This window comes from Eublepharis macularius, chromosome 10, assembly GCF_028583425.1.
Source record: "Eublepharis macularius isolate TG4126 chromosome 10, MPM_Emac_v1.0, whole genome shotgun sequence".
In the NCBI taxonomy this organism is placed as follows: Eukaryota; Metazoa; Chordata; class Lepidosauria; order Squamata; family Eublepharidae; genus Eublepharis; species Eublepharis macularius.
The window spans coordinates 38,989,222-39,061,310 of record NC_072799.1 but is presented as its reverse complement, the minus strand read 5'-3'; the positions used below and the strand labels follow the sequence as shown (position 1 = coordinate 39,061,310).

The window sequence follows — 72,089 nt, the reverse complement described above, 5'->3', positions numbered from 1 at the left end:
TTCAGTAGCGCTGACAAGCGGTCAGAGGATGTGAGATAGGAACACAGGCAATGTTTCTTACTAAAACAACTTTATTACTACTTTAGGGTAAAATATAGTACAGTTCTAGCATGTACTGAGACAAAGAACATAGAAAGAGTACTAAGCAAATGGAGACTTACAGTTCTAGGCGTCTGCCCCAGATGGGTGTCAGCATAGACTGGATGCTGGTCCTTCCTCCGAAAATCATATGCATGCAGGATCACATCTTCACACACACACTCTCACATGAAGGGAAGCTCCTTTTCAGGGTTCGCCAACTGGGATGTGCATAATGGAATTCCTGAGCCACAAATATACATGGAAATCACTGTTTCAGTAATTATTTCAATTTTCCAGAACGGTAACACAAATCCAAGATGCTTGAGAATAATAAAAAATCTTCCCCCAAAATATCCAGCTCTCCTCGCAAGTTCTGATGCTTACCAGCCATACAGCATAAGCACGTGGGTTAAAAAAAATATTTTACTAATTTCCTGGAAAATGGCATTTCTACCTTCCAATCAGACCCTTGCAAAAGAGGAGCATAGAGCATTCTCAGCCAATCCCAAGCTTCAAGGAGCTCCATTCTCCTTCCCCTGTCCTTTCTTGAGTGGTGAGAGATTTTTTTCCACTGAAAGTCAAAAGTCTGGGGTTGTTCAGGGGCCAATAAAATTCAAACCCTTTCTCCAATTTACTTGGAACTTGGGGTTCTTTGATGGACAGACAAAAGAAGCAATGTTGGTCACATCTGGTTGAAAAACAATAACTCTAGCCCCCACAATAATCCCCCATAGGGAATAATGGCAGACTGACTGACTCATCAAGCTTAAATAATAGTGTGAAACCGATACACTTCTTAAAAAAATAAAAGTTTTTTCCCATCACAGAGTATATGTTATTCCTGTATCCCATTCCTTTCCTCAGGGTCACATAGTCCTACGATGGAGCCTGATGCTTGGGCACGTTATTAAAAGGGAAATTTAAATGAACTATTTTGGAATATAATTCCTGGTGGCAGCAATCTACCCAGAGAGTGTAAGAAGAGGGTTAAAGGCAAAAACTAACTGAGAAGTAAAGGGGGTTGAAACATACCCTTACTAACATTCTTTCAAAGGTGCAAAGGCTTTTCAGAGAGGAACAAACATTTGAGGCAATTATAAGGTACGATTTCTTGCTGAAAAGGAAAACAAACTCCAGTGCTTTCTAGAGGAAGCTCCATTTAGTACAGATTTTCTCTGAACTTTATCATCTTATCACCATATAGATTAAAGAGTAAGCTGAAGATGCCAGTTCAAACTTGGTAGCTTATTGATGTGAGGTTTCTCATAAACAATTTTTTTCAATTTTTTTTGCATCTGCCAAAGCTTTGAAAAGCTGCATTGACTAATTAATTTAAAAATGGCTCTATCCGCTCTCCTTCTGTGCAGAATATTTTAAAAAGTCTTACAGACAGTTCTAATTCACATTAAAGCCATTATTGTTTGTGTTCAACAACCTACCCTCTGAGGAATCATCACCCAGTTGCTGCTAGCTGACCTTGGTCTCCTCTGAAGAACTCATCTCTCAAGACTGAACTCCAGAAACCAGCATTCTCACCTCATGGTTCGGAATCCATACCCTGTCCCCTCCAACAATTTAAACACTCCCTCCCTTGAGGGTTTAAATCTGACTTCTCTGCTTTATCTTTGTTCTAGTCAGTTTCATCTTAACTCCCCAAAGCTGTTAGCAAGAAGGGCGAGATTTGCAAGAGTGAAAGTGGCCAGATCAAAGCCATAACAGCTCCTTTGTTAAAACATCAGAGCTGTTAGAACAAAGCAGGATTCTTTCCAAGATGTTACTTTGTTTGCAAATTAAGACAAAAATGGCCAAATCAGGGCTGTGTGTTATTTGGTATAGAGCTTTTGCAAACTGATTTTGCTAGCAAGTTGATGATTAGATCATAATTTACAAATACATCTGTTACCTGGAATGGTCTCTGTAATGATTTTAAGTAAATGTATGTATGTGTCTTTAAATGCTTGGTGTGGTATAGATGAAGTGTGGGGGTGAAAGAGAGGGATGAGTGAGTGATATGATTGGTTGATAACTGAGAGTGTGGACAGAGTGAATGCAGTTTTAGACTGAGAGTGGAGAAGAAAAAATTCAGTTAGGGCAAGAGAGGCAAGCTGTGTGCAGCCTGAGCAAATATGACCTGTGTGGTAGCCTGAACTGTGTGTTTGTGAAAGAACATTCAGTCAGGGAAAAGCAGGCAAACTGGATGTGTGCCTGAGAAAAAGTCTTACTTGTAATTGAGAGAGAAATTAATATCAAAAGCAGGCAAGCTGTGTGTGAAGCCTGAGAGAAGATCTGTGTGACTCGGTTTAAGTAACGTAACTTTAAGAATTGAGACCTACTCTTTTGAAACCATCAAGTTTTAGAAATAATATGAAACCGACACGCTTCTTATAAAAATAAAAGTTTACTTTGGTTTTTTTATATCCCAGAATATCTGTCATTCCTGTATCCCATTCCTTTCTTCAGGGCCACATAGTACCATGAAAAGCCTGACCTTGGGCATGTTATTAAAGGGGAAATTTAAGTTATTCTGGAATTTAATTCCTGGTCAGCAATCTACCAAGAGGGGGCAAGAATAAAAGGCTTAAAGACCAAATCTACCCAAGAGAAAGAAAGGGGTCATAACAGTCTCCTTGTGAGTAAATAGAGCGTGGGGAATTAGCAAGCAAGGAAGACAGCTATGCGAGAGGCTGGTAACCATGGGATCTTGTTCACCAATAATTTACGGAGTCCTTTCCCAAGGATACACACACGAAGCTGGTGTTTTTAATTAAAGGATAATTGTTTTATTCGAGGGGCAAATGCATACATACCAGATTGAAAACACATAAGAGGCCTAGGAAAAACAGTGGTGAAGGTGGAATCGATTCGGGGGGGGGGGATTGCAAGGCGATAATTACCTATCTGGAGAGCAAGGAAGTCCGCAGAGGGAGAGCTTCAAATGCCAGCATTCTCAGCCAGGAGATCAAGAGCCTTAGGGCAAACCTCAAGGGAACAGCGCTTTGGATCCGATAAACGTGTACAATTTGAATGGGGCTGGAGCACTATCTTTATACAGTAAAACGTGCCCTGAGGTGGGAGAGCCCACCTAGCTGTTAGAACAAAGACTCCAATGGTCAGTTCGTGGGGTTAACAAAAGGCTTGATTACCTTGATTGGGAGCTGCTGAAGTGCATGGAAGAGAATGCACTGCACAAAGGGGCAATTTGCTAATGAAGTCCACTGGAGTTAAGTTGATGAATTTAGTTGGGGAATGTACCTGCCCAGAAACGAACGGTAAATAGTTATGAATGTCATTTGATTAGCTCTTAGTCAAGGACAGGAGATCTCATCACGGAAGGAGGGAAAGGAATGTGTTAAGTGGGGATGACTCTGTGAGGCCTTTGTTATATTGGATTCCTTAGGGGCTGGGAAGACTGCAAAACTAATCACGGCGAATCTCTCTGCATTCCTATGCAGCATTCCATTCATGCATGGGTCTCCCGGGCGGGACTCAGCAACAGTTAGCCGGCAGTCCTCTGGCTGCAATACAAACTGCCATTTTAAATCCAGAGGCCTGGTGCCATTTAATATCACAGGCAGCCATGTTAAAATGGCTATTAAAGATGGCGGAGGCCGGGCTGCTTACACAAACAGACAGATAAAAACTTCAATCTGTTGTTCAGCACTGTGCAGCCACATCCCAAGTCCTCTTGATTTCACTGTTATTCTCTGTAAAGAGGGTTGTTTCCATATTGCATTTCAGTGGTTGCTTCATCAGGTGAATCTGATGCAATGAGTTCTGACTCACAAAATGATACTGCAATACATATTATTAATATTCAAGACAACACTGAACCGGTTTAATTCTGCTGCAGCACACTAAAATGACTACCCCTCTGGATATTTGAATGGTCTTTCCTTTAGGCCTAAATTCTGAATTGAGATACACATTACTTAGCTATCCTCTGATTCTCATGATTTTCCATCATGGGTGATGCTGTGAAGATAGCAAAGTGAACAGAAACATCCCCCCTCCCTTGTTTCAGGAAGGAAGTTGTGTTGGTCTGCCGTAGAACAGTAGGATTTGAGTCCAATGGTATCTTAAAGACTGGCAGACTGGGCCTGCATTAACTGGTGGACCCTACTCTGCCTACCCCTCCTATGCCTATCCTGGCATCTGAAGGGGTTGTCTCACTTCACTGCCTCAAGGTATTGCTGCCACCACTGTCCCTGTCTTGAGCTCCAGTTAGGCCAGACAGCCTCCTAACCTCCCTCTGGCATCACTAGGAACCTGTCTCTGGGCTTCCCTGGAAACTTTGGGGCTCCCTTGGAGAGTTGGCAACTATCAATTTTATCACTTTTCTCCTCCTCAGAAATTTCCAGACCCTTCTAGCATTTCCAAGCAGTTATGTAGCACAAAGGGACCTCACTCCTTCAACAATCAAAGTATTTATTTAAAGCTCACAACTATACACAGGCATATCAGAAGTGAATGGAAGAAAATAACTTTGAGAAAATGCCTCATTGCTCTCCTTCCTTTAAACTCATGCCCTATCTAGGTGGTATGTAGGGTAGGCACATTACTTCATTACTCTGGGGTAAACTGGACAAACATATCCCTTCAACATGGTCTCACTCTCTAGTTGCAACGGACTCCCGCCCACCTACTCCAACCAGCTGACAAAACCTCTCTCTCTCATCTCAGTTTCCACCCAGGAACTGGCCCCTCCCTCCTGCAGCCCACTGGGGTAGATCTCATCACCTTGATGAATTTCCTGTCCTCTCTAGGAAGTTGCCCTCAGATTACTGGTTAGGAATGGGGCGGGGGGGGGGTTAAGAATGAGATTAACAGCCTACCTAAAGTTTGATAGTCTCCTCTCATCCAGCCCACAGAAAGTTAAACATGCACACCCAAGATGGCTTTTCTCCACAGAGGCCAACAATATTATCAGGGTATGAGCTTTTGATAAGCTTTTAAATACCCAGATCCTGTTCTTCTCTTCTTTGTGTTATCAGACATGAAGGCCAAACTAATGATGTTAACGTAGAGATCTGTGCTTAGATGCCCCACTATGTGTTTTGATCCTACAAAGCAACCAGGAGGTGGGTCTTCTCATTCAATGAACACCTGGCATTGTATACAGGAGGTGAGTTTTCACATAAGCAGAATTTTCTGGGAACTGGGAACTCAGGCTGCTGTAAGCCCTAGAAGGGAAAGAAGAAGGGTGCCACCTACTCCTGTTTTCCCCATAAGGGCTAATTGCAGGGTATGTGCATTGTTTATTAAGTAAAATGACAAGGGGGAAAGAGTTAAGCCCCATGCCCAGGACCATATAAAAGCTGCTTTGTAGGGACAAAAACCACACCAGGAGATGGCAAATCTCCAACATAATGTGTAGTTTATGTACCTCCTTTAGTTCTACTTACTTATCGTTACCTATCTCATTTTGTTCTCAGGTATAGAGTCACACAAAGTTACAGCTAAGTAAACAGCACTTGCTGTGAACAACAGAAATCCTTCATAAGCATTTTTATCACTGCTTTCAATATATACAAAACAAATGCAACTTTCGACATTTAAGTGCAAACATAAAACCTTGGGCAGACTACGAGCGGGACCACAAGTGACGCCTGACACAGGTTGGACACTTGCCAGCTTCCCTCAAGTTTTGATGGGAAATGTAGGCAGCATGGCGGAATGTTGGACAAGTGACTGTTGAAGAATCCATTGGACAGCAGTCAGAGAGCCAAGCTGCAAGACCAGGACGCCTACATTTCCCATCAAAACTTGAGGGAAGCTGACTAGTGTCCAACCTGTGTCAGGCATCACTTGTGGTCCCGCTCTACGTTCACCTTATCTTTGCACTGGTAGGTTGCAATATTTAAATCAAGCAATTGACTTCTATCCTTGGAGGCTTCTCTTTCAAATGTCATATGTTTGAAATTTTTGCTTAAGTTGAATCCTGCTTTGTTGCCAAAGGACAGAATATTGCTTGAATCATGGCCTCTCTCAGCTTTTCAAAACATCTATTAAGACGCAGCTCAAGGTTGCTACTTCATAGTTCTTTTCTCTGAAAGGTTGTTTTTCTACTGATGGGCTGTAGGCAGCTAGTTATTCAGTAAATAGTGATCTTCTTTGTCAACTGTGCAACACTGAAACCTAGTACAAGCCTCAGTATCTAGATACTTAAAGCTTATCCTTTCCAAGACAAGGAAGAAAGTTGTTTTGACTAAGACTGAAAAGAAAACATTTCTTATGTGGAAAGAAGTACACTGTGACTCTTTTCACCTTTCAGATTGTATACACGCTGTTTTGTACAATTGTATGAAAGTACAGTGCCCTAGGACTGCTTATGTCAGACAGTAACAAGGCCCATTAGCACTACTGAAGGGTTACTATGCCACAATCAGCTGGGAGCAGAATTAGAACTTGAGGTGCACACAGAATTTTATAGAGCATCATATTCCCTATAATATATTTTATAATGTGTGACCTGGGCCTCATCCTACATGTTCCTTTCACAGACAAGTCCCATGGGGTTCAGTGAACTTACTTTAGCTGAAGTGTGTTAGGAGTACAGATCACCTGTATCTCTTGCCGTCAAAGCAAACAGCAAATTCTAGGCTTTCTCCACATCTGTGAAGCAGGAGGCCTAGGAAGAATCACATTTCTGACTGCGGGGAGCTCCCATTCAGAAATTGCTGCTGTCACTTGAGTGGCAGATGTGCCCAATCAGTGGCCTTCAGCAGGGTTCTTCAGGGAATATCTACTACTGTTGACAAACTGCTTCAGTTTTGGTTAATATTTCTCTCCTCTGTTTTGAGGATGGTACCAGCTCTTGTGTGGCATGCTGGATCAAAAAACAGGCCAGCATATATAAACAAAGTTTTGTCCCTGTTTAGGAAGGCATATCCCCAGCAAGCTCATAGAAACAGAACCTATGTTTCTACCAAATCAAACACAAAATCCTCTCAAAGCTACCAATGGCTGGCAGAAAACGGCCACTGTGAAATCTAATTTCTACATCATAAGAGATTTGAGGGTGCTGCCTTGAGCATCTTTTTTATGGTAATTGTGGCCTATAAATAATATAACTGAATGAATACACAAATGTTCCCTAACTTTCAGTTTGGTGTAGTGGTTAAGGACAACAGGACTCTAATATGGAGAGCCAGGTTTGATTCCCCACTCCTCCCCTTTAGCCAGCTGCGTCACCTTGGGTCAGTCACAGTTCTCTTAGAGCTCTCTCAGCCTCACCCATCTCACAGGGTGATTGTTGTGGGGATAATAATAACATACTCTATAAATCTCTTTGAGTGGTGTTACGTTGTCCTGAAGGGTAGTATATAAATTGAATGTTGTTATTATTTCCCTCCTGTGCTCTGTTGCTCCAGACACTTTTCTCTCATGCCAGCACTGGAGTTGGATTGGAGGGAAGGGACTTGTGAAAAGAAAACACACAGAAGTAATAGACATGGGGGGGGGGAGGAGGGGGAAATACAGACTCACTCCTCCATGTGCCTCTTTTGTAAAATTCAGAACTCCATAAAGCCAACTTTATTTGTGAAGATTGACATAAACAACATGTCTGATCTGTTTCATCAAATTTAGTTCCCTGTCCTTCCACAGGATGTGTGTGTCCAGTGCACAGCAACTGGATACCTTGTCAGTGTACAGGAACGCAAGGTTTTTTACAGCACAGAAAGGGAATGGACCCTCATCAATTCATTCTGATTTTGCATTAGAATTACAGAGTTGGAACGGGTGAAAAGTTCTGAGTCCAATCCCTGTCAAAAACGGCTAGGGCTTTGATTGAGCTATACAATTCACACAAGTCTGCCACAAGCGCAGTGAAAAGTGCCCACAGAAAAATAGTAACTCCAGCAATGGAGTCAAGAAAGTTAGATGTGAATGCCTCTTCATAATGTAGAGTTTGGCACACGCTCAGACCCACACACAGAGCTCATATTCTCCAATCCAGCATGACAACTTCAAGTTGTTAACATTTCTCAAAAGGATGTTTTTCCTTCTGCATTGTTAAGTGCCTAGAATGAAATAGAACTTCTGACATTTGGTTTTATTCTTGTGGCTGATTGGATTAAAAAGTAGCAATTATTCTTTGCAAATACCTCTCTATCTGTGGAGATGTGCCATTTCAAGTGACATGTTCCAGGAATTCAGATTTGAATGAATCCTAAAAAACTGCAATTGATTGTTCAAACATTCAAAACCACCCGTCAAGAGCTCACAAAACCCACACCAACCCTGTATTGCTCTGTCTCTGGTCTATAGCTGAGAATAGTTCTTTGTTGCATTCTTACACAATTGAGTTCACTTGGTTCAAACAAAATTTCAACAAAACTGCACTGCAATGTGATGGCAAAACTGCTATTTAAACAGAAGACCAATGAGAGAATTCGAAGAGAAATGGGGGAATTATTTTAATCACAAAATGCATAAAATGTTTTCGGTTTAGAAATCTGAATAAGATAGTATACTGATATATTGTTTTAGACTGAATATAAGGTTAGGATCTGATAAGATGGAAAATGCTTAAATATCATTGATGAGGTAGAATACAAGATATGGAAACTTTGGCATAATAGTTAAAAGAAATAGAAATGATCTGTATAGAAGTATTAGACCATATTAAGATACAGCAGTAAGAATGTGCACAGAGTCCACTCGTTTTGATCTTTAGTTGATCTAAAAGTGAACACTCTGTAGAAAAAGAATGTATTTAGTCAGTAAGGTACACAGAAGCTGGAATAGTAGATGCAAACTTCATTTTAACATTGATGAACTCTTATGAAGGTATGTTGTGTGTGCGCTGTATTTTAACAACCCTTGTAGTGCAAAATCCCACCGTTCCTTGGACCGTTATCCCCTTCTTTTTTCTGTAATCTGTAAATGAATGGTGTCCCCTTCAGTAGCATGCTTGCATAAATCTGATAATAAGAAGTACAATTCCACTTCTGCCTGCTGTCCTTTGGCCTGTTAGCTGGCAAGAGAGCAGTTTCAACTATTTGCTACAATCAATTGTATAAAAGGCAGCTGGAAGATCTAATATAAACAATAGAAATAATTTCCCTTTGCCAGTTTCCTATTGTAGATAATCAGTCAAGGCCATAAAATCCCATTGCTTTTTTACTGAGGTTGCAAAATTGACCGTAAGGATCAACCTGATCCAAAATTCATTTGTTGTGAAGGTGGTGGAATCAAACTGGATTAAACGGCTGAAACCTTGTTTTCCATTCTAGTAACCTCAAGCAATGTTATTAGTTTAATTAATGAAACATAGGTTTCCAGTTGTAGGTTGGAAAATCCCTGGATATTTGGGGTGGAGCCTGAGGACAGTGAACCTGGGGAGGGACCTTAGCTGGGTATAATGCCATAGAGGCCACTCTCCGAAGTCAGGGCCGTAGTGAGGCTCGCCAGCCCCGGGGACAGCTCCAGGACTGTTGCTGCCCGTGACCACCTGGGCTTATGCAAAGCGCGTGCACGTACACCCACACTGCGTGATGATGTCACTGCATGTGACATCATCACGCAGGGAATGCCGCCCCCAGGAGTACACCCACAATTTTGTGCACTCCCTGGCCAGCAGCTGCAAGCTGACCGGCCCATTGGTGCGTACCACCCCAGCTGCCTGCGGCTGTGCCTGGCCTGCAACGGTTGCACCAGGCTGGGAGTGCACACTGGTGGCAGCACTGTGAGGCAACTGAGCGGGAGGGCTGGGAGGCTGCCACTAGGATCTCTTTTGGCCCTTTTGTGAGGTCAGTAGCACTGTGTCTACAGCACAGTCTAAAAGAAAAAGCCATCTGGTGGTACCTTACAGTGCAATCCTAAGCAGAGTTACTCCAGTCTAAGCCATTGAAATCAATGGGCTTAGACAGGAATAACTCTTCTTAAGATTGCACTGTTAGAGATGAAGGTTGTTCCCACATGGAGCTTTTTGCTCTATATTTCCCCCACCAATTGCTGCAGTTTAAAATCACAACCCAAAGGCTGATTGATGGCTGCATGAGATAAGGACAGCTCTCAAATTCCTGAGTGCCATAAATGTGGAAGAAGTTGAGGTGTGTGTGTGTGTGGGGGGGGGACGTCAGAGGACTCAGGAACTCTGCACTTTGATCTGTAGATTTTGCTCAAACTCCAGGGGGTTGTGGGGCTGTTAGCCCACCATTCCCATAACCCACTGCTTCTACGCAAAAGAAGCAGTCTTAAAACAGTGTATACAAGAGGAGTGGTGCAACTCAACTCTGAAAAGTTATGTGCACTCAAACTTTCCATCGGGATATTTTTAAAATTAAATAAATCCAGTTCTCAAAGCTCTCTTAAGTTTAACTGATGCAGGTGACCTTGGTCCAGTTGTTCTCTCTCACTAACCTGCCTTACAGGGCTGTTGCAAGGAAGAGGGAGAACCATGAATTCTACCCTGAGCTCCTTGGACTGGTTGGGATAAAAATGCGTAGAGGTTGGCTGGTTTGTCCAATGTACAGAGCAGATGGACATTGTTGGCACATGAGGGCATATATCACATTGGATATACGCAAAAGAATAAATGGACACAAATCTGACTTTAGAAATGGCAACATCCAGAAACCAGTGGGAGAACACTTCAATCTACTAGGACATTCCATCAAAGACTTAAAGGTCACTGTAGTTCAACAGAAACCTTTCAAAAACAAAATCCAACGGGAAACTGCTGAATTGGAATTCATATGTAAATTTGACTCTGTCAAGCTGGGACTGAATAGGGACTATGAATGGTTATCACATTATCAAAAGTAACTGATTTCCTTTACAGAAGCAAACTGATCTCCATATCAGAAGGAGCTGTTTGCATCTACTCCTCCCTCCCCTCCTCTATATCTGACCAGTTTCTTCTTGCCCTCCATGCATCTGACGAAGAGAACTGTGATTCTCGAAAGCTTATGCTACAATAAAGTTGGTTAGTCTTAAAGGTGCTACTGGACTCTTTTTGATTTTGGTGTAACATGATGTTATGCAAACGTATGATGGGCATCAACATGACCTGATCTACGCTATTCATTTTTATCGGTGACATCCAGTTTCTTAAGCGTCTTTATTTCCCCTCGCTCCCTCACAAGCCGAGTCCCGCCCAGCGGTACGCCTCCTCGCCCGGCCACATTCACACGGCGGCTCCGTGGCCTTCACTGACCGCTTACAGGAGCGGGTCTCCTCCCAGCCGTCCTTCGCGAACCAGCTACGCCGCCCCTACAAGCTCCCGCCAGCCTCGGATGGAAATTTTGGAGGCGGAGTCCTTGCATAGAGACGGGGGTGGGGGCTCTTATGCAGCTCAACGATTGGCCAGCGGCGCCGACCAAGTCTCCAATGAGGCTCTTGGCTGCCGCGCTTGAGTGGAGGGAGGCGCGCGCGCTTAGCGCTCCGGCTCTGAACTTTCGGGGGTTTGACTGGTGCCTCGACGTTTCCTTCTGGCGAGCGCCTCCCGCTTGTTCTCGGCCGCCTTGACGGCGACCGGCGAGCAGACGCTCCGCGGGGTGTTTAGACGCTGGTCGAGGGTCTGGCGGCTCCTTCCCCGCAGGCCGTCTGGTCTGGTCTGGTCTGGTCCATCCCCGCTGGGAGGCTGGCCAGGTGGTGGTGCCGGCTAAAATGTCTCCCGGCCCGAGGCGACTTCGCCCGGCTCTGCCCACGTAGGACCGCAAAGGGCGGGATGGGCCGCTGCCGCTGATCTGCCCCGGCGACCCTCTCCGGCGGCCCTTGCTATGCCGTCCCTGAACTTTACCCCGGAGCAGTTCGCGCAGCTCCTGCGGGAGAACAACGTGACTCGGGAGCAGTTCATCGCCCTGTACCGGCTGCAGCCGCTGGTCTACATCCCGGAGCTGCCCGGGCGCGCCAAGCTGGCCTTCGTGCTCCTCTGCGCGCTCATCTTCGCCCTGGCGCTCTTCGGCAACTGCCTGGTACTCTACGTGGTGGCCCGCCGCAAAGCCATGCGCACCGTCACCAACATCTTCATCTGCTCGCTGGCGCTCAGCGACCTGCTCATCGCCTTCTTCTGCGTCCCCTTCACCATGCTGCAGAACATCTCCAGCAACTGGCTGGGGGGTGAGTGGCGCGGGGCGGCGGCGGCGGCGGCTAAGGGTTGCCGACCTCCGCGTGGGGCCTGGAGATCTGGAAGTACAGCTGGCCCCTCGGTGACACAGATCAGTTCCCCTGGAGAAAATGGCCTCTTTGGAGGGTGGACTGTATGGCATCGCACCCCTAAGAGCCAAAACACACGTTAAGAAAAACCTAGGTTCAGCACGTGTTCTCTTACCTCAAGGTTTGCCGGGATCTGTAGGAGTCCTGGAAGCTTAAAGATCTGTAAGGGTCCTGGAAGCTTAAAGTCCTGGAAGCTTAAAGGATCTGTAAGCGTCCTGGAAGCTTAAAGGCGTCCTGGAAGCTTAAAGCTTAAAATACAGGCGCCTGTATTTCCCTTTCCCTTTTTGCTGCTCTGTAAATGCTAAACTTTAAGCTTCCAGGACGCCTACAGATCCCAGCAAACCTTGAGGTAAGAGAACACGTGCTGAACCTAGGTTTTTCTTAACGTGTGTTTTGGCTCTAAGATCTCCAGGAATTTCCCAACCCTAGAGTTGGCAAGCCTATGCTATGTTTTGCATTTTTAAAAGTCTTTGTAGTCCTCATGACAATAGTCTCTAGAATGTGTAGCATGTGTCATTTTGAAGCAATCCTTCTTTAGCCCCTCTGCATGTAATGAAAGCAAACTAACCATCCTAAGGGCTTCCTTACTCTCCCATCACTCAGTCCTGGGTTTGGGTGTTGGTGGTGGGGGGGGGGGAGGATGAGCAGAGTAAGCTTCCCCATTGAGTCATGTAGTAATTTTATACTTTAAGTATACCTAAAGGTTGGTATACCTTGTACCATTGGAAGCTGTATGAGAAATCTATCGATCTTACATTCAGTTGGGAAGTTCCCGTCCATTCTTTTGCCAGGTGGGCACCAGAGTGGAAGCAGTCTTAAAACAGTGTATACAAGAGGAGTGGTGCAACTCAACTCTGAAAAGTTATGTGCACTCAAACTTCCCATCGGGATATTTTTAAAATTAAACAAATCCAGTTCTCAAAGCTCTCTTAAGTGTAACTGATGCAGGTGACCTTGGTCCAGTTGTTCTCTCTCACTAACCTACCTTACAGGGCTGTTGCAAGGAAGAGGGAGAACCATGCATTCTACCCTGAGCTCCTTGGACTGGTTGGGATAAAAATGCATGAAATAAGCAAAGAATAATTCACAGTATTCACACATGACAAGTTCCTAACTGATCTAAGGAAACACAGAGCGACTTGCTCTCTGTGGTGAGGAGAATGCAAACTTTTCTGGGCTGGATGATCAGTGATGTGACATGTATGTATTCATAATGCACAGCAGTGTGCAAGCTTTGCTGCATGTCCAACTGCCTGCTTTTTAAAGTTGGGCTCTAAACAAACAAAAGAAGGTATCCCTGTTGAGTCATTGCCACAGGCTGCTGTTAAAGTAAGCAGATAATTCAAATCTAGAGTTGGATTTTTGGTAGATATGAGTATGTGATTTATGCAGCAATTGAAACTGGACACTCTTCCAGGATTACTTACTGACCTAAAATAGACTTTAAAATATATATATATATATTAAAAAGGTGTTGTGATCCCCTTACACACTGCCACCTACCGTAAATCTCCCATCACAGTTAATGACAGTCATAACTTACCACCTGTCTAAACCCTAATTTTCAGGCAGAGAGCCCTGACCCAAATCCTCTCTCCTATTCACAGAGGTTCCACCAGACAGGCAGACCGTTCCCTATATTTACTTCCACTCACCCAGCTACTGCTCAGGAAAGGGAACTCAGTGTTTGCTTCCCCTATATATGCTGCTACTATTTATTACATTTGGCCCATTTGTTGTGACCAGTGTGTTTGAGGCTTGTGTGTGTGTCTTTATTTCTCCTCAGCCAACAACTTAGACATGCACTCATCTGCAGTTCACTACATATATGGACTAGTGGATTTTTGGTATTACCAAGCAACTGTGGGTGAACTGATCTGGATGTACAAACTCAGTGGGCAATGCTTAGACTTCTGTTTCCTTCCTTTAGATCCAATCCTAAACAGGTTTCAAAGTGGATGCTGGTTAAATTAGATTGGATGATATTTTTTTAACTGTGCTGCTGCTGCCTAGCCTACTGCCACTGGAATTGAAGGCCATTACAAAATAAATTACACAAATGGAGGAGGAGAAGAGAATGCTCAAGGCCAGGGCTTTTCTTTCAGGGGCTACCTGCTGGTACAGGGTACCGGCATCTCTTTATGGAGTACTGGCACCTCTTGGGCATTCAGGACTTGGACTAAGAGGGGAGAACATCATGAGTATCATGGCCTTTCCTTTTGCATTGCTGCACAGCACCCTCTTTCGGGCCTTTCTTGCACTGTGCAATAAGGGATGCAATAATTATTGTGTTGTGTGCTTTACTTGATGGTATTGGTGACTATGTGAGCATTTGGAGTCCGCTGTCTGTGAAATCCTAATGTTTTATTAACTTTCAAGCTTCATTTATGGAGATGTTCCCAGCCAGTGTAAACACAGAGCTCAGCATAACATGGAGCCATTTATAAGTAGCACTGTACTGTAGATACATTTTTAAAAATAAGCATGTAGATCACTGAATCCCAAGGGACTGTAAGAGTGCAGTTTATCCTAATAAATAGGCAAACTGCTATGTAATTAACCAGCAGAACAGTTACAGCTGGTTAATTACTTAACCAACTGTGGTGAGTCAGTGTGATAGGTGCCTGCCTAGGACCAGGAAGGCCTGGTTCATGTTTCCGGACCCTGTGTAATCTTGTGAGTGACACACACAGTCATGCTCTCTTTCTTTCCCTACCTGTTTCACTGGGTTATGAGGATAAAATGGAAAAGGGGAGAACCATGTAGGCCACCCTATTTTCCTTGGTGGAAGAGCAGGATAAGAATGTGATAGTGTAAATAGGCAGAACACTTCTAGCTGAATCCTAATTTTGAAGAGGTTATTTGAAACGGCTGCTGTGTCATGTTGCTTGCAGTCGAAAGGAGCCTCCAACTGTAGCCAGTTCGCTTGAAGCGAATGCACCATAATGGTGTATTATGGCAAGGAAGGTGGGATACGGTGCCCAGTCATTTTACTGGAGAATTCTAATCCATGTGCACCAAATAATGAACACGTGGATTGGCCCCTTTATTAGGGATGGCAGCTGCTTGGAGAAAGGGGAAAAAGTCTTGCTTTTTTAATAGAGGCTTAATGTAATTTACCTTCATGCCCTGAAGAAGCTTCAGCTGTCCATTTCCACACATTAAACCTCTACTAAAGGGACAGGACACTTCCACCCCCCCTGCCGTCCCCCCCCCAGGCCTGTTAGAGGCCTATCCTTTATTGAAACAAATGAGTTAATGAATGTAGGCAGGGAAGACCAGTGTGCAAACCAGGGAGACCCTAGGAAGCTGTTGCTGGATGGAGAGGGTGATAAGAGTGCATGCTTTGTCTATCAGAAAGCAGAAGCTATTACCTGGAACAGATATCAAGACTGTAGTTGTGCCTGTGTGAACAACGGGAAGTAAGCCCCATTGAGCAAAGCAGAACTTATTATACGTTCCTAAGACTGAGCAGCAAGCTATTTTGAAAAGCTTGCTTAGGTGTTATGTCCTTGGACCCAAGCTAAGATTTAAACAATTGCTAATACTTATTATAACATGCCTTATATGACTAGGACTTAACTTCATATGGCTTAATCTAGGTCCAGCATGTGGGTTTCTAGTCTGAACTGATATAGTGGTAAGTAGCCCTGTTCACATTTATAGTGAATGCACTTACAGCCTGCTTATATGTGTGTAAGATAGAGCCATAAGCGTTCACTTTACAAGCAAAGCCAGAGAACAGTACCTGAATAAAGGTGGAGTTTAAATTACCAACCTTGTTCACAAGTTACAGTGAATGTATCTACAATTGATGTACAAGGTACACTTGATTTTTATTTATACATGTATTGGGTAATTCTCATGTTACATTCAACACATGCACAGCTGAACATGTGAATAAAACCCCACATTTATCCAGGTGTTGGTCTCTGTTTTCACTAAGTGAACGCACATTGGCTCTTTCTTACAAACGCCTGTACATACAAGTTGTTCCCATATTCACTGTACTCTGGGAACAGGGCTACTGTTGGGCTAGGAATTGGGAGGTTTATATCCTTTCTCTGTCATGAAGCTCATTGCATGCTCTTGGGCCAGTCATGGTTTCTCAGCCTAACTTATCTCACAGAGCAATTGTGAGGATAAAATGAATGAGGGGAGAAAAACATGTGCCCTGAGCTCCCAGGAGGAAGGGTAGGATAAAAATGTTCTAAATAAATATTGTGACAGATGAAGTAAGAGCCCCGTGGCGCAGGGTGGTAAGCTGCAGTACTGCAGCCCAAGCTCTGCTCACAACCTGAGTTCAATCCTGGCGGAAGCTGGGTTTAGGCAATTGGCTCAAGGTTGACTCAGCCTTCCATCCTTCCGAGATCGGTAAAGTGTAGATGACTGGGGAAGGTAATGGCAAACCACCCTGTAACAAAAAGTCTGTCAAGAAAACGTCATGATTCGACATCCCCCCATGAGTTAGTAATGACTTGGTGCTTGCACTGGGGACTACTTTTACCTTAATCTTACAAATGAAGTATATTAGGAAAACAAACAAAAAGCAGTCTTCTTTCTCTCTTTCTGCCTAATATTTTTCCACCTGGCTTTTCAAGCTCATGGATTTTTTTCCCTTTCTGCTTGAGAATTGGTTCCTTAAGGAGTCTACATAGGTTGGTCAAAATAATGAGTTCCAAAATATCAAAACACAAAGTGACCTAATGTTGAACAGCGTATTTGGTAGTGAATGCTCAAGTTAATGTTCTTCATATCTATAAAATGTACTCTCATGCTACAAATAAATGCATTGACATAAACTAAAAGGGTAGTGAAAAAAATGGGTCTGTCTCCTACTCATATAGCCCTACTCTGTTTAGCAGAAGAAGGTGTCTGTCCTAAGACTGAAGAGTATTTAACTGACAGCTTAGTCAGTGTTATTTTAAGAACTCCAAACTGAACAACAAGCAACAAGGACATGGAATCATAGATAGTCACTGCACCGGAAAAGCTCAGCTTCTTGCCACTCTTGAAATGTAATTATTATTTTTTTTAAAAAAGGAACAACGAACAGAACTACTGGGTCCTTGGGGCCTAGAAGCAGAGAAGATCATCAATGCCAGAAAAGTGTTGTCACTTTTTAATTTGCTTTTCCTTCTGTACCTCCTTTGGGTGACTGTTGGGAAAGTTGCAGTACATTTGCTGTGATTAAGGCTAATACCATCTGATGTTTGCTTCTGCTGTAAAATCTCCCCCCTCCCTTTATAAGTAGTTTAAAAGAAAAGCTTTTGAGAAGTACCACAATGAATCACTACATTTTAACAATCTTGGGTAAATTTTTTAGAAATGTGAATGATTCAATGAAAGATACTTTTGTTTGGCTTTTATCCTTGAACACTAGCAGAAGTCTGCAGTTATGTATACATAAAAATAGAAATGAAGTGAAGGTATAACCATTACTTTATAGTAGATTTCTAATAAATGACATTATTTAATATAGTAAGTTGTCGTCTTGGTTTAAAAAGCAAGATTAGAACATCAAGTTACACAATGTGGAGGAAGTTAGAACAGTGGGTTGGATCCATCCAGCTCTTCTTGTGGTGAAAAAGGAAGGGGGTTTCCCTGTGACCAAAAGGCTATGTTGCAACTCATGGATCTACATGGCCTTAAGTAAGGTGCAGAGTTGGGAGAGATTAACTGAAAAAAACGTGCCAGATCCACCTCAGTTTGCCTTCTGGCTATTTCTGGTTATTATTTCAGATAATACAAGAGAGCAGCATCCAAGGAACAAAACATCTCTGAATGCAATACATTTGCAGGATCTTCTTGCGTTGTTTGTGTATCCATATTTCTCAGTAAACAATGTACCATCCCTGTTTTTGTAAGGAATGGTGTTGAGAAAGAATGACATTTTTCTTTAATGGTAGAAAGCTGCTATCTTGCCTGCAGCTGTGCTTGTGCACAGCATGTGCCTGTCTTGTGTGACATTTCTTCTGTGCCTTTTTATTCCCTGTAGATTCATTCAAATGTGGAGGTCTAAAGTGTATTGGAACTGAATATTATCCACAGTGTCTGTTCAAAAGCTTTAAAGGTTGCTTATGCTTTTTCCTTTGTAAAATGAAGAAAAATCCCCCCTCCCCGGTGCCTTATATGTAAAAGCAAGTGATTTTACATATCTAAGCTCATTTGAAAGTTTTACCCAACTGTATGTACAGAAACAGGATAAACCAAATGTCCATAGTCGAATTGTTTGTTCTGTTTCATACCCTTGACTATCTTCTATCAACAAGCCAATCATACAAAGACAGGCAACAAAGATTTGAATATCTGATAGGAGGCCATGTATCTAACTTAATTAGAAATATTATCTTAGAATATATAAGCTGGTTTACCACATGCAGAGAGATTCTGATGAGAGACAGACAGACAATCCTTATGTATATCTTGAAGGTGATACAATCCCGTAGAGGATCCTATTATATGCATGGCTACATATTTGAATCGCAGTGAGGCAATTGCCAATTGTGTCATAAATAGTCATTTGATGGCAAGGGTGTAACTTTAATTAGTTGGGAATATGTTCCCAGTTTCTTTTAAATACACTATAACTGAAAGTCTTGAGGCTACTTCCTGCAAAGCAGAGAACAGCTTGAGGGAAAGAAGGAAATTTGGCTTTCCCACCTTTAAGCATGCACAAGCCCTTTGCCCGGATCATTTATGGGGCTGAAGAAAGAGATTGACTAAGATGGCTCAGTGTTCTGCCAGGTTTTCCTGCAGCAAGCAGCAGAGGTAGCTTTATGGCATGCCAATTTTCAATTTTTAATGTGTAATTTGTAAGCTTTTAAAATCAATGAGCATATGCTGCCAAGGAAATGTTTCTTGGAGGAATAAAAAGGGATGAAGTTGGGAGTAATTATATAATCCATTGTAAGAACAAAATGCCAAAATATGATACCAATACTCAGAATTTAAGACTCTGGAGTCTTGAACAGAGAGAAGAGAAATCTTTCAAATAGGTTGAGGGATTTCTTTTCCAATTAAGTACAGGGTTTCTTCAGAACGCCTTATTACCATCTTATTGAAGCAGGTCACAGTCTGAAAGCTACTTCTGTGACCTGACATTTTACCTCCTCATTATATTTCATATGATAACTACGTATAACAAGTTACACTTTCTCAATAAAGATGATTCCTTTAATGCTTTGCAGGGGGCTACCAGAAAATTTCAATCAAACTACTTTACATGTATTTTTGGATTCAGATCAATTGAGCATCTATTATGACATGGATATTGTTAGTAGGAATGATCGATTCAGACATGAATACACAGAAAAAGTGAGCTAAGAGCAACATTTAGGATTTTCCATGTCAGCAGATCTTTGCTTTATTGCTGGGTCAGCGTGCTTAAACCCGTTTATGTTTATTGTAAGTAACTCAGTGTTAGTCTATACGTGCTATAGCAGTTCTGTATCCTGAGCTCCTGAGGGTTTTTTCTTTCTGAGTAGCTACCAGGCCGCAATTCAGATCAGGAACATGGCATGGCGGGGTTTAACATTTTATTCCTGCTCCACTTTCCAGGTCCTTTGGAGGAAGTTTTCACTCAGCTCTGCTTCAGCGCACATGGACTGCCACTCCTTTGTTGCATTGGAAAACGAACACAATGAAAAAGGGAAGAATCGCTGTGAGTGCTGAAGTGGAACTGAGGGAAAACTGACTCCAAAGGGGTGATTTTCACTCAGCTCCACCTCAGCATGCATTGGGATTCCATCCATCACTGGTGTGACAGGAGCGTAGGAGTTTGTTCACATGTGCACATGCTTCTACCCACTCTCATGCCTTCCCTCCTGCTGGCCAGGTGAGCAGGGCTGGGGGCGGCAGGTGGTGGTGGCACATTCCCCTGTCTCAGGTGGTGTGTGTGTGTGGCAAGCCTAGACCTACCAGTGTCCTGTATAGTTTGGCTCTAAGTACATACAACATTTATAGGTAGTAATCAATTCCCAATCTTGTCTAGTGTTGTTCAGGCTGAAAGAATCTGATATTGATTTGTGAGTTCCATATGTTATTTAAAAGTATAATAATTTCTAATATGTGTGAGCAAAGTACTGTCAAGTCACAACTGACTTATGGCGATCCCAGCAAGGGGCTTTCAAGGCAAGTGAGTAGCAGAGGTAGTTGGCCATGGCCTTCCTCAGCCGAGTCTTCCTTGGTGGTCTCCCATCCAACTACCAAGCCTGCTTAGCTTCTGAGTTCTGATGAGATCAGGCTATACCATGCTACCTTCACTCTCAATTTCTAATATACTTATTTTAAAAATCTTTTAGATTTTCCTTAAGTTAACATTTCATTGAACGTTTCTAAGTTTCTTCCTGTTTCCATGTCAAAGTTTTATACATTGTTGCACTGTTTTTCTTTCTTCCATTGCTTAGTATTTTATAGTTAGGATTTTTTTTAAGTGAACGGAAAAACTCGGAATACATGCCAGTAGACAAATAGGGAGCATAAGTCTTCGTGCTTCCAACCATCTGACTGAATGAAAGCTCAGCGTTGTTGAAGCACTCATGGGACGCATTGAAATGTGCCATCTAACGCTGGGTAATTGGCTTGTCTTTCACCCTCAAGTCAAACCACAAAATAAATATTGCTGCACTTACATTTAATGAACTGCAATAGCCATCAATTATATGCCCAGACTTAAAGAACAACTGCATCTGCAGAGTTAACCACCAGGACCTAATGAATTATACTTAATTAAGCAAGTAGCTATTTAACTTTTTTTCCATTCTGAACCAAATGCTCATTCATAAAAGCCAAAGATAAAGTGAAAGAAAGCTTAATTAGACAGTTATATGAAGCACCATCTGAGGAGCAAGGGGTTAGCATTGAAGAGATGAGATAGGACTGGCCATCGCATCACTGATAGTTAGCTCATTAGTATCACACTGGAGGTCATTCAAGTAGTTACACTATTCAACCATGTATGTTGCTAATGCAATGAATGGGGACTCTGTGTTACTGGTCTTTTGTCGAAATCAGTCCACATGTGAACTGGCTTCTTTATTATCAAGTAGTTCTGCATGCTTTTTCCTGGAACTTTCTGAGATTTGTAGAAATTACCTTGAAGCAAAGGAGTCTTTCAATAAGAACTCTAGCCAGAATCACGTATTAGTGATTAGTGTGTCCATAGCTATATAACATGGCTGAAGGGATTCATGGCAACTTCTAATAAAAGTACATATGCCTTCATCAGTCGGTCTTGATTTCAGATCTTTCCCCGTAAGACACTGAAGTCACCTTTCTTTTGGCTAATAGAGAGAAAGATGAAGTGTCTGCAGTGACAGCCAACAAACTAGGGTGTCATATTGTTACCTTCTCCAGAATGGGTAGGCTGCAGAAAGTGGTCTTCCTACCAGACATTCTCCTGCACTTGTTCTTCATGCGGTAGCTATCCTCTATCAGTGTTGCCATGTTAATGTACCCCATTTCGGACCCCACTCTTGTTCCCATTTCTACCTCTGTGAATGGTAGACATGTCAAATTCAAGTGCTTAGAATACCTCCAGTCCTTTATCCCCATCTTGTTTTGAAATATTACATCAGAATGTTCCTTGCTTATTCCCTAAGGATAACCACGAGAGTCTGTAGGAGCAAAACAGAAGTCTAGCGGCACCTCAGAAAAATAAATTTTAAGTATAAGCTTTCATGAGTCAGTTCTCGCTTTCAGTATCATACTTTAGCATCTGAAAATTTAGATATGCCATACTGTCGGTCCCTTGCCAAATGCTTGGCATTATTTTGCCTGTTATATTTTGAAATGATAACATCTTTCTTTTCAGCTATATGAGATGTTAATCACCCAGTAGCACAGTTCCATAGCTGAAGGCAACTGAATAATAGCAATTCAAACTAGGAAACCTTTCTTTTGGAAGATTTGATAAAAAAGTGTTTAAGTTGTGTTCCACTTTTGCTGAATCTGTCAGTCTCCCATTGATCAAGCATATGAATTATGTGATTACTGTTGTTGTGATGGAGGGGCGGCAAGAAATGCATCAGAGATCCACCTTCTGACTTCCGGTTTGGGATTTATGGAGGTCTAACGCAGCTCCATTTGCGGAGCTGACCGGACTGCCGTTTTAAGCGGCCGGCGGGGTGAAAATAGCCCACGGCCGACTGCTCTCAGGCGGAGAGCAGGCAAAGAACGCTCGAGACCCTAGGGCGCGTTGATCTCGGACGAGGGGGGGCTCTACACAACGGGTCCCCTCCCGATCCTTGAGGTCCCACCCTGAGACGGGTCGGCTACAATCTCTGCGGCAGTTTTGGGGCCAACTCGGCTGGCATAAGACCTACATATCCAAGCTTCGATTGGGGGAAGAAGTGAAAAGGAGAATTTGAAATCGAAACAGCGATTACAACCCGAGAAAAGTGAAGGGAAGGTAAAGATCACTATCTTCCGATACGGGACAGCTTGATAAAAACAGAGAGGAAAAAAAGTAGACTTTTAAACTGCAACAGACTAGTGAAAAGGAGGGGAAGCTTCGGCAGGAGTTGTATTAGAAAAGAGACTAAGTTTAAAGAAGTTATTAAAGAAATCGGACTATTGTTTTGAATACCTGTGGCTTTGGAGCTGTGAGAAAAAGACACCATCGCGAGATCTGCTGTGGGAAGACGGGAGACAGGAAGTGCGTAACAACAATAGAGCGGCTGGAGAGAAGCGGCCCTGGCTGGAGGGCAGGAAGAAGGGAATCGCCATCTTTGAGAGGGGAAGGGCCGCGGCCTCAGCGGAAAAGGAAGTAGGCCATATTGGATTATAAAATCATAGAGAGACCATAGAGAAAAGACGCCCGACATTTTGGACCCTTTAAAATTAATTTATGCAAGAAGACCGGGACATTTGAAATAAAAAAGGTACTAAAATTAACGCCACGGAGTTAAGGAAGAGAGCGGACTCGTGGGAGCGAGCTAAAGCAAGCCCCACGATGTCGAAGAAAGAGTGGCAATCGGCAATAGAAAACCTGGATAAAAAACTTTTGGAGGTGATTAAAGAATTTAAAGACATGAAATTGGAGCTGATTAAAGAGGTTAAACAGACAGTAAAATCGGAGCTGTCAGAAGTAAAATCGGAGCTGTCAGAAGTGAAGAAAGGTATGGAAACAATACAAAGTGAATTACAAGGGACGCAGCAGAGAGTTAAAACAGTAGAAGGAGCGATGGAGAACCTAGCAGATACGCAACAAACAGAGATGAGGCTGATGAGGGGAAGGATGGCGGTTGCGGAAAGCAGACATATGGAGAAGCAGCTCAGATTTCGCGGCCTGCCGGAAGTGGAAGGAAAGACAGCGCAAGAACAGATGACGGAGGTGTTAGCTGAATACCTGGGGAAGGAGGAGGAGGATGTTGTGGCTATCCTAGATGTGGCATATCGTGTGAATTCGAGAATTGCAACCCAGAGGAAACTACCAAGAGACGTGATTGTACAATTTACAACAAGAAACATGAAAGAGAAGATTGTGACTAAACAGTTTCAAGATCCATTGGAGATCGATGGCAAGACAATTATCATAATGAAGGAACTACCCAGATCAGTGTTACTAGATCGGAAAAAATATAAAGGGCTAATCCAGATGCTGAAGGACATGAAAATCAGGTACAGATGGGAGCTTCCAGAGGGTTTGTCCTTCGAATTTGGAGGCGCTAAAAAGCGTATCAGATCTGAGCGGGAGATGGAGCGATTTATAAGGGACAATGAAAAAGACTTACCAACAAGATTATGAATATGGAGTGTAAAGTATTATCTTGGAATGTAAATGGACTAAATTCACCGAATAAGAGAAAAAATATTTTTCACTGGCTATTAAAACAAAAATGTGATATTGTTTGTTTGCAAGAGACTCATATTCGAAAACAGGATGTAAAATATCTAAAACTGGGAAAATTGGGCAAAGACTTTGTAGCGGCCTCAAGTAAAAAAAAAAGAGGAGTGGTGTTGTATGTAAAAGAGGAGCTACAACCAAAATTTATAATGAAAGATGTGGAAGCCAGATTTGTAGCAGTGGAATGTACTTGGAATTTAAAGAGAGTGTTGGTAGTCGGAATCTATGCACCTAACGGTGCAAAAGAGAGCTTCTTTGAGGATTTGAGGAAGCATTTAGATGATCTTTCATATGACCAAATAATTCTTGCTGGAGACTTCAATGGAGTGACAGACTTGGAACTGGATAAAAAGACTACTATGACACAAAAGAAAAGAGGACTATTACCAAAGCTCTTTTTTGAGTTGATTCAACAAGAGACTCTTGAAGATGTATGGAGGAGAGAATATCCTAAAAGTAGGCAGTTTACTTTTTATTCTGCAAGGCATTCCACGTTATCAAGAATTGACATGATCTGGGCCTCAAAAGATTTGGCGTTATGGACTAAAGATGTAGAAATAATGCCGATGGTAGGCTCAGACCACAACCCAATTATGTGGAAGCTGGGGAAAAAGAGGAAAAGGAAAGCATGGAGAATAAATGAGGATTTGTTACAGGAAAAAGAGAATATGGAAATATTGAGAAGAGAGACAAAGTTTTTCATTCAATACAACGTGAATAAAGAAGTACCAACTGATAAAGTTTGGGATGCTTATAAGGCGGTTATAAGGGGCATACTAATGGACTTAAATGGTAGAGCAAGAAAGAAGAAAGAGGAGAAGAGACAAGAGATTGAGGAGAAAATAAAAACTAAGGAAATACAGTTAAAAAAGAGACCAGGGAAAAAGAAATTATACCAGGAAATTAAAATATTGCAAAAACAGCTAACAGCAATGAGTAATAAAGAATTGGAGTGGAATCTCAAAAGGCTGAATCAGAAAGCATTTGAGGGTGCAAATAAACCTGGGAAGTACCTGGCATGGCAACTGAAGAAAAGAAGGGAAAAGAAAACAATAAATAAAATTTGTGAAGATGACAAAACGTATTTGGAACAGAATACCATTAGTAGAGCCTTTTATAAATTCTACGCTAAACTGTATAATAAGAAAGAAGTAAATAAAGACTCAATAGCGTCATATTTGGAGAAAATGACACTTCCAGAAATCTCGGATGCTTGGAGAAATAAACTGAACAGTGAAGTAACGGATGAGGAAATAAGTAAGGCAATACAATCTGCAAATCTAGGAAAGGCGCCAGGGCCAGACGGACTTACAGCTAAATTTTATAAGACTATGGCCAATGAGCTGGCACCATTCCTAAAGGAGGTGATCAACGGAGTTTTAAGGGATCAAAGGATTCCAGACACTTGGTCTGAAGCGAACATATCATTGATCCCAAAAGAGGGCCAAGACTTGACTAGTGTGAAAAATTACAGACCTATATCGTTACTCAACAATGACTATAAAATCTTTGCGAAGATACTGGCGGAGAGACTGAAGGGGTGGCTTTCGGAAGTTATAGAGGAGGAGCAAGCAGGCTTTCTGCCAGACAGACAAATAAGAGACAATTTAAGGACAGTGATTGATGCTATTGAATATTATGATAAGCGTTGTGAGAAAGAGGTTGGTTTCTTCTTTGTTGACGCTGAAAAGGCATTTGACAACTTAAACTGGGACTTTATGTTTGCCACTATGGAAAAGCTACAATTAGGAGAAAGATTTATCAGAGCAATTAAGGAAATTTATAGAGACCAGACTGCAGCAATTGTGGTAAATGATGAATTGACCAAGAAATTGACTATAAGCAAAGGAACAAGACAAGGTTGCCCGTTGTCTCCACTGTTGTTCATTTTAGTATTGGAGATTCTGATGATACAAATACGACAAGACGAGGAAATTCGAGGAATAAAAATAAAGGACTATTCATACAAGGTCAGAGCATTTGCGGATGACATAATGTTAATTGTAGAGGACCCACTGGAGAACATGCCAAAAGTGATAGATAAGATTAAGGAGTTTGGAGATTTGGCAGGTTTCTTCATTAACAAAAAGAAGTCAAAGATACTATGCAAAAACATGACTAAGCAGAAACAACAATTGTTAATGGAAACAACGGATTGTGAAGTAACAAGTAAGGTGAAATATTTGGGAATTGAACTGACTGCAAAGAATATAGATTTGTTCAAGAATAATTACGAAAAATTGTGGATTCAGATTGAGAGAGACTTGATTAAATGGAATAGGCTCAATCTGTCATGGTTGGGTAGGATTGCAGCGGTTAAGATGAATGTGTTACCAAGAGTGATGTTTTTGCTACAGACAATACCAATCATCAGAGACTCTAAACAATTTGAAAAATGGCAGAGGAAAATATCAGATTTTGTATGGGCAGGCAAGAAGCCTCGAGTGAAAATGAAAGTTTTACAAGATGCAAAAGAAAGAGGCGGAATGAAACTGCCCAATCTGAGACTTTATCACGATGCAATCTGCCTAGTTTGGCTGAAAGAGTGGATGACATTAAAGAACAAGAAACTATTAGCCCTAGAGGGATATAAAAAAATATTTGGATGGCATGCATACCTATGGCATGACAAAGTAAAGGTCAACTCGATGTTCCTGCACCATTTTGTACGGAGAAGTCTATACACAATCTGGAAGAAGTACAGAATTTACCTACAAGAAGGAACTCCTTGGTGGGTGGTTCCATATGAGGTGATAGACCCGAGAGTTGTTGACAACGAACGACAATGTTTGACATACAAAGAAATAACTAAAATAGAAGCATCTAAACTTAGAATAAAGACGCAAGAGGAACTATCACCGAACTACGATTGGTTCCAGTATAGACAGATCAGAGATTTGTATAACTCGGACTCTGTAAAGGGAGGTATACGAATAGAGAATTCGGAACTAGAGCAGACCCTTTTTAAAGAGGACAAGAAAAGAATATCCAAGGTATACCAAGTACTGTTGAAATGGTATACTGAGGATTAGACAGTTAAAACACAAATGGTGAAATGGGCTATAAATTTTAATAAAGAGATAACAATGGAGGCATGGGAATACTTGTGGAAGACTACAATGAAGACAACGACATGTACAAATATTAAAGAGAATATTTACAAAATGATCTATCGTTGGTACATGACACCAAAGAAGATTGCGCTAGGGAACTTGAACACTTCTAATAAATGCTGGAAATGTAGGAAGCATGAGGGCTCCCTCTATCATATGTGGTGGTCGTGTGATGTAGCTAGGCAGTACTGGGGGGAAATAATAAGAGAAATGAGTGAAATTTTACAATTTCAAATAAATAAGAACCCAGAACTCCTGCTACTAAACTTGGGAATGGAGGGAATTCCAGCCCATCATAGGACGTTGATATTTTATATGACAGCAGCAGCCAGACTTTTGTATGCGCAAAAATGGAAAGTACAAGAAGTGCCAACTATTGAAGATTGGATTTACAAATTGCTGTACATGGCAGAAATGGACAAGATGACAAGAAAACTGAGAAATCTGGACTCAGGGCAGTTTAACACAGATTGGGAGAAGCTGAAACAATATCTGGAGAAGAAATGGGAGGTGGGAGGAAAACTGTGGCAGTTTGAGAACTACTGAAGTATAATAAAATGTAGAGGGGGGTGACTTTACCGGGGGGGGAAGAGATAAATGTGAATTTATAAGCAGTTAGATTAACAGATTGATATATATATAGATATATATATAGATATATATATAGATATATATAGGTTAATAGATAGAATATTGATAGAAAATAATTAATGATAAGGTTTAAATATAAGTATTGAGTAACCAACAATATTTTCTTTCTTTGATAAGATTTGTATAATGCACCAAACTGAATGTACAGAAGAGTTAAATTGATTGACTATGTGATGAGTTATATAGAATTACCATAAAAAGATACAATGAGTAATATATAGAGAATAAGTCAAATTGTTTGATTTAAATGTAAGATTTTTATGGTTTATGATATATAGGTTTATGATATATAGAAATATTTAAAACTGGAAATGGGATAAATTGTTTATCCAAGATGGAAACAAAGACTTACAGTTTGGGTATATAACAAGAAAAGTAGTTAAGGATGTACTGCTTAGTATAATGGAGAATGTATATTTGTTTTAGATAGAGGAATTTAATAGAAGTAAGGGAAAAGGGACAAAGGGTGGGAAAGCTGTTGGAAGTCAACAAAAGGGGGGGAAAGGGAGGGGGTTAGAAGTGAAAAATTTGGGGAAAATTGAATGTAATGTAAAAAATAACGGATTCTAACCCAATAAAAATTTTTTCAAAAAAAAAAAAGAGATCCACCTTCTACTGAAAAGGGCTTCTGGCTGAAATTGTGCAGTAAACTGTGTATGACCAGGGTTTTTTGGGGGGGAAAAGAGGTGGTGGAACTCAGTGGGTTGCCCTCGGAGAAAATGGTTTTCTACTTTGTTTCATTGTATTCATATGTTTATTACTAGTATATACAACATTGTTTACAATTGTCACCTTGTTACATTTTTCTCTAATTGTGGATTCAGGTGGTGTTTTCAGTTTGTAGTATACATTGCATCCCTGTTTTTTTTTATATAGCTTCTTGTACTTGGGTACTTGGTATTTGTGCTACTAATAACCAGGGCTTTTTTTCAGCAGGAACGTGGTGGAACAGAGTACCGGAACCGCTTGACAATGGTCACATGGCTGGTGGCCCCGCCCCCTGATCTCCAGACAGAGGGGAGTTTAGATTGCCCTCTGTGCCGCGGAGGGCAATCTAAACTCCCCTCTGTCTGGAGATCAGGGGGCGGGGCCACCAGCCATGTGACCATTGTCAAGAGGTTCCGGAACTCCGTTCCACTGCGTTCCTGCTGAAAAAAAGCCCTGTGTATGACAGTGGTCCTGACGTATCCTGTGGTATGAGGCCAGTTCCCCACGAGTCTTTAGAAGGCAGCCCTTCTGTTTTATGGGAACTCCAGCAAGAAAGCTGCCACTTTATAATAGCAAACCCAAGTGTGAGCTGAGGCCAAACTTGGTTAAAGGGTTCTGTAGCCGGGCTTGATCACTCCTAGCTTTCTTAGGAGAGCAGAACGGGGTTATAACATACAGAAGTGTCTGGAGGAGAATGGATGAACTGGGAGGTGAACTTGAATTCATGACAAAGAGGAGAGAGCTAGACAGACTGCAGTTTGTAATCCCCTACAGGAATGAGGTCCGTTTCTTGCTTGCACAAGCCTTCCTGGTATTCTGAAATGAGGCATATGCCAAGAAATACAAAGAGATATATTAGTCTGGAGGGAATGAAATGTTCAAGATGGAGCTTCAGAGGAAATTTTCATCAAGTTGTCTGAATTAACTGTGCAAAGTATTTTATTTTATTAGATTTGGCTGCAGCCAGCTGTCATGCCCAGAAACTCAAATGAATGAAGCTGTTAAGGAAAAGAGAAGGGGAAATGTATGAATTTAGGGGAAAAACCATTTAAAGCAGTTTTTTTTAAAGAAAAAAAAACTATTTCAAGCAATTTTTAAAAAGGCATGTTGTGTTAACTGTCAATATTTGTGAGACCCCATATCTAGAATACATTCTCAGTTAAACAGAGCTACTTGGACACTTCTTCAAGGGCTCTGTGGTTTGCAAACCTCCAGACTGTCATAACCCCATCCCAAGCAGCACTGATACTGAAGAGGAAGAGCAAATAGCAGCGCCACATCTTGACACAGCCGTTGAGTTTGAACTCCCTTCCATGGGGAGACCCTGAGTTTGGTGCCTAGGAGCTTCCATTCCAAGGATATGATCTTCTTCCCAAGGAACTAGCATTCCCACTAACTGGGATTTCCTCATCTTTAGCTCCGATTTTCTTGAGGAGACAACACACCGAGGAAGATCTTCTGAAAAAGGCAAAGCTGCAGTCCGCAGATTTATCCTTTTAAAATGCACTACATTGATAGGGTTAACAAGGCCAGGAAAGGATAAAAGAGTTTAGTTGTTTCAGGCTTTGCTGGAAGAAGTCTTTAGTCCCAGAGTTGGAAGTTCCTGGTGGGCCGCAAACTTGGTGGCCAAGAAAAAACTGAGCAGTTTTGGTAGCACTGCAAGTCTCCTTGGCTTTGACTTGGGCTGTGGCACTATGACAACAGGTATAGTCTAGCCTGGTAAGCCTACACCTGCTATCATCTCTAAAACCTGGGTCCATGCTGAGAGGCGCCTTCAGCACTACCAGTACTGCAGAGGCCACTCCAGCCGGCTTTCTCTCGGTCTGTTTTAACATTCCGATCCACCCCTGATCTCAGCCAGAGTTCCTGACTTGAGAAGAGCCCTCCTGGATCAGATCAGTTGTCCATCTAGCCCAGCATCCTGTCTCACACAATGGCCAACCATTTACTTTGGTGGTCAGCAACAGGGCATAGACGCTGGCTCCTTTTTCTGATGTTGCCTCCTAGCACTGGTGTTCAGAAGTTTACTCCTCGGAATACAGAGGTTCCCTATAGACACTGTGGCTAGTAGCTGCTGATGGACCTATCCTCTATGAATGTGTCTAATCCCCCTTTAAAGCCATCTATGCCTGCGGCCATCACTATATCCTCTGGCAATGAATTCCACAGTTTAATCACTCATTGAGTAAAGAAGTATTTCCTTTGCCCATCAACTTCATTAGATGCCTTTGAGAGGGAGTATTTGGGGGGAGAGAGAAAAAATGATCTCTTTCCACTATCTACCCTGTACATAATTTTATAAGCCTCTGTCATGTCCCCCTTCAGTCCTCTCTTTTCTTACTACTTCTGTCTTTTCTCAAGGGAAGGTGCTCCAGCCCCTTGATCATCCTTTTCTGTACTTCTTTCCTAGCTCTGCAATGTCCGTTTTGAGATTGTTGGGGAGCAGTGGAGACGACACAATGCCCCCTTCTTCTCAGCCCCGTTCTGGGTCAAAACTACAGCTACCAAGCCTAGTGAGTTGGCTGAGTCACCTTATAAAGAGCTGCACACCAGTCAGCTAATCAGTGGCAGCTAGCCCTTTAAGAGTCAGGCACCCACTGACAGCTGGCCCTTTGACAGCCAGCCAGCTGTCTGACAATCAGCTATTGGGAAGCTCCACCCTGGGGGCAGGGCAGGGGAGTAATGAGGCAGAACTTGCTCAGGAGGTACTATTGGCCACTCCCAGGCAAAGCCACATCCCCATAAGGCTTCCTGGAAGAGGTGGCCACTGGGCATGCCCCAGGCCTGCCCAGGACCTTTAAAAGGCTTGAGGGAGGAAGCCAAGGAGGATGGACCAGCTCTGGTTCCCAACTCAGAAGGAAGTAGAGCTAGGGGAGAGGTGGTGGATTAGGGTAGTACTCAACCCCTTCCCCTCTCTGTCTGAGGCCAGGGGGAGGCTCTTCAGTTAAATTAGGCCCTGGTACATGGGTCTGGGGTTCCTATAGAGATGTGGTGACCAAAACTACACAGTACTCCAAATGAAGCTGCATCGTAAATCTGTACAGGGGCATTATAATTTTGGCTGTTTTTCCTCCTGTCCTTTTCCCTTATTCCAGTATTGATTTTGCTTTTCCACTGATGTGGCAGATTGGGTTGGTGTTTTCATTGAGCTCTCCACCATGACCCGAGGCCTCTTTCCACTTTAGTCAGATGCTACTTCTGCGTTATCTGTACAATTTTCTGTTAACAGACCAGATTCCCTGCTGGACCCAGTTTGACTAACCTACACTTTGTACTCCACTGTGCCAGAATTAGCCACAGTCTAAGCCTGCACTCATAACCTTGAAGTCCGCTGAACTTAACCCTTATATGTGCTTTCATGTTCCCTAACATACTCAAGCTATTTGTTGCAAGCAAAGGCTAGAAACTGACTTGGTTCAATCAAGATTTGTTGAATGAAAGCATCTCAACATTTTGGGAACTTCAGATGCTGTGACTATTTATGTCCCATTACTGTGCTTTGGTGGCTGCTATGGCATTTCTAGAATGCTGTATGAGATATAAAATGAATCTGCCTATAAACTTGTTTTTGGAAAAACTGCTCACGTGCAATTTCCTGCTCTATTTTTACTATGAAATGCTTCATTTATGATCCAAAATTTAAATGTGGCAAAAATTATCATCGAGATATATCAGAACATTTTCATCAGCGATAAAGAAAAATGGGCTTCTGGTGACAGCTAGTATGTTGAAATAGCATTAATTCATCAAGTTTTCGGCATGAAATAAAGTGGGAATCTAGGATGGAATTTTTCATTGAATTTCATTTCACTGCGTAGTGACTTCAGGGTTGGATTGAAAGTTGAATATTTTTTAGTACATTAAAAGGACATTTCAAAATTTCATGTTTCATTAGCAGTATATTAAAGCTGAATACTTTCTGATGCATGTGTTGCTTCTAATACTTTAATGAACTAGGGAGTAAAGCTCAAAATATGTTAATACATTTTTAAAATTCTGTGAGTTCCCATGTTTGTATCTTAACCTACAAAATCAATACAAGGACTTAACTTGTTTTGAATCGCTAGGGGCCAGCAAACAGAATGTTGTGTGTATAGGCTGCTGTTGATTTTGCCCATTTGCAGGGTGGTATCTGCAGGAGGCCATTCAGATGAGCGAAGCTGCCATAGCAGAGCATAAAGGAAGAGGTGGTACTGCAGATATGAGGGGCCATGGCAACAAAGGGCTTTATATGTAATTGTGAAAACCGTGAACTGAGCCTGGTAACTGATGGGTAGCCAATGGAGTGGCAGCAGAATGAGTTTGCTGTAGTTCACCAGCCAATACATTTTTTTTCATATGAGATCTAGAACAGAATTGTTTTTTTCATTTTCTGGCCAACTGAACCAAAAATTAAAAACAAATGCTGTCTTTTATTGAAACAGGGCAAATCACTAAGGCAATTAAATGCCATTATATTAGCAGAAGGACTTTGGGATCCAAAACCACTTTCAGGCACTAGTTCTGGGTTTCTGCAGCTTCCTTGGAATTGGCTGGAAGGACATGATAGTGCGGAGTGTCATCTGCATATTGGTGACAACCCAGCCCAAATCTCCAGGTTGTCTCTCCAAGCAATTTCATGCAGATATTGAAAAGGATAGGGGGCAAGATGGAGCCTTGCAGGACTCTTTTACCGCCTATGGCCGAGGAAGAGGAGCGGGAAGGGGTCGCGCGGCAAAATAACAGCACACACACACATTGGCTGGGTAAAAAATGGCAACAACTTTATTAACATAACAATAGCAACAGGAGTATTGGCGCGGCATGTGGATCGGATCCACCGGACTGCATCGGCTGACCCGCCTGCCAGCCGATGACCCCCCGCCCCCCTCAGGCGCCCGCTGAGGGGGGGGACCAGAGGAGTGGCATTGTGAAGGGGGGAGGTCACCTGGTGTACACCCTTGGTGATCCCCCTGCCACCTGGGAGGGAGAATGCCCCGGCAGCCCCCGAGCTGGGCGTGCCTTCATACTCCCTCCCAAGATTCCTTATGGGAATCCCCTGCCTGGGGAGCCTGCGCCCGAGGGCCCGGCTCCCCAACAAATGGGATCCGATCCAATGCCCAACCGCCCGAAGTTGTGACGAAGAACCATAGAAGAAACAGGGAGAGGAGGGTGGGTGCTCGCTCGCCGCCGCCGAAGTGGGCGGGGGCGGATCCGGCGGCCGGCTAAATACCCGGCCGCCGGACCTTGGAGGGAACCGCCGCCGGGCCGCGAGGCTGGCCCCGCCCACCGCCGGCTCGACTCCGGGCCGCCGCGATTGGCTGGCCCGGAGTTTAAACCGATTGGTCGCTGGCCCGCCCGGAGCATGCCGGGCGAGCCAGCGAGCAAGCGGCCGACGCGGTTCCCGCTCCTCCGCCCGCCGGCGGCAACAGGAGGCGCAGGTAAGTCTGGGCCCCCCATTTACCGCCTATGGCCGAGGAAGAGGAGCGGGAAGGGGTCGCGCGGCAAAATAACAGCACACACACACATTGGCTGGGTAAAAAATGGCCACAACTTTATTAACATAACAATAGCAACAGGAGTATTGGCGCGGCATGTGGATCGGATCCACCGGACTGCATCGGCTGACCCGCCTGCCAGCCGATGACTCCCCGCCCCCCTCAGGCGCCCGCTGAGGGGGGGGACCAGAGGAGTGGCATTGTGAAGGGGGGAGGTCACCTGGTGTACACCCTTGGTGATCCCCCTGCCACCTGGGAGGGAGAATGCCCCGGCAGCCCCCGAGCTGGGCGTGCCTTCATACTCCCTCCCAAGATTCCTTATGGGAATCCCCTGCCTGGGGAGCCTGCGCCCGAGGGCCCGGCTCCCCAACAAATGGGATCCGATCCAATGCCCAACCGCCACCAGAGCCACAAGTGGCTCCCGCCAACACTCCTACCGCTGTAGCCACTCCAGCAGGCCATCCCGCAGTCCTGCAACCAGATGTCATTGCCCCAGCTGGAAAGATGAACCCCGTCCGGACGAAACAGGGGGGCCACGCGATGTGAAATGTCCCAGTGAGTGATCAAGGAGCCTCCGACTGCCGCCACGTGTTGGCCCATGGCATGCGCCAGCTTCTGCCTGACGGTTTCCATCTTCCCGGGGCAGCGGGCCCCCCGCCAGCAACACCTCTGGAGTAAGTCTGACCAAATGATGGCGGTCTGTGGGAAGAGACCCTGCAGGAGTCCCAAGTCGGCGCACATGGCTCGCCTGAGTTCCGGGCCCTCTCGCTTGCCCAGATCGTTCTCGCCCAGCTGTATGACCAACGCATCTGGTGGACCGGACTGGCGCGACTGCCGTTGCAGCATGGGGACCAGGGCCTCCCATAGCATTCCTCGCACACCTAGCCAGCGAAGGTTGAGGTGTTTCTCCAGACCCACGTGCCGACCCCAGCCAGATGCCTCCGCGTACTTGCCAGCCCAGTGCACGATGCTGTGCCCGCAGATCCACACTGTTCTCCTCCGCCCTACCAAGGAAAAGCATAAGACCGCACATTAATGCCCGGCGCCGCCAGAAGGGCGAATGTAGGTCTGGAACGCCCTGGACCGCCACCGCCCGATGGCCTTTATGGCCGCGGTGGGCAGACCTCGCTCATGCGCCTCTGTGGCTGCGCCAATGCGGAAGAAATGAGTACCGAAATCCTGGGAGAGGAGCCCCAGGGCCCGTATGCAGGAGCGCAAGACCGCCGTGAACTGGTAGCGGGTGAGGGGGGAGTGATCCCTGTGCACGAGGAGTGGCCCGAGGAGGGCAGGCCGCAGACCCAGGTACTCTCCCACCGCCCGGACCGGGCACAGGGCCCGGTTGCTGTAGGGCCGCAGGGTGATGGTGTGCCCCCTCCCCCGCTGGTCCGTCTTGGAATGGCGCACAGTGATGGAGACCCAGCGAGGGGTCCAGTCAATGTCGCTAACCCGCAGCGCCCGGGCACCGTCGCCTGACCGGGAGCCCGAGACCAGCTCGCCCACCCTGAACGCCCCGAAGAAGGCTAATAAAAAGGCTGCGCGGAACAGCTGGGCCTCGAAGGGGGACCAGCAGAGGTCTGGCACCACGCGGAGGATCCCCTTCAGCATGGCTAAGGTTATGGGCTGCCTGTGGTCTGGAGGAGGGGGGGCCAGACGCGCCCAACCCTCCACCGCTCTGCGTACCAAGAAGCCGCCGCAAGGGTCCGGGTGACCTGCAGCCTTGCAGAAGAAGGCGATAGCTGACAGGTCCCTCCGCATGGTCCTGATAGATAGGCCCAGCTCGCGGAGGTGGGCCAAATACTGCAGGACCGTGTCTTGGGTTGCCGGCCCCGCCGCCCCATCCCCGCAGCCCTCGGCAAATGATTGAAATCTGGATGCCGCTGCGGTGTAGGCCCGGAGGGTGGAAGGTGCCACCGAGCACAGAACTCCCTGCGTTATGGACTCCCTCCAAGTTGCCACAGTTCCTCCGGGAATGGGTCGGGCTCTCGATGAGCCTCCGGCGCCAGCGAGAAGAATCTCTCCATCTGGAAGCGAGATAATGCGTCTGCCAGGTCGTTGCTTACCCCTGCTATATGTCGGGCAGAGAAGGTGATGTTAAAATCAAGACAGCATAATACGAAATGGCGGACCAGACGCATAACCCGCTCAGAGCGAGAAGACTGGCGGCAAATAACCTTCACCGCTGCCATGTTGTCACACCAGAATGTGACCCGTTTGTCCCGCAGGAGCTCCCCCCACATGGACACGGCAACCAGGATGGGAAACAGTTCCAGGAAGGTCAGGTCCCGGAGGATACCGGCCCCCGCCCACGTAGCCGGCCAGCGCTGGGCGCACCAGCGGCCTCTGAAATAGACCCCGAACCCCTGGCTCCCGGCAGCGTCGGAATGGACCTGCAGATCTGTCCCTAGGTCCAGTGGGTCCTGCCAGAGAGAGACCCCATTGAATTTGCCCAGGAATTCGAGCCAGACCCGCAAATCGGCCCTGAGGCCTGCGGTGATCCGTATCCGGTGGTGAGGGGAGGTGACCCCCCGGCAGGCCTGCGCGAGGCGGGCACAGAAGGCCCGCCCCGGGGAAACCACCCTGCAGGCGAAATTAAGATGGCCGATGATGGACTGCAGCTCCCTAAGGGTGCACTTAGAGCGGGGCAGGATGCTGGTGATCAGGTCCCGCAGGCGAGCAAGCTTATCCCTGGGGAGGCGGGACAGCCCGGCCACCGAGTCCAGTTCGATCCCCAAATAGGTGAGTCGCGAGGTTGGGCCCTCGGTCTTTTCCCGGGCCAGAGGGACTCCCAGTTCAGCGGCCAAGGCCTGGAAGGTGCTGAGCGGGTAGCGCAGCACGAGCTGTTGGGCGGAGCCATGATGAGGAAGTCATCCAAGTAATGAGTAATAAATGGAGGCCCCATGCGGTCCTTGGCTACCCATTCCAAGAACGTGCTAAAGGTCTCAAAGGCCGCGCAGGCGACGGAGCACCCCATGGGCATGGCCTTGTCCACGTACCAGCGATCCTGAAACTTAAAACCCAGCAAGCAGTGATCCCCCGGGTGAACTGGCAGCAAACGGAAAGCCGACTGAACATCACACTTGGCCATGAGGGCCCCCCGCCCGCAAGCCCTGACCAGGCGCACTGCATGGTCGAAAGATGCATACCTGACCGCGCACAATTCAGAGGGGATGGCCTCGTTGACCGAGGACCCCTTGGGGTATGACAGATGGTGTATAAGCCGAAACTCCCCTGGGGCTTTCTTAGGAACGACCCCCAGGGGCGACACCCTCAGGTTAGGTAGGGGCGGACTGGAGAAGGGGCCTGCTACGCGTCCGGCTGCTACCTCCTTGGCGATCTTGGTCGTCACCACCTCAGGAAGCTCCCTGGCAGACTTGAGATTCCCCGATGAGGAAGCCACCCGTGGCCCCGTGTATGGGATGTGAAAGCCCGACGCGAATCCCTCCCGCAAGTACTTCGCTGCCTCCCTGTTGGGGTAACGCGCCAGTAGGGGGAGCAGGGCGCGAAGCCGAACAGGGGTATGGGCAAGCCCCAGCCCCCCGAGGGGGGGCTAATTGCCGCTGGAGGGCTGTGCGGTGGAGGCGGCCGATCCCCCGTCCTTGCGGGAATTGTTGGAGGACCGGCCCCCGCGAAAGGGGTGTGGGGGGTTACCCCCCTGTGGGCAGGACGGGCGCGGGTGAGGCCCACCACAGGAGTCACAATTGTGTTCGAAGCGGCACTTCGTGTGCTGGCATTTCCCCTGGTTGTACTCCCAGCACACGCCCCGGGATTTGTCCCTGCGAGGCTGCCACCGCCCCCCCGACCAGGGTCACTCTTTCCCTTCATGTGCGGGCCCACCAGCCATAGCCAGAGCTTCTGGCTAATGAGATCCCAGCGGGCCCTGGGATTGTGGGAGGCCCTCTTTCGGAAGGCCTCGTCATAATCCATGGCTGCGGGTTCCCCCGCCAAGGCCCGTGCCCGCAGGACATTCCCCAGGTGATTGGTCAGGTGCCAGCCCCGCTCGGGGTACGCGGCCTGGACGACCCCCATATAGACCGTAAATCCCTCGAGCCAGTTGGCGAATGTCCGCTCGGCGACCTCCTTCTTGCCCCCCCGTTTGTCCCGTTTGGCCGGAGGTGCGCATCTCCCGTCCTCCGCCTCTGGGCGGAGTAAGGAAAAGACGTCTACGTAGTAGCCGTCCAAAATGCGTTCCCTGACCTTGCGTGACAAATGAATCCCCGGGGGGTCCTCGTCATCTGTGAACGAGGCAACCCGTGGGGGGGCTTCTGTGGGGCCCCAAACCTCCTTAGGGTCACCCTCCCCTGACTGGGACCTGTCCCTCCTCCGCTGGGCCCAGCCCGGGAGGCCTGGGGCCCTGGCAGCCACCTCCCAATAGTCCTCCCCCGCCGCCCCTTCATCCGAGGAGGAGGACTCACCTGATGTCCAGTCGCTGTCTGTTTCCTCCCTCTGATGGCGGCGCCTCCCCTTCCTGCGGGATGTCCTCTTACGCTTGGCTGACCTCCGGCGCTCCTCACTGCTGCTGCTGTCTGAGCTGGAGGAGGAACGGGCTTCCTGGCGTTGAGCGACTCCACGGCCTCTCTTCACCTTCTCTCGCGGTTTGCGTTGAGGGGCCTCACCAGGCTCAAGGGCCGGCTGACCTGCCCCGGGCCCGGAGCTTCCCAGGTGCTCCACCCGCTCGGTAAGGCGCTGCAAGGCCCGGGAAATATCCAGGAGGGCACTAGGGCTGGCCTCCCCCGCCGCCCCCTGAACTTTTGCCCTCCCTGTGGTCTGGGCTCTGGCTCCTCTGGTAGTGGCCCTTTTTTGGCTGCTAGCCTGCCTGCCCCCTGAAGCAGCCTCTCCTGCCCCCTGGCTGTGTGGTGTTCCCCCCCTGTGGGCTGCTGCCCTCCTCCCAGACGAGGGTGGGGCAGCTGGTGCTGGCCTGTTGCGGGCCGCTGGCCCCCCCGCCGACCTGGGCCTGCTGCCCGTCGTGCCCCTGCTCCCACGTGCGGCCGTTTTTTTGGGTTCCCGCGGGTGCTTGTGCGGCCCCCGCGGGTGCGCTGCGTGCGCCGGCCCTGGTCCCTGCTGGGGCCCTCCTCTTGCTTGGTGCCATGCCTCCCCCCCACCAAACAGCACAACCCCGGAGGATTTGGGAAGCTGGGCAAGAGGAAGGAGCGGAAGGTGCAAATGCCGCCCCTTGGCGCCTGCCCCGCTGGCCACCCCGCTCGTGCTCTCCTCCACCCGGACTCCTCCCCGGTGCCTCCTCCCCTGTCGGGCCACCAACCCGCAGGCCCAGGAGGATTTGGGAAGCTGAGCAAGGGGAAATGCCCCCGCTTGAGTGCTCGGCGCCCCCCACCCGGACGCGGCTCGACCGCCCGCGCCTCTTCCCCGGTGCCTCCTCTTCCGCCGGGCCGCGGGACCGGGTTCGGGAACCACGAGGGGCTCAGCTAGACCCCTACAGGCAACCTGACTCGCCGCGCCTTGCCCGGGCTTCCGCCGCCTCTTCGGCTCCTCTTCCTCCCCGCTCTTCGTTCTCTTCTGCGCGCAGAGCCGACCGCTCTGCTCGCTCGCCGCCGCCGAAGTGGGCGGGGGCGGATCCGGCGGCCGGCTAAATACCCGGCCGCCGGACCTTGGAGGGAACCGCCGCCGGGCCGCGAGGCTGGCCCCGCCCACCGCCGGCTCGACTCCGGGCCGCCGCGATTGGCTGGCCCGGAGTTTAAACCGATTGGTCGCTGGCCCGCCCGGAGCATGCCGGGCGAGCCAGCGAGCAAGCGGCCGACGCGGTTCCCGCTCCTCCGCCCGCCGGCGGCAACAGGAGGCGCAGGTAAGTCTGGGCCCCCCATATGTTGAATAGGAAGAAATCATCTTCAGCCTGTTTCCCCACCATTACTTTTCTTCCTGCCCCAGGTTCTGTCTTCTACTACAAGAGAGAACGTCAAGCTCAGTAATTTAGACCATAATCTGGGATACATCTGAAAAGAGAGAAAACTTTAGTTGTTGTAGATTTTCCGGGCTGTATGGCCATGGTCTTGGCATCGACAATATATAGAGATAAAACTTGCTTCATGATCCATATACTGAGACAGGAGACAGCGTTAGCTGGGCTTGGTTGCTAGTTTTTTTCAGTCATTGTGCATAGTTTCCTAGGAGCATGCTTTTATATTTCTAGTGTCAGTGAGTGGTTGACATTCATTCGGGGGTGGGGGGAGGATGGAAATACATTTCTGCCCTTAGTAACACTACCTTGGCTAATGACACAACCTGCCTGCCTGACTGAGCCTGAGGTGGCTCAGTCAGCTGTGATAGAAACCTCAATAGAAGCAATGCTCCTTCTCCCCATCTTGAATATAGGTCATGAGGAGCAGACAAAGGACAGCATATTTCCAGACAGTTTTGCTAATTCCCTTCTAGAAGTTGTGTTGAGAATGGGGGATTGTTGTACACCCAACCTTAGGATCTGAAGTTGGTTTTATGGCAGGACTATGTTTGGAAAAGAAAACCTGAACCTGTCACTTGCTCTGCTTGAAGTAAAGACCTCAATAATTGATGAGAAGACTGGAAGAGGGAAAGGAGAAGCAGAAGAGAAGGGGAAGGGCCAGATTGCTTCCCCTTGCCTCCAGGACTTGTGGGCCTTTAGCTACTATTAGAAGAATTAACTCGTGGCAACTTCATAGGTTGTTTAAAAATTGTGATATACTTCTACATAGTTTTGCTTCCATTGTTGGATAATCTATACAAAATTCAATGATTCTAAATTTCATTATTTGAACTTTCACTGTGAAATCAATGGAACCTAAAAGTCCTTAACTTTGGAGTGTATCATCCATGAATTACTCAAAAATGCGGCAGGCAAGATACTGATGTGTAATGATAAATTCAGTTTCAGTTCTTTCTTGTTCTTTGAGACTAAAGCACTGTTGACTGGGGCTTTTGTTTGGTCCAATCATTACAGGTGTTTTTGCATGCAAGATGGTGCCATTTGTCCAATCCACTGCAATTGTTACTGAGATTCTCACAATGACGTGCATTGCTGCAGAAAGGCATAATGGCATTGTGCATCCATTAAAAATGAAATGGCAGTACACCAACAGAAGAGCATACACAATGCTTGGTAAGGTCTTATGATATACTCTGTTTATACCCCACCCTTTGGGACCCAGTGCAGCTTACATCATTCCTCCATTTTATCCTTGCAGCAACCTTGTGGGGTAAGTCAGCCAGCAGCTTCCATGGCAGAATGAGGATTTGAATCTGGGTCTCCCAGAGCTTAGCCTGACACAAACAGTAAATTGTCTATTTGTTGGTTTGATATGACAGTAAAGGTACTGTACTGCTTTTTGGAATAGTCAGTTTCTCTGATTGTTTTAGACATTTACTTTGGGTGAATACAGAGACAAGTTTTCTTCCAGTGGGCACTGGGTTATATCCTTGGTTATTCTTCTAACTGAGAAAGGATAGAGATGATCTTGCCTGATTTCCCTCCTTGCAATTCTCCTCTACATGGTCTGCAAGCATTTCCTAACCTCCAGCAATATTTTTCTGGAGGTCAATGGAAGCTGCTTGTAGAAGGACAAGGTGAGAGAAAGATCCACTTCCACAAGCTGTATTCAACCCATTGACTTTTAAAGTTGTTAGCATAGAGAATCAAGTAGCAGTGGTTTGTCTGATCATGGGCAAGATGAATTCCACAGCCCAAGTTCAGTGGACAAACTACATTTTTGCAGCATCTTGAGTAAACAATTAATTGTTCCACTTGATTCACAAAACATGGCATTGGAAATTTTTGTGAGTGTTTTATGAACTACTGTGTATGTATAATCTTGTGGAAAGGAAAAAAACAAACCTGCCTATATATCAAAATAATTTTAATTTATGTATGTGTGAATTGTATTGGGACTTCTCCCTTCCTGAAATACCTCTAGTGCTTTGAACATGCACAGAAAATGGAATGAATACCAGCAGAGCATTCTTTATGTACCTTGGGTGCTCATATTGTTTCCAAAGGGGGCGGAATTCTGCCCAGATTTGTTCCAAGTGCCCAACTGCCTGGTGGGTTGTGCTGAAATATGGTCTTATAAAATTGGCACTTACTATTTTCTGAAGTACAGAATATAGCTAAAGTTGGCTCTTCTATGCCTGAATAAGTAGGCTGGAGAAACAGTCCAAGATTTATTATCCACCTTCTCCTTTCATGAATTGTTTTGTGTCTGGAGGTAACAGATTCCATGTTTTAAAAAGTTTAGCATGTTGCTCAGAACTTTTACACAAGGCAAAATGTGTATTTCACAATTTGCCTTCATTTTAATTATACAGCATACAGTTATTAATGTTATTCTGATTTTTCTGGAAATTATAATCTGGTCTAATGTTCCATATAGTCATGTGGCATACTACAACAAACAGTGAATGGGTTACTTTAATTTTCGGTGTCCTTTTTGTTAAATAACACCATTTTTTTTCTTTTTTAGGCATAGTCTGGTTGGTGGCAGCTATTGTTGGGTCTCCTATGTGGCATGTGCAGCGACTGGAGGTATGGTAGGGTGTGCTGTGTATTTATACTTTCCTGCACCAACTACAGTGTTGCTGTCAATAAACAATGCTATAAGTAGAGACTTTCCCTCCTTCAGGACATGATGGTCATGTTCTGTATACAGCTGTTCATCAAGTAATTGTAAAATGTGACATTGGAAACGAGTGTTGGAAACATGCAAATAGGTATTGTATCTGTTGAGAGAAAAATGCAAATAACAATAGAAACAGCCTAGCCTTGTTGTTAAGAACGAAAAGAGAGATTTATAGACTGAATTTTGAAAATAATTTTCTTCTGGCCTTGTCTGGTCAACTGCGGTTAACTGTGACTGCTGTAATTCTCTGTTGTCTGTGGCTAGAATTTAATTCCTTGGTGAGTTTATAAGCATTGCTACTTCATTTTGCCTTGGTGTTTATCCATATTTCATTGAGCATTTGCTCTAATAAAACATTGTCTTGTAATGAACAGAAGATTGGCCACTGATCACTGGAACTATAATGAATATGGGAAAGATCACCTGCATCAGATGGGTCAGCTGGGAGATTTGGGGTGAGGACCTGTGTCTCTGTTCCCTCTGCAAAACATCCTTGGTGTTGTCGGGAAAGAGAGAGCCAGAGTAACCAATCAAAAGCTTGGTCTGAAAGAGGATTCCCCCCCCCGCATTTGCTTCTCTGACCTCTCAACATCCAGAGAGAGGGAGGAGTGACTTCCTCAGGGCTGCTACTGAGACAGGAACAAACACACATAATAGTTCAAGATGGGTTGCCGTGTTTGTCTGTATCAGTGGAAAAGAGCAAGAGTCCAGTAGCACCTATAAGACTACAAAAATTAGTGGTAGGGTATGAGTTTTCTGTGGCTCACGAAAGCTAATACCCTACCACTAATTTTGTTAGTCTTATAGGTGCAGTTGGACTCCTGCTCTTTTACACATAATAGTAATAGCTATAGTGGGCAACTTGCAAGAAGTTTGAAGAAAAGGTTTAGAATGGGATGCTTAGACTTTGGAACAAAGATGGGTGCCATCTGTTCAGCATTTCCTGCACTGAATGCCATATCTCCAGCTTAGGCAAAAGTTCTGTTGTTTCCAAAAGCAAATTTCTGCTACTTCATCCTCAGAATTCTGCTAATGACTTCTATGAGGACAATTAGTTTTATTTAAATATGGATTCGCCCCCACCCAGTAAATAAATAAATAACTGCACTCAGTGTGTTGTTACTTACACTGTTTTTTCTTATGGCTTTGAATTATAAAATATTCTGGGAGCAAATCCATTGGAATAACAGGTTATGTGGGACATCTGCTCCAGGAATGACTATTTCACATGCTACTTTTAAAAAACTGAAATTTATGCGGAAGCTTCTTTTTTTGACAAAATATCTGATGACGAAGCTGTAGAAGTAAGAAATGGAGGAGCAGAAGATTTATGAAAGAGAAAAAAAACTCCACTGCTTAGTCCATTAGTTCTATTATAAATCATACTTTTATAAGGTTCCACTTGACAATTCTATAGAATCCAAAACCAAGAACAAAATCTTTGTAATACCTTTTATTAGGACCCATGAAATTGACACAAAACTTTATGTAAACTTTTGAGCTCACCAGAACTCTGTGAGCCTTGATACTCATTCCAAGAGGAAAAGCAGGGTATGGTGGAAAGGATCCAGAAGAAAAAGGCTAATGGAGAGAGGATGTATGATAATCACAGTCCACTGTGACAACAGCAACATCATGAAAATAGATCAAATTGGATTCACTTTCATACAGCTTTTGGGGGACCCTTGGAAAAAAATCTCCTGTAAATGTTCATTGATACGACATGTATAGTTAAAATTATTAATTAAATTAAATTGTACGATCTTGCACAAGTTCCATGGATTCCCTAGCATATAATTTGTTGCTTTTCACTCGCTTTAACTTTTGTTTCCCACTATAATTACTTTTAGCTATAATTCCCTTACTTATTCCAAGTCATTAGCTTTCTTTCCTGAGAATGGCATCTTTTCTGGAACAAATAACATCTCAGAGTAATGAAAAACAAGTAACCTAGAATTCTACAGGATTTTGGCTGTCTCTGTAAAGACTGTGTGACTAGCAGTCAATTTTTAATGCATTATGTTATTTAGAACCTGGTTAAACTCTTAGCTGAAGTACTTGGCATTCTGAGCATTTAAAAGAAAAATCTTTGCAGTTTCTTATGACCCATGTTCAATTTATAATCTAGCAGAAAAATTCTAGCACATGGCAAACCAGTGTGTGTATAAATGTATATTCATTGTCAGAATTTCAGATTTTCATAGTGCGAATCCCCCAGTAAAAATACTAATGGACTTAGACTGGAGTAACTCTGTTTAGGATTATATTGCTATTGTCCTAGATGCAGGGCCAAGCAAATTCATGGAATTTGATGGATCTAGACCCTGTAAGATTCATGCTGTGTTTTAAAGCCCCCCAAGGGTGCAATTGTGCACAGAAAATGCCAGTGTGGATACTCCTAATATATGGGCAGATTTGTTTTGTTGGAAAGGCATAGCTGTATGTGTCTGTATGGCTCATGGCTCAGTGGCAGAGCATGCACTAAGCATGCATATGGCCTCAGGTTCTGTCCATGGTATCTCCAGTGAAAGGGAGTCTGGTAGCAGGAATGGTAAAGTTTCTTCTGCCTGACAGCCCCTGTTAGCCAAAGGGGTAAATAGCGGCTTAGAAAGACCAATAGCCTTAATCTGGTGTAGGCAGCTTTTTAGGTTCGTTCCAGTTTATATTTAAATCTTTACAGATATCTGAAGAAATAATAAGCACCTTTTTGTAGTTTATTAAAGAAATAGATTATTTTGTTCTTCTGTTGGTATGTGAAGTGTGATTTTTTTAACATCCTTTATTTCAGAATAAATATGACTTTCTTTATGAAAAGGAGTATGTTTGCTGCTTGGAAGAATGGGCCAGTCCGGTTCACCAAAAGATATATGCAACTTTCATTTTGGTCATCCTCTTCCTTCTCCCACTTATATTGATGCTCTTGCTGTACAGTAAGATTGGCTACGAACTCTGGATTAAGAAAAGAGTAGGAGATGCTTCTGTTCTGCAAACTATTCATGGGAACGAAATGTCTAAAATATCACGGTTAGTAAAATCAGTAATGCTTAAATATCAATATTATCTAGCTGAACTTTATACTGGCCTTTCTGTAAAAGGCAGTTTTAGCTCCCCGGCCTCCTAGTGTTTTCTGAGGGTGTCAGCAATAGAGTTGATGCCAATTATTAGACCGGATACAAGCAGGAGATCTGCCAAGACTTGCAGGGGCAGGGCTGCCAACCCCAGGATGGGAAATTCTGAGATATTTGGGGGTGGAGCCTGAGGAGGGCAGAGTTTTGGGTGGAATGAGCTCATCAAGGATGTGATGCCATAGACTCTGCCTTCTAAAACTGCCATTTTCTTCAGGGGATCTCAATGCTGTAGTCTAGAAATAAGTTTTAATTCCGGGAGATCTCCAGGCCCCACGTAAATGTTGGCAATGGTATGCAGAGGGAATTTCCCCCTCCTCCACTATTTCCTCTTCCCCCTCCCTGAAAGCTCTCATATCCTGTCCTCTTGTCCTTCTTCCTTGTATCTTTCCTACCCACCAGCCAACCTAACTTTAGCCCCCTGCCCCCGTCTTCACCTTTCCCTCCTTCCATCCCCCTGGCAACCTCTCCACAGGAAAACTCTGACTGAATTGCATGCTGCCAGACATGCTGAGCCCAGTTGTGCAGTAGTGGGGAATCTGCAATGACTTGCAGGGGCATTACATTGTTTATTGAAATGTCTGTGAAATTGACTCACACTGTAATCCTCCTTGAGTCAAGCCACAATGTCCACATAGAACAGAACAGAGCTCCAAGGGACAGCAACCATCCGACTGCTAGTCCAGAAACAAGATGGCAAATTGCCAGTGCCAGCAACTGTGTCCAATGCTAGACAAGAGCAGTGCTAACTTAAAAACTCAGTTTTAACCCATATTGGCCCACAACACTATCTGGATGCCTCTGTCCCTGCACCACTCACAGCTGTCACTAGCCCTTTCCCTTCATTACTTCCCCACTTAAGAGCTGAGAATCTGCCCACACACCCCTCCCTGCCGCCTGGCAGTTCCCCCTTCAGAGTTGATCTTCAGCTCAGGTGACTGAAAGAGAAGGGAAATAAGTGTAACTTAGCACTGTCATTTGAAGGAGGAACCACTCCCTCCATTTTTCTTTTCAGCTGGAGAAAGGGGTTCTTTTTTTGCTCTGGCTTAAAGAGCAAAGCCCTGGGAGCCACACACATTCTGCTGAAAATGAGCACAACATCATGTGGAGGCAAATAAGCTCCACCAAACCTGCAGTTGGGGAGGGAAGGTGGAGCAAAAGCACCATATTGGCCTCTTAAAATGAGGTGACACTGCTTTTAATGTGTAAAATGCAGCAAGTTGTGATACAACCCATACTTGTTTCCTTAACTTAAGGATGACCAAACTTACTGTTCTCTCACCCTGAGAAACTTTTTTCCCTATTGGAGCCAGAGATGTGGCAAAATGGTCACGAGCATTTTAAAATGTCTTATATCTACTTAAAGTATTGGCCTATACTTTATTGTCTACTTTCCATGATCTTTCTCAGCACCTGCTATTTTTAAACACAAATTCCAGGGACAAACTATAGAAACATGCTGACCCGCTGAGCTGAGACTCTTCCTCATCACCATTTGCTAAACTTCTCAATTCAAGCTGTCTTTTCCCCTTTAGGAAAAAGAAGCGAGCAATAATTATGATGGTTACTGTTGTGGTTTTGTTTGCGGTCTGCTGGGCTCCATTTCATGTAATTCACATGATGATAGAATACAGTGAGTAGATAAATTTTCTGAAATTACTGTGATTTTTTAAAAAAATCTCTTCAATCTTCAGCTTGAATTACCACTGAAATTTCTGTTCTTTTTATTCTGGAGTAATAAGTGTGGTCCTTTTCAGACCTCATCCTTAAATTATGGCAGTGCATTGCAATTGTGGAGTATGCTTTTAAAATAAATATTATCTTAACAGGGATTTTGCTATTGCAAAACACTCTTGTATGTTGTGTTTGAAAGTTGTAATTCAAAGTTGAATGAATGGGATGATGAAGTAGTGGTATGGGGACTGTTGCAGAGTCGCATATAATTTTTGGTTGTCAGATTTCCCACATACCGTATTTGTCTTGCATTCTGCTGTTGTATTCTGGCATGAAGTTCCCATTTGTGATCCTGCTGTCATACTGTTAACTGTGCCAAGACTTTTGATAGATTGGTCCTTGGCACAGAATGAAGGCTAAAGATGAACAAACATAAAAAGGAGTAAACTCTGGCATATCATTGATGCCGATCTGATTCTGCATCCTGCCCTCCAGTTAACTAAGAAAATTTTTGCTCTCCTTACAGTGAAATTGAACACTGCCCATTTAGTTATAGTTTGTACCTAATAGGAGCCATTGAGAATCAAGCCCTGGAGTCCCTATTTTGTCGGTCACATTTGAATGTTACTAGATGGTGAAAAAGGCAGAACTCGGAAATTGGCTGCTGTTATGCCCCCCAACACTTTTACCCAAAGCTAGGCCAACTGGGTGAGGTTTGAGGGGGCAGCTAGATATTCAGATGACCATGTTCATTTCCTACTGCAGTTGTAAGGATGGGGAAATTTTTGTGTCATTAAGAGATGCTGTAATCATCTAGGAAGATGCTGAGGGTCTTTTTAATAAACATAAATTAACTTTATTTAGGAGAAATGAATAAAGAAACACAAAACCTAACAGAATCTTTCATAGCAGTTTCCGTGGCCAGTGTACCCAGAGACATGAGTAAAACCTAAACTGGAACTGCTCCAGATTCAATTTCCTTGGAACTCATATAAAACATGAAACAGATCGCTAAATATTACAGTTGTGGTCAGAAGTTACTCAGTATGCACACAAACGTGAATGCAGTATATGCAGACTTAATGGTATAGCTCTTCTTCATGAACTTGCATTTTCCTTTGAATACATTTTATTTGGTTTTTGATAAATTAGAATGCTTTATTTTTCTGACTCAAATGGGTAATTGGAAAGAGAGAAATACTTTTTGCAATGCAGGACAGGATGCCCGAAAGAATGGCTAAATAATGCTCATAAGTTTGGTCTAAATTACTTGTTATAATACATATATTTTCCTCTTTCTAGGTAATTTTGAAAGGGAGTATGATGATGTCACCATTAAGATGATCTTTGGTATAGTTCAGATAATTGGATTTTCAAATTCCATTTGCAATCCCATTGTTTACGCCTTTATGAATGAGAACTTCAAGAAAAACTTCCTCTCTGCAATATGCTTCTGCATTATAAAACAGAACCCGTCTCCTTCCAGGCGACATGGACATTTGGGAATTACAATGCTGCAACATAGAGAAGGTGACCATAAGATAGAGCCCACCTCCTCCGAAGAGAACAGAAGGGAAGCATTCAGTGAAGGGAACATTGAAGTAAAATTCTGTGTTCAAGCCAAAAAGAATGACAAGAGGCACCTTCCCTTGTTTACATCTGAACTCACAGGGCCCTCTTCACTGGGACATTAGTATAATGGATCTTTCATTGGGGCATTTGTGTTTTAACATTTGACACTCACTGCACCTTTTACCAGGCCTGATCAGTTCAGAGTCTTCTTATAAACAGTAGGGACCTGGTGTTCCACATTCATCTGCTGTCCATTATCCTTTCTTTTTGCTGTCCATTCTTTTTGCTATATTTCAGGCTCTGTCTTCCTGCTGCTGGGCTGGCCTCAAGGACCTGATCTGAGGGAGTGTACTCCCAAGCTTGCATTTGAGCATGGCCACTCATTGCACCAATCTGTCCTGGTAGTGATTTGATTGAACCAGGCCAACTTCTTTTCCACAATACAGGAATCTGTGTACCTCAGCTTTTGCATTAACTCCCATTGCTGGGGAACACTGTAGGAGCCATCTTTTTCTTTCTTTCTTCAGCACTTTCCTCTATTCATTTGGCAAGCTTCCTGTGGGCCGATGTGTAACCTCTTTTCTTAATGTTTTATCTTATCCAACCTAAGAACAAGAATCAGGTCTTCTATATGCCTGTTCTTTGGGTTAACTATCCTTGAAGAAGTATGGAGAGCTGGATTCTTGATTGGGAGAATGACGACAATGTTCCTTGAGGACTCTCTCGCAGGTATTTTGAACACAGCTTTGGATCACCACTTGAAATTACTTTAGATTTCACTCAAGGTCAAATTCTTTTTTGAGGACCTTCCCAGAAATTAGTGTTGGATTAATTCTTTGTTCTTTTTTGTGTTTTTTTTGGCAGATGTTCTTTTCAGATGTGTTCCTTTCGAGATTGTCTCTCCAAAACTTGATCCACAATGAAAGATTTCTAAATTCTGCTTTCCCTTTTGTTAAAGAAAACATTTTTTCTTTGGATTGCATGTATTTTTGTCTTGAAGTAATTGGCTGAGTAGAAGTACAAGCAGTGCAAAACAGTGACTTTTTAATAGGACTGCAGCCATTTAATGTTTAATACTGACATCCTCAGCAAAGCTATAAATGCTGCAACTACTGGAAGGAGTATTTTCACCCTGATAAAGGGTGGTTGGTGTTTTTGCTAAGGTTGTGTTTTAATTTATCATCACTAAGCAAAGCCTGAATTACAGCTGCCTTGAACCATGTTGGAAGGTGGGATATAAATGTTTTAATAAATGAATTAATAAATAAAGCAAGCTAGATAGTATTTAATATCCTAGTTATTCTTGTCTGTTCTTTCCCTCCCCCTGATATCTTCAAATGAAAGTTTGAGTTTTTCAGGAAAGCATATTTTCTTCAAATATAATTGCATAGGGTTGGATCCAACAAATCCCCTCCACAAAACAAATTTGCTGGAACAAATCTCCTGATTTAGCAGAAGGGAGTTGTTGGACCCAGCCCAGGTTTGTCAATTTGGATGCAACACCAAACAAGAATGCAATCTAGCTCTCAAGCCAGCTTCAGGTAATGACTTCAGTTTCTACTTTGTTGGCAAATTGCAAATCATAGGGTTGGATCCTGCCAGCTTTTCCACTGGTAAGGAAGGAGTTCCTTTTGACAACCAAAATGAGTTACTCCATTGATTTCAATGGGCTTAGACTGGAGTAACTCTTCTTAGGATTGCACTGTAAGAGACCTGGATGGACCAAAAAAAGTGAAATAGGGGGGTATAATAAGGAGGAGAATTGCTCAAGATGGAATGAAAAAGTTGACTAGACTCAACCTTTGAATTATTCATTTGGATGTTGTGAAAATCCACAGTTATTTTGCTATCTGTCATTTGGGGTGATATCTGAACTGAGCAACTTTAAAATTACAGCATTCTCTGAAGACAATTGAATGTTTTTAAATTGAAAGGAAGAAATTTGAAAAGGGATATATGTACACTTGCAGCAGAAAAAAATATACTGGCACTTCAATTTATAAAAAATAAGATAACACTGTTACTAGATTTATGTACAAGGAATTGCAATATAGGAAGCAGCCTTGAGGAAATAATTCTGTTCATAAGAGATGGGAATAAGGGCCATTGAACTCAGTGGCACCAATTTATGAATATGTATACATCTGAGAACAACTCATTTCCCGCATAGCAATTTGTTATATTCACTCTTAGTAGTAAAAGCCACAAAGACATTTGCCTCAGCCCGTGTCCAATTCAATTTACTGAGAGTTGTCCTTTTTTTTTTTAATTACTAGTACTACAAAAAGGAAAAAGTGGGAACAGGGAGAAGGGGAAGAAACAACACATAACAACACAAACACTACATCTACAAGTAATGCATTCCCTTCATACTGCAATTATTTAACATTAGAACTTTGTAAAATGCTGTTAGATTGGTAGATCTTATAAAATACAAACTACAATCAGGATTAGGTCTTCTTCCCCCCTCTGGGTCTCGGTCGCAATTCTCTCTGAACAGCTACAGTCACTGTGCTCGTTCCCTCCTCCCCTCCCCCTTCAGGCTTGAAATCCTCTTCTTGCTGGAACTCTTGATGTTTACACACAAAGTCCCTTAGCTGGTCTTCTGATGTTATCTTGTGAGCTTGATCTTTATAGCTAAACCAGATACCTTCCGGAAATAACCATTTGTATTTTATTTCACGTTTCCTCAGAAGAGCTGCAAACCTTTTATATTTAAATCTTCTTTTCCGAGCTAAAAATGGAATGTCCTTCAATATCTTAACCTTATTGCCCAGAAAGTCCAATTCCGCATTGTATGAATTATATAGGATGGTGTCCCGAATCTTCTTAGATGAAAAGTCAATAATAATCTCGCAAGGCAGCTGACACTTTGTTGCATATTTTGAAGAAGCCCGACGGACTTCCAAAATGGCGCTTTTTAACTCTTCTTTAGTTGCCTTCGCGGGTATCGCCAAAAGTTCCGACGCCAGATCCTTTAAATTCTCATTTTCCTCCTCCTTCACATTCTGGAGACGCAATATTGTCTGAGCACGATCCACTTGCAACCCGATCAGTTGGTTCTCCAACAGCTTTAGTTCTTTGTTTGTTGCCCTCATAAGTGCTGCGTTTTCCCGAGCAGGCTTTTCCACCCCCACCGCTGCTTCCTTAATGGTTTTCACTTCACTCTCAATTAAGCCAACCCTTTGATCAGTTTCGTTTAACTTGTCAACAAAGGGCTTTATGGCTTCGACGAACGACCGCTTTACTAGCTCCTCAAGAGACTCTCCTTTCCCCTGCAAAGCAGCCGAGATGGATTTGCCCATAGCGGGGCTCTGCTTTTTCGTCGCCATCTTAGGGGGGGGGAATCCACCAGCCAAGTTTTGAAACTCAGTGAGGGGGAAGAAATCCGAGCCTTCTTAGCTTCAAATCCCACCAATCCTTTGCATACGCTTGTAGTAACAGAAGGGATTTGCTACTTACAGGTTTTCACCTTAAATCTGCTTTTTGCCGTTCTCCATGGCCCAGTGGCACGCGACGTGCTGCGCAAGTCTGCCGGCCTCCATAGGAACAAACGGGCAATTTACCCCCCGCATCGACTTCGGGGGGTTCTTCCTGTCACGCTCCGGACCCTGACACCCTCACTGGGAGTCTTGGGGGCTAACCTTCGCAAGTCAGCCGCCCGGTCAGGCTGCTCGGGCGCTTCCTCCCGGACCGTCGGAGAGGAGCGTCCGACATGGCTGAGAAAACGAAACCGAATCGTCTTACTGAGAGTCGTCCTAAAGTTATATCAGCACGCCATCCAGGGGCCTGAGTTACGGTGGAACTAGCATCATTGTGAGTCAACACTCCTACAAACAGACTATGCAAGTTCAAATCATGAATTTAATATCTTTCTTGACCTTTGTTATGACTTATCACTGTTACATTACACAATTTGGCGTAGTTCTCTCCCCGCCCCACCCCTTATAACAAATCTTTCCAAATGCTGGATATTGTTGAGGTTTATGCACAATACCACACAGAAAACATCCTTTATCTCTAACAAACTCCTGCCTGCATTCAGAACGTGACCTCCTGTCATGAGTAAGCCCCAGCCCCGGCTGGCCACCTTACCTATTGCTTCAGAGTCCTCCTCAGAAGATGAGCAGGAAGGGCCAGAAGGGTCTTCTCTAGAGCCAGAAGCCCCTGCAGAAGCTATTGGAGAGGAAGAGCAGTCAGAAACCACTGCTGCTGCTCCAGGAGGAATTCAGCAAGAACAGCCTGGAGCTTCTGCAGAGACTGTCAGGGATGAGGAACAGCCAGAAACCTCCACAGAGGCTGTAAGAGACAAAGACTCCCACAGGGCAAAAGCGAAACCTGAGCACCTGGGGCCAGCTGAAAGGAGGAAGCATAGAGATAAGTCAGCTCTGTTGGATAGGCGAAGAAGCGCCCGTTTACAGGCGCAACACCGAACTGAATTGTTAGAGAGAGAGGCAACAGCTGTTCCTCATTAGGACAGCATAAAAGGAAGACGCCGAGGAAACCAAGCGTGGAAGCAACTCAGCTCGCCACTCCCTGCTACCAGAGCTCTACGCCTGGACGCTCTTGCCCTGCCTTGTGCCCTGCCCTGCTGTTGGATTGGATTTTGACCCCGGCCTGCTTTCTGACTACTCTTCTGCCTGCTCCTCTCTCTGACTGACATATTGGCTCTGACACCTGACCTGACTCCTGGACTACTGACTTCCTGCCTGTTGTGTTCTGCCCTGCAGTACCAGTGGGCCTCCTGCCTGCTGAGCCCAGCCCTGTGCGCGACACGTTGCTTCCACCACAACTCAGCAGCTACTGGCAGCATGGATGCAGCCACAGCTGCTGCACTTGTAGCTCAGAACCAGACGCTGCAGCAGACGGTGACCCAACTGAGCAATGCTGTGGCTCAGCTTCAGCAACAGCTTCAGCAGCAAGCTGCGGCAGTGCCGCCGCCGGCCACGCCCAAGTGCCCAGTGAGTCCACCAGAAAAGTTCGCGGGCAATGTGGAGGAGTTTCCTGTCTTCCTAGCCCAGTGCCAGTTGTACATCAGCCTGCGCCCCCGAGACTTTCCTGATGATAAGACCAAGGTGGGCTTCATCCTGAGTCTCTTGAAAGGTCAGGCGGCCAAATGGTCTACCCCTCTGCTCCTGGAATCATCGCCGCTACTGGGTTTGTGGAGCGGCTCCAGCAAACTTTCGCCAACCCCGTTAAGGCTGAGAGCGCCAACCGGCGCATCAGACGGCTCCGCCAGGGACGGGGGTCCGTGGCCACCTACGCGACAGAATTCCAGTTACTGGCTCAGGACCTTGCGTGGAACGAGGCAGCGCTGCAGGACCAGTTCATAGAGGGCTTGTCTGATGCGGTTGCAGATGAGCTGGCCCGAACGGAACGCCCCAGTTCCCTTCAAAACCTTGTAGTGCTGTGCCAGCGCATTGACCAGCGCCTGGAAGCCCGGAGACAGGCGCGCAGCGAAGGGGCCTGGCGGGGAAAGATGCCCCGGCTGGTGCCTGCAGGCCCCTCCTCTGCCGCCACTGCTCCAAAGGGGGCGGAGGGGGAGGAGCCCATGCAGCTGGGCGGCGCCCGACCCCGTCTTACGGCCGCAGAGAAAGCAAGGCGACACACCCAGGGGCTCTGCTTGTACTGTGGCGGGGCCGGCCACTATGCCAACGCCTGCCCAGAAAAGCGCCACCCAGAAGGTGCCGCAAAAGACCGGCCCCGGCTCGCGGTGACCCACGCGGACCGGGGCGAGAGGTTTACACCAATGGGGCCCTTGACGTCGGAGGGGGACACCTCCTCCTCCACCTAGAAATCCAGTTACCAGACGGGCGGCGCGTGGAAACCCGTGCCATGGTCGACTCCGGCGCTTCCCGGAGTTTCATGGACCGGCAGTTTGCCCATCAGCACCACATCCCGTTGCACGAAAAACCTGTTGCTGCCCTAGTGGAGGCCATCGACGGGCGGCTACTGAAATCCGGTCCAGTAACCCACGAGACTGAGCTGGTGGAGGTAGCTGTGGAAGGCCACCGGGACTGCGTCCAGTTCGATGTAGTCTGCATGCCGCACTTCTCGGTGGTGCTGGGGCTGACCTGGCTCGTGGGCAGCAACCCGCTCATCGACTGGAAGCGCCAAGTCGTCCAGTTCCCGACCAGGAAGCCGGATCCCCTCCCGAAGCTGCTCGCCAGCACAGACGCCAAGGTCCAGGGATCCCTGCTGCCACCCCACTATGCAGAGTTCGCGGACGTGTTCGAGGAGAAGGGGGCTGATCAACTACCTCCACACAGACCGTACGATTGTGCCATCAACCTGATTCCTGATAAACCTCTCCCCAGCGGACGCCTGTACTCGTTGTCGGAGCCAGAACGAGTGGCCCTCAAGGACTTTTTGGCAAAAAACCTAGCGCGGGGGTTTATCCGACCCTCAGCTTCTCCGACATCTGCACCAGTCCTGTTTGTCAAAAAGAAGGGAGGGGACTTGCGGTTATGCAACGATTACCGGGCCCTTAACCAGATTACAGTCAGAGACCGCTACCCACTACCTCTGATCCCTGACCTCTTAGAGCGGCTCCAAGGAGCAACTCGGTTCACTAAACTAGACCTGCGGGGAGCATATAACCTCATCCGGATACGGTCAGGGGATGAATGGAAGACAGCTTTTGGGACTCGTTACGGCCAGTTCGAGTACCTGGTAATGCCCTTTGGCCTATGCAACGCGCCAGCGGTCTTCCAGCGTTTCATCAACGACGTGCTCCGGGACCTCCTCGACCACTATGTCATCGTGTACCTGGATGACATTCTGATTTACTCCCGCAACCCTGCCAGGCATGGGGAGCATGTGCGTTCTGTGTTGGAGAGACTTAGACAGCATGGGTTGTATGCCAAGCTCGAGAAATGCGAATTTGACCGGGAAGAAGTTGAGTTCCTGGGACACCGAGTGTCCAACCAAGGAGTACAGATGGATCCCACTAAGGTCGAGGCGGTACTTTCCTGGCAGGCTCCCCGAAACCGTAAAGAGGTTCAGCGCTTCTTAGGGTTTGCAAACTACTACCGACAGTTCATCCCTGACTTTGCTGCACTAGCCGTCCCCTTGACCCGATTGACACGGCCCCGCCTGCCATTCCAATGGACCCAGGAAGCCCAACAGGCCTTTCAAACCCTGAAGACCCGGTTTACGACTGGACCGGTCCTTGTGTACCCAGATCCGAGCCTCCCGTTCATAGTGCAGGCTGACGCCTCTGACACCGCTTTGGGAGCAGTCTTAGCACAAAGACGCTCCTCCCACGAGGTGCCCCAACCGTGTGCCTTCTACTCCCGACAGCTCACTCCAGCTGAGCGGAATTACACTATCTGGGAGAGGGAGCTGTTGGCCATCAAGGCTGCCTTTGAGACCTGGCGGCACCATTTGGAGGGAGCTCGGCACCTGGTGGTGGTATATACAGACCACCGTAACCTAGAACATCTGCAAACCACCCGAAACCTAACGCAACGCCAAATCCGATGGGCGTTGTTCTTCTCCCGCTTTCAATTTACTATCCAGTACATCCCTGGCTCACAGAACAAGTTGGCGGATGCCCTGTCCCGAAAACCTGAATTCAACCGGCAGGCAGGAGAGAAGCCGCCAGCCACAACCATTCTGGCTCCTGAGTGCTTTGCAGCCACCAATGCCCCAGATGCCCTGCAGGATCGGATCCGGCAAGCTCAAAGCACAGACCCCTGGACACAACGCATCACCCAGGGACTACAGGACCCCGCGCAGCCAGACCCCCCAGGCTATCTCCTGCAGCAGGGCCTCCTTACATATGAAGGCCGAGTCTATGTTCCCCCGGGTGCTCTACAAGGGGAGGCACTGCAGCTTGCTCATGACACCCTAGCAGCTGGTCACTTTGGGAGATACAAGACCTTGCACCTATTGTCCAGGGATTTCTGGTGGCCCCGTATGCAGGTGGACGTGTTTCGCTACGTGCAGTCCTGCGATACATGCCGGCGGGCCAAAGACCTTCCAGGGAAGCCAACAGGACTGTTACAACCGCTGCCCACACCTGAGGGGCCCTGGGAAACCGTTTCCATGGATTTTGTCACGGACCTGCCACCCTCTAAAGGGCACACATGCATTGCGGTGTTTGTTGACCTATTCACCAAGCTGGCCCACTTCGTACCTTGCCCATCGCTGCCTACGGCCAAAGATTTGGCATACCAGTATGTCCAAAACGTGTTCCGGCACCATGGGATTCCCCGGCACCTGGTCTCAGATCGGGGGGTGCAATTTACGTCGCGTTTCTGGAAGGCCCTCCAGACACTGCTCGGAACCCAGGTTCACCTGTCCTCGGCCCATCATCCACAGTCCGATGGGCAGACGGAGCGGACCAATGCCACGTTGGAGCAATACCTGCGCTGCTATATAAATTACCAGCAGGATGATTGGGCAGACCTCCTAGCCATGGCCGAATTTGCGTATAACAATTCAGTGCACGCCTCCACACGCCAGACCCCATTCCTGGCCACCTACAGACGCCACCCACGTTACTTTCCCAGAACAACGCCAAACTCATCAGTACCGTCAGCAGATGACTTTGTCCGGGAGCTGCAGGCCCTACACCTGGTTCTGCGGGAACAGTTAGACCACGCCAAACGGGCCTACAAAGCAACCGCGGACCGGCGACGGCGGGAAGGGGACCCTTTGAAGGTGGGGGACTCGGTGTGGCTTTCCACTCGGCACATTCGGTCACAGCGGCCCTCCCAGAAATTGGACCACCGGTTCATCGGGCCCTACCGAATTACCGCCCAGATCAATCCTGTTGCCTACCGATTGGAGCTCCCGCCAACACTCCGGATCCACCCCGTGTTCCATCGCTCCCTGCTCACCCCGGTAGCACCTCCACACCCCCTCCGTGAACCTGTACCACCGCCTCCCCCGGTCCTGGTGGACGGACAGGAAGAGTACGAGGTAGAACGGCTCGTAGACTCTCTCTGGCACCGGGGCCGTCTGCAGTACCTGGTGGAATGGAAGGGCTATGGACCCGAGGATAGATCATGGGAACCGGCCGAGAACCTCCACGCACCCCGCTTCATCCGCCAATTCCATCGGACCTACCCTAGCAAACCCGGACCTTCGGGTGGAGGGGGCCTTGGGAGGGGGGATGGTGTCATGAGTCAGCCCCAGCCCCGGCTGGCCACCTTACCTATTGCTTCAGAGTCCTCCTCAGAAGATGAGCAGGAAGGGCCAGAAGGGTCTTCTCTAGAGCCAGAAGCCCCTGCAGAAGCTATTGGAGAGGAAGAGCAGTCAGAAACCACTGCTGCTGCTCCAGGAGGAATTCAGCAAGAACAGCCTGGAGCTTCTGCAGAGACTGTCAGGGATGAGGAACAGCCAGAAACCTCCACAGAGGCTGTAAGAGACAAAGACTCCCACAGGGCAAAAGCGAAACCTGAGCACCTGGGGCCAGCTGAAAGGAGGAAGCATAGAGATAAGTCAGCTCTGTTGGATAGGCGAAGAAGCGCCCGTTTACAGGCGCAACACCGAACTGAATTGTTAGAGAGAGAGGCAACAGCTGTTCCTCATTAGGACAGCATAAAAGGAAGACGCCGAGGAAACCAAGCGTGGAAGCAACTCAGCTCGCCACTCCCTGCTACCAGAGCTCTACGCCTGGACGCTCTTGCCCTGCCTTGTGCCCTGCCCTGCTGTTGGATTGGATTTTGACCCCGGCCTGCTTTCTGACTACTCTTCTGCCTGCTCCTCTCTCTGACTGACATATTGGCTCTGACACCTGACCTGACTCCTGGACTACTGACTTCCTGCCTGTTGTGTTCTGCCCTGCAGTACCAGTGGGCCTCCTGCCTGCTGAGCCCAGCCCTGTGCGCGACACCTCCCATGTCTAAGCACCTGGACTGGAATCCGCCCCCCACAATCTTTACCTTTCACAGGCACTTCGTCCAGCTGTTTAGAAAAAGTGGCAATGGTTTGCAGCTGAGTTGTTGTTACTTCAGCTAATTGACATATCTCAACTGCTTTCTCACGAGTGAGGTCAGGTTCCTTTAAAAGTCTTTCCTTTACTGTTGCACTAAAAACAATTTTGTCTCTGACCATCTGATTAGCTACAGAATCAAATTCACAGCTGCTGACTTTAAGTTCAGTTACAAACTGTTCAATGGTGTCACCATGTTTCCCTAAACGATTCCAAAAAGAATAACATTCAAATAGTACATTCTTCCGAGAGGTGCAGTATTTCTTGAATTGTACAAGAACTTTTTCAATATTTGTTGGCTTACATTAGAAAAAAACATTTTAAACTGACACAACTTCCTTTCCCACAGTTCAGCAGAATAGCTACTTGCTGCTTTTTAGACACATTATCAAACTCAGCTGTAAAATATATCCAAAAAGCTTGGTTCTAACGGTTCCAATTTTCAGCCAGGTTACTTTGTGACAAGTAGAGGTGGAGGTTGAAAAAATTCCATATCCATCACTTCTGACACCATGTAATGTCCTTTGTGGCAACCTTTATATCGACTGATGTTTCTATAGACTAGTAGGACTGAGATAATATACAACCATCCCAACAACTTTTGAAAGAATCAACGTGTGAGGAATCCATGATAATGCCCTGTAGATGTGGACATGGTGGTATGGATAGCACTCAGAAATGCATTGTATGCTTGCATATGTCAATTAATGTTTATTTAATTAGATTTCTTAGTCACCCTTTGCCCTTAGGTCTTGAGGCGACCTGCAGCATTTAACAAGAACGCTCAAGACAGTTAATGAATATACATATGAACACCTTATAAAATACAAATCTTAATTAACCAACCATTAATAAAATAAAACTGTACTATGATTTAAAAAATAGGAAGACAAACCGTTGGAGCTGGTTTCAAGGGTATTATATATTGTTAAGTGAGTTTAGACAGCTTTTAATAGTGAACTACTCTTCAGAAACAGCTTTCCCAACTTGAGAGTTTTATTCACACCTGCACTGTCTTAGTATGAATCAACTTACAGCTGTAGCTGTTCCATTGGTATTTGCATTAACATCAAAACAGCAGAGCAAAGGCATCCTTTCACATTCCCATGAGTGGAAAAAAAGATGATTGTAGCTAGTTACTACTTTTTTTGGACAAACTACCTATGAACAGTTGCAAAAATGTGATAGCATTGCAACAACACTGGGATGGTCTTGCAGGCAGTTACACAAGATTGAGTTGTAGGTCTGGACTAGGAAAGAAGTGGCATGCTTAGGCTGCTTATTACTATGCAATATTTTGTGAGAAGCACTGGGATTACTAGGTTTTAAACTGCCATCAGTGAGAGAAATGATAAACATCCCGTAACCTGTTCCTTTTCCGCCTTTCGTACTCAGCTCCTGTAGCGTGAAATTCCCTCCTTCAGTCTTAATTCAGCCTTGCTTCAAATTGCCACTAAATGGCTTGGGCCTGAGCTACTTAGAGGATTTCAATTAATGCTGGAAGCTAGTCCAAATAATTGCTGGCTTTTAAAATTTTCGATAGGAGAGCATCAATTATTTCTTTACCCAAATATCTTTTGGTGCAAGATTTTTTCCATTCACAAGCTATCCTAATTAATTCGGCATAACTTCATTCTCCATTTCATTTTAAAACTCTTACAAATTGCAGACTTGGGCCTTTTGTCATGCCCAGTAACATCTGTTTTTGTCACCTTCCCCATTTGTTTGCTAGCTTAACATCAAATGTGATGAAAAGTGTTGATGAAAACTTGTTTTATTTCTTTGTGATTTTTTAAAAGTCGGAGTTACTTTGGAATTTTTTTCTCAAGGCATCACCAAAGCTTCCTATAGTTTTTATCCACCGGGCATGACTTTGTGCTGTGCAAAACAGCAGGCTTCCTGATGGATGAGTCAGTGCCTGTAGGGAATGTTGCTGCCTGCATAATCTTTGCCACTGATCTGCGGACTTTAAAGCCACAGTTACAAAAATGTTAATGAATTTCCAGCAAAATGGCATTATCTTTTATTAGCTTTTGAAAATCTCTTGTCAGTTCCCCTTCTGCTCTTATGGTCATTTCTGTCAGAAATGTTTCATAACTTGACAACAAATGAACATTTATCCCAAGCTCTCCTGAGGATAAATTAACACTGTGAAAATGAAAAATGTTTTATAATGAGAGCTTAGTTATCCACTTTAAAAAATGTTGTTTGAAGTTGAATTAGAATTAAAGCATACAAATCTTTTAAACCCTATGCTCTCACTATATCATTAAACATGACCAAGCACCTAGAATAAATGCTATTTATTATTATTATTCCAAAAGTTACCTCAGTGGAAGAGTGGCTAGACAAGACAGCTGCAATTCCTGATTTTGCAATCCTCCTTGAATATTGTTTAGAAATCAGGATGTTTGTGAGAGGAGAAGAAATGGATATCAAGTCATAATGCTGATATGCAATTGATGGAGAAGTTTACACATGGGTGATATCTGAGGATAAGCTGAGTAGTTCCTATGAATTTTATGGGAATAATTGGTCTCAGTTACTGTTTCAGACTTTCAGCTTTGTCAGTATGCTGATGAGATGTTTCAGAATGAGAGAAGAATACTTGTTTGCTTTCCATACGGCTCATAAAATCATGATACCAAATAGAAAAATAACCATGTGGAGACAGTAGATAGAAAACCCATCCTTGCTCTCCTAAAATACTGGAATACAAGGGGGACCCAATAAGATCAATGAACAGTTGATTCAGGACAGGAAAAGGAAGTACTTCACACAATCCATAATAAACTTGTAGTATGCTTTAGCATAGGATGTGGACCACTGCCTGGCTTTGATGACTTTAAAAGGGATTGTAAGGAAACAAGGGGAATCTACTCAAATAGTATGCCAAACAGGTGAAATACACATGAGTAGAAAATAATGCACAATTACCAAAAATTTACAAAAATAGTATAATGGAGTAAAAGACTCTTGAGGTGAATCAAACAGTCATGAACATCATAATCAAGGAGCACTCAGGAGTTAACCCAGTGCCTTTACATTAATCCACAAGTAGGACACTATGACTTTAAACAAGGAAGGCATTCAACAGGTAAGTATCAAGGTCCAAATAATAAGTATAATCAATAATTGTTTCTTTATGAAATCTTCTTTTTCAGGTGACAGGTTGATGGTGGCTCATAGGTGGAAGGATCCATGCTGCCCAACGTGCAGTGCTGGCTGAGTACCAAAGTTTCGTATTCACAACCTCCTCAGGGGCAAAGTAAATCCACCACAACTAAAGAAGATATATAACGATACATAGTACACTGCAACTCAATACAGAAATATGTTACAATATAAACAATAAAAGCTTATCGCTAATCAATCTCATGTGTATAATTTCCAGTCAAGCAGTCAATATGAGAATAGTTGTAACTCGTAATAAGTCTCCAATGAAGTTCTCACGTGCATAACAATCTCACAAGGTGGAGTTATAAGCACATGTTGGTAATTACCATTTAAAGCTGGAATAGCTTCTGTCAAAACCTACTCTTAAAGATTGAATCAAAATGGAGCCCTACAAGAAGCAGGAAAGGTCTAAGTCACTATTCAAGCCCTCAGGTTTAAGGCTTTTAAGGGTAAATATTTGGGTCTCTTTTCTAAGCAGAGTACGCTGTAAGTCCCATTTGGGAATGTTAGGGTCAGAGAAGAGAACCGAATATTTAAAGTCATCCTCTCTATGTCCACAGCTGTCAAAGTGTTCTACCAAAGGAGCCTCTGTAACTTTCATACGTATCCTGGACATATGTTCTAATAGGTGGGTTTTTAAATGCCTAATGGTGCATCCCACATATATTTTATTGCATTTGCAGATGATAATGTATACCATGCCCGTGGATTGGCATGTGGTAAACGAATTTAAATGAATGGGCTTGTTATATGTCGGGACATTAATCTTGTCCCCTGTGATCGCAAGAGGGCACAAATGGCAATGGCCGCATCGATAATGACCTTGCGGGGAACTGGAACCAAGAGGACTAGTTTTAAAGTCAGAATAAACAAGTCCTTTAAATTTTTCGTACGTCTAAATCCTATGGACGGAGGCGATTCACAACCCTTGATATGTCATAGGAGAGGCCAATATTTCTGAATTACTCTCCGTACTCTCTGTGTCCTGGGTGTGAAATCTATCGCCCATCTAATACGATTGCTACTGGATTTTTGTTTGGTTTTAAATAGCTCACTTCTAGGTACATTTCTAGCCTGGTCCTGGGCGGCATGAAGTGCCTTGCTGGGATAACCCCTATTATAGAAGGACTGTAGCATGTTCCCACTTTCCCTCTCGTATTCTGAATGTTCCGTAGCATTCCGTTTAAGGCGGAGCAACTGGCCATAAGGTATATTGGTCTTAAGATGGTGAGGGTGATATGAATCGAACTCTAAATATGAGTTTCAATCAGTTTCTTATAAGGTTTAACTGCTAAAGTATTGTCCACAGTCTTGTATACTGTAATATCGAGAAAGTTGACACTTGAGCTGCTAACGGTACAGGTGAACTGAATATTACTATCTATTGAGTTAAACCACTCTCCAATTTCAGAAAAATTATTATTGACCCCCGAAACACTAAGAAAGCAATCATCAAATCTACAGTAAAATGAAATGTTATCAAAGAACGGGTTGCTAAGTCCATTCAAAAAGGAAGTCTCTTCCAAACTTGCCATATAGAGATTAGCCACACTGGGGGCAGTGGCACATCCCATGGCTACTCCTTTATGCTGTAAATAAAATTGGTCGGAAAAGCGGAAAAAGTTTTTTTCAACAACTAAATCATATAGTTGTAACAAAAATTCGGTGGGTGGAGAGGGAGAAGTACGGGATCTTAAAGTGGTCTCTATGACATTTCGTGCTCCCTCATGGGGGATTGAAGTATATAATGAAACAACATCCATAGTTATTAATAGAGACCCCTCACTTGTCACCAGCCCTTCTGTCTTTAAAATAAAATCACCTGTATCTCGAATATAGGAGCGTGTCGGTGTGACAGCTGGCTGCAAAAATTGATCGAGATATATTGCCAGTGGTTCAAGGATAGAGTGGCTTCCAGATATAATAGGTCGACCCAGAGGGGGGAAGATGTTTTTATGGATCTTGGACATCACGTAAAAAACGGGAGTCCTAGGGGATGGATTAATAAGGGCTCTATGTAATTTGTTGTCAATTTCCCCTGCTATAAGCACTTCATCCAAAATGATCTTAATCAAAGATTGGATGTGGTTAGTAGGGTCTTGGGCTAAAGGTCGATAATTATCCTGATTATCTAATTGTCTTTTCACTTCAGATACATAAACTTAGGTGTCTAACATGACCACCCCACCACCTTGTCTGCTGCTTTTATTACAATAGAGGGATCCTGGTCCAAAGCTTTAATTGTTTGCCACTCCTTGCAGGTAAGGTTATGCCATAGCTTATCAGTACCTGCTTCTAATTTTTCAAGGTCACCTAGAATCATTTTCTCAAAAGTTATAATGTTGGAGTCTGCAACCGGTGGAACAAAAACAGAGTGATTCTTAAGTTTAGGCTCAGTGTTTAATGTCTCTGTGGTTTCTCCAAAGAATTTTTTTCAATTTTATTACCGTGATTAACTTAAATCTATCAATCCTCATTTGGAATGCATCATATACATAGGACAATCCTTTATTTAACCAATCCATTTCTATAGTGGAAAGAGACCTGGATGACAAGTTGAAAACTAAGTTTTCTTTTTGCTTCGGTAGTAGGGGCGTTTGCCTAAAAAAGGAGTCTTGGGGGATACAGTATGATTTCTTAAACTGCGTCCACTTCCCCCCTCATCGCCCAAAGTGTCTGTCTCTGACGGGTCAGTAGTGTCTTGATCAGAATATGTAGTCAGAGGTCTAGCCCATGTTATTTTCTTCTTACTAGCCGAATCGTTATCCCACCAGGGGTAAACTTTGCCTTAAGTTTTTTGGCTTTGACCTCCCTGATTTTAACTTCATATTCTTGAACATGTTGCTTTAACTCCTCAAATTTCCTATCAAAATCTGTGGTCAATAACGGTACTTTAAGGGAATCAGATACTCATGTAATTTCTTTATTGGACAAATTGATGGAGGAGAGGACCATCAACGGTTATTAACTATGAGGACTCAGGGGTACCTAGAGGTGTCTATGTCAATGCTAGTTGCTGGGGGGGACAACTATGGTGGGGAGGACCTTGGTCTCTGTGCCCCTATTTGTGAGACTTCTAGGGCATTGAGTTGGGCACTGTGGGTAACAGGGTGTTGGACTAGATGTATCATTGGTCAGAGTCAACAGAGCTCTTCTTGGCTCATATTAAAATCAAAGTATGTTCATATTAAAATCAGAAGCCCTAAAGCCACCTTTAAAACAGCATACACAATGAAAGCAGTAATTTTTAGCCAATACAAACAGTAAAATCAAAGCCATCAAGATTAGTTTTTGTTCCACTTCAGAGTTGGGGAGGAATATATCTACTCTGAAGAATTTAGAAGCTAAGGTTATGCTAGTTGGGAGAAATTAAATGTTTGATTACTTTCTTGAATTTATCGTGCAGGAATTTGCAGAGTTTCTTGCAGTAAACCAAATTGATGGGAATTTTAGTTGTCTTTATTGAAAATCCATGAATCCCATACATTCGCATGAGCTACCTTTGAGCAAATAAATAAGCCATGATTAGAAAAAGTGATCAAACAAACCAAGCATGTTTATTTATCATGTGTTCTATATTTATCCAGCTATAAATCACCAGAAGTTGGTGAAGGCCAGGCACACACACATCATAGTCTACCTCACAGGGTTGTTGTGAGAATAAAATGGAGGCAAAGAGAATGATGTATGCTGCTTTGGATCCCTAATGGGGAGAAAGGTGGGGTATAAATTAAGTAAGTTAGATTACTGCAGTGCACTCCACATAGCACTGCTCTTGAAGGCTATTCAGAAGCTACAATGGATTCGGAATGCTGTGGTCAGAACATTGATTTGAGTGGGTTGTAGAGACCATATTACTCCAGTCTTCTTCCATCTACACTGGCTCCCAGTTTGCTTCCAATCTCAATTCAAGGTGGAATTATTGATCTTTAATGCCCTATATGGCTTGGAACCAGCATATTTTTTTGTTTCTTTAGAACATTGAGCTGCAGCTTTGCTAAGTTCCAGATTGGATTGAAACCTGCAGTGCTTGTAAACTTTACACTTTTGATTCAGTTATTTAGTGGATCATTGAGAGACGAGGTATGTGGCTGGATCTCTCCCTTGCATTGGCATTCCTACTGTTGTTGCAAACACAGTAGCAAAAGAAGAGGTTGCATTTGGCTGGTACCTGCTTAGGGATCAGTGTTTTATTTTAAAATGCATTTTAAACGAAATTGTCGTCTTCTGCAGTGTTGCAAGGGAAGAGCATAAGCAGGGGCAGATTAGTCATTGTAGCCACTACTGCAGGGGGAAGGGGTTGGCAAAGAGCCCAGTGGTGAAAAGAGCATGTGCACCTGAGCTGTCCATGCAAGGTGGTGTCCCAGCCCACCCAAGGTCCATGTGGCCTGGGGGGAAGTGGCACTCAATGCCCATACAGAGGAGGCTCCCAACCCACCTTAGCTCACTGTGGGGTTTTGAAAGAGTTGGTCTGCCTCTCCCTCTTTGGGAGGTGGGGGAGTGGGGCCATTTTCCCATTCCAGCCTGCTTCTGAGCATGAGGACAAAACCCAGAATTAGTTGGCTCCTCATACTGTTGATTATGGCTCCATTCCACTGGATACCCGCCACCATTGGAGAAAAGGACAGGTCTGACTTTTAATGTACCATATTGTGGTGTTCCCCACAACTATTGGAACTTGGTTCTCACTTGCATCTAGTGATTAATCTACTCTTGTGTCTTTAGCAGTAACATCAATCACTAAATAAGGGAACTTATAACATTAAGATGGTGTCTTAAAGTCCAAGACTTCTTAAAGTCCATGGTGCCTTTCCATAGGTTAAATAATCTTCATGGCAAAGAAAATGCAAAAGGTAGTGATTTTTATCATTGGGCAGTAATGATGGGAGAAGCTGTACCTGTTGGACATCTGCGCAGGCAAATTGTTGTAGACCAGATGTTAGCAACTCTAATGAATCTGAGCACATCTTAATTGCTATCACTTGAAAAAGCATTTCCAGCTGATCCAATACAGTGTGTTAGGTGAAATATTTGGTGTACATTTGGCGACATCAAGTGGTGCATCTTGGAAAATATTTTCAGAGCCTCTTTATGGATTTCAAATGTGTATCGAAGCATGCATATTGTCTTATATGATATGACTGGATGTGCTGAGAGTGATTGTTTCTATTCCTTGGATCTGAGAGAGAACAAAGCCCAGCTTTTGTTCCTGGTAAGTAAAATAAATAAATAGAATACTGATAGTAGCAGCTGTTTTAATGCACATTTTCAGTCTGCAGCTACAGCAGGCCGATGGCAATTGTGACTGCCAAGGTATATATTGGACATCTGCTGTACCTTTTAATATGTGCCAAGCTTTTATTAGCCATATATGTGGTGCAAGTAAGATGGTACTGTTATCTGAAACACACAGGTACTTGCTCATATCTTTTTTTTTAAAAAGGTTCCAATCCAAATGAAGTTTAAGTATTTTAAGATTCGCTTTGCCTAGGTTATGCCTGACATTAACAAAGATGTATTTTGGAAGCAAATTAGATAGCTACAGACATTAAGTAGACTCTGAAAAACTCTGCCATTTACTAGCTATTTCTCCTACTCCCTGCCTATTTTACAAAGTGTTTTACACACAGTAAAATGACAAAGCAGGGTACCGAAATGCTAAGTATTATCTTGTGATCCACTAGAGAGCGCTGCCTATCAAAACTATTCAGTAAGCTCGGCATTCGAAGACCTTTCCAAAGCCGTCTTTAATAAAATAAAAATAGATACAAAATTACTGAAATCTAATTGTGGGTGAGGATTCTCAAACCAGGAGGAGTCCCCGCTTTAAGCAGCAGCCCACGCCTGATGCTTCTGTTCCTGCCGCCTGCCTCCGTGGTGGGTAGGTGTTTTCTCTTTACTAGAAACTGTAGTTACCAATGATGACCTTCCCATTTACTGAAAACCTGAGAAGGTTCTGCTGTGATTCATGGGCTTAAACTGAAAGCAGTGGGCAATGACAAAGTTATTTGTAGACAATGGATCAACCTAGACTTATGAAATGTTTTCAATTAGAATGTATTGTTAATTCTGTGTCATTAAAATGGTACAGAATCAGGAACACAACCATCCTGGCCCTGCTTTCAGTGCAACCAACCCCCATCAAGTCAGAGGGACAACTAATCTAAACCTTAGCATTCCCTTTCTCCTGTCATCTTCTAAAGATGCACTGATTATTCTAATATTGTGCAAGGTCCAACACTGTAATCTACTATCTGTTTGTGTTAGTATCACCACTCCTGCCTGCACAAACTGGTGCATTTATGTTTCTTGTGCAACAGTAATTGGAAACTGTTTTTATGGGGAATGCTCTGAAGAGGTCCTTGTCAGGAAGGATTGATTCAGATTTCAGAGAGCCAGTTTGATGTAGTGGTTAAGAGCATGAGATTCTAATCTGGAGAACCAGGTTTGATTCCTTGCTCCTCCACTTGAAGCCAGCTGAGTGACTTTGGGTCAGTCACAGCTTCTAGGAACTCTCAGCCTCACCCACCTCACAGGGTGTTTTGTTGTGGGGATGATAATAACAGACTTTGTAAAATGCTCTGAGTGGGCATTAAGTTGCCCTGAAGGGCGGTATATAAGTCAAATGTTATGTTATTATTATTATTTTTTACCATTTCCTCCTGCCAAATCATACACTATATTGGAGTGTCCCTTATCACCAGTAGCACTCTATAGCAGGTTCAATGGGAAGTAGTGGAAAGGAGCATTTTACTTCAGGACACATTCAGTGATTCCTTATAGCAACTGCAGACTGTTTAGAATGTGGGGGGTGAGCCCCAATCAGCCTGTATATGCAAATGACCTTGAAAGGCTGGCCCAATTAGGGAAGAGCAGCTGAGCTGGTTGTGGTCGGGGCACAAGCAGGCAGCAATCTGCCTGCCACACAAGGAAGCTGGATCTCTTTGGGAAAACACATTTGACTCCTTTTTACCCCCTTAGGGGGCAAATTTATTAAAACGCCTTCTTAGTGGGTGTTTACGTCATGAAAGGAATGTTCTCCACAAATTTCATGTTTTTAGGTCCAGGAGTTTGGGCTGGGCGTTGATAAGTCAGTCAGGACTCTTGTCTTTATATAGAGAGATAGAAGATGTATAGTCGCAATGAAATGTTATGGCTAAAAAAAATCTCTACATTTTTTTAAAAATACCAAGAATATTTGTAAACATTCACAAGGAGTATTCAGTTTGGGCTACATTTGATTAGTTGGGGCTATCCAATAGAACTTTCAGGCTTCTTAAGTAAAATGAAGAGCTAGAAAGCATGCTTTATATGCCCACTTTGAAAAAAGACACAAGTGATAATCTCAGGGAAATGTGAACAAATTCTTTCAAAGGTTATAAATTGGTCTTCTAATGACCAATCTTAGATCTACAAAACAGAAGTACAGTGGCACCTTAAAGACAAAACAGTTTTTGTAGATGAATAAATGTCAGTTTTTAAGGTACTATTTGACTTGTTTTGCAACAATAGACTGAGAGTCTCTACATGAGATGCCTCGGCATGTGTTCATCAAGTGTAGGAAGAGGCAATGTTAACTGGGAAGCATAGTTTAAAAAGACAGAACCAGCGGAGATGGCTCCTCAGAGGGTTTGTTAATTTCATCTTCACCTTCTGGAAGGCTTTGTCAGTTTCACGTTTCCTATCTAAAACTATGGGATCGCAACCAGAGGGCAGCAAGGAATGGAAATGGAGCTGCCTTCCAGAGCCAGGCTGGGACCTGGAGAGGTTATAATGGGCTGAAGTTTCCCTTCTGGAATTTCACAGCTCCTTCACCCAGCTCCAGTGTGTAGAAAAGACTTTGCCTTGCTGCCAGCTCTGTCTTTTTAAACTACCCTTCTCAGCTGACATTGCATCTCCCAACATGTGTTCTTCATGTGTCAGATGTCTCATGTAGAGAGACTCTAACATGGCTATCCATTTGGAATAATCTTAGAATGACATCATCAAGGATGTTCATATTTCGAACCATTATGGAATGGGGGAAATGAATGGAATGTAACATATGTATCCAATGCTTTTTTCAGTAGGACAGTGCCCTGACATTCAAAGGTTAGGTTGAAAAAACAGATGTTCCCAGAAGTTAGGCTGGTAGCAGTCAGAGAAACAGCCTTAGTGAAGGTGCCCTGGTTGTTTTAACACTGATTAGGTACATACCATGACGCACAAACTACTGAAAAGTAATGTTAGTAATTGTTCAAGGTACTAACTTTAGTGCTACATTTTTAAAAAGTGGAGCAGTAGAGGACAAGAAATGAACTGCATAAAGGCATTGTTTAGTGGAGCAAATCACATGAAAACCAATTGATTCAGTATAAACTTTATCCTGCCAATTATAACTCAATTCATAAAGATGCTTTGCCCCATTCAAAAAGTAAATCTGTCAATGTGCGATGTCCTGCAGCTGAGCCAGAAAGCATCAGAGGGCTTTTCAAGCTGCAAAATGAGATGCTAGCACTGAAACAAATCTAATGAATAGATTCTGCCTTATCTTGCTAAAAGGGAAGTTGCTGAAAGCCACAGAAGTATGTAGCTTCCCTTACCCGAAAAAACGATAGCATTTGCATGTTGGAAGGTATGGGGATTTCCTTAGCAAGATACTCTTGCTGAGCTACTGACGTAAGTTGAGGTGGTACTTATAATACCAATGGAAGTTAATTTTTTAAAAAAATATTTCACCAAAATAAAATATTTAAATATCAAGGCATTTAATGTAGTACAGAAAACAGGTATGCAGAAATGATTCTTGTTTCAACACTTTAAAAATGCATTTGTGTGTGCTGTGTGAGCTACCCCTATGCTGCCAGGAGGTTTTACTCAGTGGGACAAATATTGGACCTAGAGAACTTTCTGAGATATTTTTTTTTTACACTCCATGTCCCATGATCCTAAGCCAAATCGGCAAATAGCATGTTTATTAAACAAAACCTCTTGGAAATTCTGCCCACGGTACTCCCAGCCTTTGTCTAGTTATGCTCTCAAAGAGAAAAAAAGCTGGTAGGCCTAATGATCCCCTATCTCCTTTCCTAGATCCCTTGAAATCTTCTTGCTCATGCTTAGTTTATGATTGCCAAAGGAGGCTGTGCATTCCGCAGCTGGGTGGGTAGGAGTCAATCGCACCGAATCATTCAGCATTCCATTCACATGGCGTGTGCATTCCAGTCTCCTGGTTGGGGGCCGGCTACGTTTTGCCCAGCTGGGTGGCTTGCTACTGTGGCATGAAGCGCATTAGTTTAAGGCTTTATAATTTTTCCCATTATCATGATCAGGTATAAAAGTAGTGGAGAGCTAGGCGGACTGCTCACATGAGGTCATTACAATATTGGTCAATTCAAAGTCATCCCTAGCATGGAGCCTTTTTCACTGTTGATAAACACTGAGCCAACATTCCATTGAACTACATGCTGCAACCCTAAGATCCTTCCTTCTCAATCACTGCCACTTCAAACTCCATCAGCATATATTTACAATTAGGATTTTTCTTTCACTCACTCTGATATACATTGCCTTGCACTCATTAACATTGAACTTTATTTGTCACATGGTTGCCTATTCACTCAGTCTGAAAACTGGAGTTTCCCCCAATTCACTTTGGTTTAAACCATCCTGAGTAATTTGTTATCATCTGTAAACTTAGTCATGGTACTGCTCACCTGCAGTTCCCAATCATTTCCCAATCATTAATAAACCCATTAATAGTGCAATCCTAAGAAAAGTTACTCCAGTCTAAACCCATTGACTTCCATGGCTTAGACTGGAATAACTCTTCTTAGGATTGCACTGTAAGTGGCACTGGTCTCGCTACCAAACTTTGTAGAAACCCAATGCTTACTTCACGTTACTGTGGGAGTTGTCCGTTTGTTCCTCTGTTAGGCTCCCTGTAATGTTAACCATTTTTAATCCATAAGAGGACCTGTCCTTT

The 72,089-nt window shown here is 44.7% G+C and overlaps 1 protein-coding gene across 1 annotated transcript; it reads left to right on the top strand.

Annotated features, from left to right (window-relative positions):
• Positions 1 to 11,807: 11,807 nt before the first annotated feature.
• Positions 11,808 to 49,184, top strand: QRFPR (pyroglutamylated RFamide peptide receptor). The gene is made up of 6 exons (XM_054990462.1): positions 11,808 to 12,147; positions 40,966 to 41,124; positions 42,482 to 42,543; positions 45,426 to 45,661; positions 47,298 to 47,395; positions 48,739 to 49,184. The coding sequence occupies exons 1-6, from the start codon at positions 11,808 to 11,810 to the stop codon at positions 49,128 to 49,130; spliced, it is 1,287 nt and encodes a 428-aa protein (XP_054846437.1). The 3' UTR covers positions 49,131 to 49,184.
• Positions 49,185 to 72,089: the final 22,905 nt, after the last annotated feature.

Coding starts and splice junctions, on each gene's coding strand:
- QRFPR (XM_054990462.1), top strand. CDS start 11,808: ATGCCGTCCCTGAACTTTACCCCGGAGCAGTTCGCGCAGCTCCTGCGG. Junction 12,148..40,965: donor CTCCAGCAACTGGCTGGGGG/GTGAGTGGCGCG, acceptor CAATCATTACAG/GTGTTTTTGCATGCAAGATG. Junction 42,544..45,425: donor GGCATGTGCAGCGACTGGAG/GTATGGTAGGGT, acceptor CCTTTATTTCAG/AATAAATATGACTTTCTTTA.